The sequence below is a fragment of the Schistocerca nitens genome, chromosome 1 (assembly GCF_023898315.1).
Source record: "Schistocerca nitens isolate TAMUIC-IGC-003100 chromosome 1, iqSchNite1.1, whole genome shotgun sequence".
Taxonomy (NCBI): Eukaryota; Metazoa; Arthropoda; class Insecta; order Orthoptera; family Acrididae; genus Schistocerca; species Schistocerca nitens.
In genome coordinates this window covers 1,168,168,914-1,168,241,002 of record NC_064614.1, presented here as the reverse complement: position 1 = coordinate 1,168,241,002, position 72,089 = coordinate 1,168,168,914, and the positions used below count along the sequence as shown (strand labels likewise).

Here is a 72,089-nt window from a genome sequence, read left to right as displayed (position 1 = left end):
AAAAAATGAGGAATAATAAAACAAATAAGGAATGCTAGAGTTTTCTCAGCTGACAAGGTAGCAACATTTTAAGGAGGGTTTTAATGTTGCAAATCGAAGTTCTAAGGAATTGTAAGCAATATATGAATGCAGATCTCTGTTACCACGCCATGGAACCGAGGAACAGAATGGTAAATAGCGGCACTACAGGACGCTTATTATAAAAAATTATTGACAAATTTGTAAGTATATGGTAATAACTATTTTCAGATTGCTACTTTCACACTTCACCTCTTTTTCGTCGGTTAAGTAAATTACACATAGAGACTGGAAAAGGAACAGACGATCCCTTGATGACATTTAGTGTCTAAATTGGAAAAACAAATTACCTATAAATGATATCACCGAAGAAGCTCAAAGTATTTGGCAGGAGGTAGCGCACTGAGAACTTTCCAAGCAACGAATTATGAGATGTATTCTGAAGAGAGCAGATTCCAGAACGAATCAGTCTCGGCTATTATGTGTGTCCTATGGCTGCTAAGAGTAGACTTATTTCTGGTTTTTGAATCTCTTGTTAATGACTATGCGCAGATATCAAGTAAGAGTGCAGAAAGTGAATGATGAAACAAAGGAATCCGTTTTCTCAAACTATTAATAAAAGGATTGTGACAGAATGGTTAAAACTACATGAAGCTTACTGCATCAGTGGATTCATCACATGGAAATTAATTTCCATATGTACCACACGGCGAATGAAATTTTAATTATTTAGTGATGCACTTAACAGTCCTATAGACTGTGAGCTATAGCTGTGGTACACGTCTGTTATACTGAGTCTGCCTTATCCAGCAAAATAAGGTTCACTGGCCACATATCACGGTGACAGCTGACCAACAGCAACGTTCCCACCTCACAACACCCTACATCTCACAGACCCATCAGTTCAAGACCACAAAAGCTGAAAAATTCGATTAACTGGGGCATGTATAAAAACTGTATCAAAACCACACCAAACGACAGATTTATCAATTTGATATAGCCTATAGTATTTTCATTCAGATAACCACTATGCAACATGTTGCAACAGATCTGATACACAAATCACACATGTAGAACCACTTGTAAATATTATCATAATTTGTATTAATGGGAACAGAACGTTTATAATACATGCTGTAGACTCATGTACAATACAACTTAAGAACGTACTTAACGTCCAACGGTTGGGAATACACGTAATTCCCAATATGTACATCAGCTTATTCTCGCGACATGTTCACATGCAGACTGAAGTCAAAAACAGCTGTTCCAACGTATATCCAAGATATTACCAAAGACACTACCGGTTTATTTAGAGATCACTGTCTATATTAGTAACTGTTTGGTTGGTTTCATGGATCATGTGCATGATAAATCGTAATGATGTGGAATGAGGTAGCTTACATTCACATCACAAATTAATTTGAACGTATGGCTGCATGCTGAACTTTCACGAAAGTGTTTTAAAAAATACGTGGATGTGAGTTACTAATTCCTATCCATCACTTTTTACACATTGCAGTCATGTAAGTTCTCCTATGGAATAAAATGAAGTTTCGGTGTGTTTTCAAATTATATGTTACTGTGTGTCATATTTTATACAACTGGGTAAGTTATAAATTTTAGATGCAACATTGTGTACCCCATTTTGTGCAAAAGACCAACTGAGTGTGGAGTAATGAATATCATTTTTCCTTCTGGTACCGTAATTTCGTACATTATTGTTACTTTTGAAATGTAGTGGATTATTTACAACAAACTTCACAAGGAACTAAATATACTGTGAGCAGAAGTCAGAACTTCTAATACAGATATTTACTAGGTGAATGCGAGTGAGCACCACATATTATTCTTACGGCGCATATTTGGGCAACGAGGAGTTTCTTTCTTAAACTTGAGTTACATGATTAATCCATAGGACACTACAAAATAAAAATATGGCAAATATGCCAGCTTACAGATTTGTCGCTACCCGAGGTTTGCAATGATTCTATGTGCAAGAGTGGCTGAACCAGGTTGTTTCAAAATTTCCAAAATTTGCTTACTCCAATTTAAATTCTCATCAGTATGGACACTTAGGAATCTTAACACAGAGGGTTTGACTATTCGCTGTAAGCCAGTCAATGACATGCCTACTTTTAAGAACATTGTTTACCATTTCATCTGTTTCTGTACATAAGCGTGGATTGATTACAGTATCACTCTCGCCTGCAAAAAAAGAACTAAATCTACTTCTTATATATTAGACAGGAGATCGTTTACACCTATGAGAAACAATAGTGTACCTAAGTTGGAGCCTTGGACAACCCTATATGTGAGTTCTCCCATCTCAGAATAATGTGCACGGATTACACGGTTGAATTACTGAGTACAATTTTCTGCATTATTTTGGTTAGTTATGATATTATTCATTGTTTGGCAATATCGTCAATCCAATAAACATTCATTTTATCCTGTAGAATATTGTGATTCACGCAGTGAAATGCCTCAGATGGGCCGCAGAAAGTAGCATCTGGCGCTATTTTCTGATTTAGCCTAATTTTCCAGTGATATTATCATTACTCAGGTTAAATAATAGTAGAAAATACATCACCTTCTCATAATTTTTGGAAAATGTCTGCAGTGCAACAGGTCGGTAGTTACAGAAATCTCTCCCATCACCTTTATTAATAGACGGGTTTGGAAATGGCACATTATAATGTATACTTATGCATTATAAATTGTTCTCTGCTCATGGTGTAAGCAACAGGATAATTAGATGCTCAGTTTCAAAAATACAGCACACATAACATTACAATATCATAGCTATCTAAACCTAACAACATGAATGTCAAATGTAGATCAGATTGAGCTAGCACTATAAAACGTGATTTGTATAATCATGACATGAAAGGCATATGTCTCTAGAAACACTATTCAGCGCATATCAGTGTTACAAAACGTAGAATACCACCAATCCAGTTAAAGAGGGGAAATTAACGATACAGGAAAGGAGTGGACATTATCACAGTTGCACCAGACACGGTAACATCGGTTATAAAGTCATAGCTAAATAAACATAATAACAGATCCACTCTGTTTTGCAACATTCATTAATGTCTATGAGCAGCGACTACCTATGTAGCTAAAATATATACTAAATTATTCTGTATTAACCGCGCCTTCGTTGTGAACAACACGAAATAATCTACAGAGAAGTGGCATGTTCCACGAAATGGAGAAGAGGGGACGAGAGAGGGGGTGCTTATATATATATATATATTACTGTCCTCATGTATGTACATAAAACAGTGAGAACATCATTCATACTATACCGTAAAGTACAGTGGAAAACCACAAAATACAGAGGGAGAGACTCCATATAAGCCAATGTGCTGACATACGAGGCCTGTTCAGAAAGTAAGCTCCGATTGATTGCCAAATTGAAACCACAGTGAACATCAGAAATGTTTTACTTGTAACAATTAGCTACACCTTTCAGCTACTTCTCTACGTAGTCGCCGTTCTGACTTAGACTTTTGTCATAGCGTTGTACCAACTTTTCAATAGCCTCATCATAGAAGGCAGCTGCCAGTGCTTTCCGCCAATTCTCCACGCTGGCCTACACCTCGTTGTCTGTGTCAAAATGTTGTCTTCAAAGACAGCGGTTCATGTGACCAGAGATGAAACTCAGGGGGAGACAACTGCGGACTGTATTGTGGGTAATCTCACATTTCCATTTGAAAACGATGCAGGAGCATCTTCATTGCCCCTGCAGAATGCGGCTGAGAATTGTCTTGAAGAAGAAACAGCACGACAGTTATGTAATGTTAGCTGCATAGCTTCAGGCGAAATTTCTCACCAGGCCCTCGTACTTGGCGGCAGACACTATTTTCTAGACATCTTTACGCACTCACTGCGAGCTCAGAAATGAGAAGAGCGACGTGATGCTAACAGGGATTATACTAGGGACACTACCCAACACATCTGTGCAAAGCTTTATCGGATTTTCATAGTCGTTTCCATTTCGCGACCGATCGGAGCTTACTTTCTGAACGCCCCTCGTATTTACATAAACTGTCAAGGGCGTCGGTCATATCGTAATAGCGAATAAGCTCACCAGTAGAAGGGGTGGAAGGGGGGAAGAGAAAAGAAGCCACAACGTGCTTAGATGAAAGTCCGTCACACTGGAACATAGAACTCAGCAGTCAATTAAAAGTAATCTTATGAAATATTATAAAATTAGTGGTGGGGAAACACGTGCAATTATTGAAAGCTGATTCCATCTTTCAACTATTTTAGCCTTCGACACACAATATATTCCCAATCCGATGGTTTGACTATACGTTGTTGTATCAGAAAATGTCTCCTGTGCCTATCACACAAGTGTTCTCACAGACGTACAACAGGCGAGCGCTTTACGGTAATAAGTTGCGTACGTGGACTTCCACCTGTCGTGTTTCCTACTCTTTGGAGCTGCCTCAGGTACCGTGGGGCTTTCGAACAAGGCAGTTTCGCACCGCACTTATTCACACCAGAGCCTCCCCGATTTCAGATTTACATCAGTCGATCAGCAACGGCGGACACGTTATCGCCGCCAGTCGCGCAGTGCCTTTGTCTAAGGTCTTCGTTTCCGTATAGTTTCGTAGGTTTAAACCACGTAAGATCTGGACACTATTAGAAATGGAAATAATTCCAACAACGAAAGGGAAGCACTGTCTTCTCAACGATACTCATTTTTACCAGATGCACAGGTAATGTGATGAGTATACGAGCTGTGTTTTGTAAATTCCGAATGAGTAAGTGTCGAGGCCGTTTAGAACTGTAAATGGCAGAATCATTGCTGAAGAGCAGCATTCTTGCCCACCTGACGAAGCAGATGTGCAGATTAAGAAACGATTGCGTAGCTGCGGGAAAAGAGTCACGAAGAAAATATAGTGCCTGTGTTCCAAATTTTTGAAGAGTAGTTTCAAGATTTGAAGATAAAAGATTAGATTTTTTCGCAAATGAGCAAAATTATGAGAATTCCAAAACTGTATTGTGTAAAGCAAGAAGGGAAATGATTGAGACTAACCATGACGCTGCAGAGTGAAAGTCTCAGTCTGGAAACATCCTCCAGGCTGTGGCTAAGCCATGTCTCCGTAGTATCCTTTCTTTCAGGAATGCTAGTTCTGCAAGGTTCGCAGGAGAGCTTCTGTAAAGTTTGGAAGGTAGGAGACGAGATACCGGCAGAAGTTAAGCTGTGAGGACCGGGCGTGAGTCGTGCTTCGGTAGCTCAGATGGATTGCCGGCACGGTAGCTCAGCGTGTTCGGTCAGAAAGTTAACTGCTCTCTGTAATAAAAAAAACTGAGTTAATCGATCAACAACGAACTTAAACGGATGCCTTATGACGTCCGCCCCGAGCACATGCAATGAACAAAATTGAACAAATAGGCCGGCACGGTCGCTCAGCGTGTTCGGTCAGAGGGTTACGTGCCCTCTGTAATAAAAAAACCGAGTCAATCGATCAACAACGAACATAAATGGATGTCTTACGGCGTCCGCCCCGAGTAGACACAACGAACAATAGCGAACAAAATGTGATTTAAAAAAAAATGATGGTAGAGAAATTGCCCGCGAAAGGCAAAGGTCCCGAGTTCGAGTCTCGGTCGGACACAGAGTTTTAATCTGCCAGGAAGTTTCAGGGTGAAAACATTTTGAAATTTACTTACGATATCTCTTTTTTGAAAACTGACGATAGGTCTGTTCCTCATGAAAGAATCCTGATGTTCGGTTGGGAAGAAGCAAAGAAAATACCGCGTGAAAATGGAACAGTTCTTACGGACGAGATATTGCAGAGTTGTTCGAAACGGTTCAAACAAATGCACACCAGCACACTTTACATCAGAAGCACAGAAAAAGTGAGGTAGGTATTACCTCTTCTTTGCTTTGCTACCACAGAAAAGTCAAAAGACACATTAAACACTTCCCAGTCCGCTGTTAGCAGCGGTGGGGCAAGGTCGTCGTGCCTGTGTCCCCCTGCTAGCGCACCGCGCGCGCGAGTGTTTACTGTTTACCTTTCGCTGCGGCGAGTATCACGCGTCCGTGTCTCGGTACTGCCATGGCGCACTCGTATCGCAAGTCGACAATTAAGATCACATTTCTAGCGACTACGCAAGACCTCGAGCACTTGACACTGAACGTTTAATCCGGGAAGAACTTCATATTGTACCTCAAGACATCATTGGGATCCACTTTTCTATAACACAAAGTGTCGCCTACATAAAACTGATCAATGAAAAGGCGTGCACTGATGTTGTGTGCCGACACGCTCAAGGACTTAAATTTAAGCATTCTGATGGTCACATAGGAACTGTCACGATCGACCACGCTGGATTAGGCCTTCGCACTCTGAGGGTCTTCGAGCTGCCATTCGAAGTCCCGCCGGATGTTGTGATGACAGCTTTCAAACCGTACGGCAACGTGCTAAGCCACTTGGCTGAAAAATGGCAAACGTTTGAGACGTACCCCGTCTTAATGGAGTGCGACAAATTAAGATTGAACTGACGAAGCATGTGCCATCCTATTTAGTAATTGGCGGCTGCAGAGCCATTGTCATGTACGACGGACAACCGCGTACTTGCGCCGGCTGTGGCCAGGAAGGACTTGTCCGATCGGCCTGCATTCAACGCCGACTGAATCAGACACCGGTTGGTGAAGTTCCATCCCCTGCCCAGGATCGTAACACCATATTGCAGTCAGTGGTCGATGACAGTGTGGCGGACAGCATATCCCCCCCTCTACGACGTCATCGGCAGACTTGCCTCAAGACAGTGGTCAATTGTGCCACCAAAACGAGCCTAAAGAGAAGATGGAAGTAGAAACGGAAATTGTCCCGACCTCTGCCTTCCTACCAATGGAGACCGCATCAGATGATTGTCGCCCGCACTCTGACACAGAACAACATGTCCGGAAACAACGGTCCCCTCGAAAACTCAAGAAACGGCGCCATACGCCATCCGATGATTGCCTGCTTCGGATGTGTGACCCGGACGAACATCCGGCGTCGGACGACACTCAGGACTACCACCACAACTCACCCTTCCCATCACGATGCTACGCTGGATACAATTTCTGAGCCTCGGTCTGACAACATCACTTCTGCTACCGAACATGCGCGCAAGCGCTCTACTGACAGCACTAATCAACAATTACCAATTGCTGCATCTGATTCTTGGGCGGATGATGTCGAGGAGGAGCCACAGCACCAGGAGGACGCCGAAGGCAGGGATGCTCCCTCGGCTGTACCCAGCACCAACGAACCACAGTGACTACGGCTGTATCGTCAGCCTCTGTGGGGCCGCCCTGCCGCCCACACCTGGCCTCCTACACAACCCAGTTGACGACCTGGCTGACCAGACATACCGTCTAGCGACGATTCACGTCAACAACATACGTGCCCGACATAAACTAGCGATGCTACAGGATCTACTCAACGCAGCAGACATCGACATTGCGCTCCTTCAAGAGGTGTATGTCGCAGACTTCAAGGAACCCTACGGCTACAAGACTTGGGTCTCAAATGCGTCTGCCAATGGCAGTGGTCTGGCGATCCTCCTCCGCAAAAGTATATCCGCAGATGACGTCGAGTATCTCCCTGACGCCAGAGGCATGGCTCTTACTATACAAGGAGTCAAACTTATTAACATCTATGCACCGTCAGGATCTGGTCGGCGTCGCGAACGATCCACTTTCTTCGCTCATACAATCACGCCCCTCTTTATGGGCCGTCAGGACGCCTTGATAATCGGAGGGGACGTCAACTGTAGCCAAGCACCTAAGGATCAGTTACCACATCATTCTCCCTACGCAGAACTTACGAGAATTATAAATAATCTTCAATTGGTGGACTCGTGGGAACATGTTTGTGGAGATCGGCCCGGATTTACTCACTCCACCAGCCATTCCTCCAGCCGCATCGACCGGATTTACATCTCGCGCTCTATAGCTGCGGGGACAAGAGCTGCCGAAGTTTGGCCCACAGCTTTTTCTGACCACGAAGCCTACATCTGCGACATTACCCTCGGCCGTCAGAAGGTACGGCACAGCCGTAGTCCTTGTAAGTTGAACGTCGCCCACCTAGCTTCTCAGGAATGCCGCCTTATAGAGAACATGTGGGACTCTTGTAGCCGCCGGTGTGGCACCTACCGGTCTACACTGTCGTGGTGGTTACTCTGCGCCAAACCAGCCCTCCGGAAGACCTTGATAGGCTACGGCCGAAATGTTGCAGCATGGAAGAGACATACCATAAACTTTTACTACAGCATCTTAAGGGAATGTACAACACTGCCGTAGTCACCTGCACGGCAGGTGACGGCGAACCGTGCCAAGGCACAGATCATCAGATTAACACGTTACCACCTTGAGGCTGTGATCGTCAGAGCGCGCACTCAAGACAGAGTGGCCCAGGAGGAACCGTCCATGTACCACGTCATTGCAGAACGACGGCGCCGACGCAGGACACTGATCCAAGCTATCACGACGGAAGACGGACGACGCCTTGATCCCCAGCGCGACATAGGAAACGCCCTTCATGCTCACTACACTAGGCTGTACTCGTAACATCGACATCCCCTAGAGGTGATCGCCGAAGTCTCTCAACTAAATTATGGCACGATTTCTCCGACAGCGGCAGCGGATTTGACTGCAGATGTAACAGAAGACAAAATCATTGAAGCAATACAGGCTGGGGCTGGTCATAAGTCCCCGGGACCTGATGGTCTTCTTTTGGAATTTTACCGGACATGTCAACAATTGCTGACACCAGCATGGACTGATATTTGCTGCGATCTTATGTCTCCCACGACGCAGATCCCTGGGGCCTTCCTAGAAGGACTGATTGTGCCCATACACAAAACACGAGGCGGATCCAGGATCAGTGACTATCGGCCCTTGACCTTACTCAACAGTGACTTGAAGATTTTCACCCGGCTTCTGGCGGCACGCCTAAAGCGATCAGTACGATGTGTTGAGTCGGAGGACCAGGCATCGTTAGGTGGTGACCATAATATTCGCACTGCATTGTGCCGATATAGAGATATGATCGGGCTAGCCAAAGCTCGCCAACTGCCAGGAGTTTTGGCCTCACTCGACTTTAGCCAGGCCTTTGACAGAGTCGACCACACATTTTTGATGGAGATACTGCGACACATGGGGTATCCGGACGTCATAGTTAATGTACTGATGCGTCTCCTACGCGGCGCGACGTCCAAGGTGTTATATAATGGCCGTCGCACGCCGCAGATACAGATCCAGCGATCGGTGCGACAAGGCTGCCCTCTTTCGGTGATATTGTACGCCCTCGTCTTGGAACCACTCCTCTGCAGCCTCCGACAACGCCTAACTGGGATGTCCCTTGGTGGACACACTTTTTGCTGCACTGCCTATGCGGGTGAGCTGGTACTCCTTCTTCGCAATAATGACGATGTTCGTGCAGCACTGGCGTGGGTGGCGACCCACGGCGCGGCATCGGGGAGCCATCTCAATCTCCACAAATTACACGCCCTGTCTATAATCAGATACCTACCCGACGAGAGCGTCGCACCACTACGAATCAGTGACACAATCCGCTGTCTTGGCATTGATTTCACATCTGACATGAAGCATTCAACAGCCCTAACTACAGGCGTTCATTGAATCAGATGAGAGCAGGAATAAGTGACCACCGTCTGAGACATCTAGACCTCTTGCAACGGACACGATATGCTAACGTCTATATGGCGTCACGTATCCCCCATTTTGCACAGATACTCCCGATACCACCTACCCTGGCTCACCGCATATTGGCGGTTGTGGTTAATACTGGCATGTTATTTAAGATTCGTTACGAGTCCCTAACCCTCCCGAGGAGCAGAGGGCGTTTAGGCTTTTGTCATGTTCAGAACAGAGCGAAGGCCCTGTTCGTCAACTGTCACCTGCAACTGTGGCGACGAAGTCCGACGTGCCTCACAAGTCTCTTACTGGAAGCCTTACGACCAATCTCACTCGCACCCCCCTGTGATGATATCGGACATCCCAGCACCTTTCTTCTACATTAGCCAATTCTTCCTTGAATTAAGCTACATCCGCACCGCACTACTACCCACACGCTTGATGATGGCGAGGGCGATAAATGCTGCCATGCAAATGAACAGGGCGCCGAATGTGATTGAAAGCAAACACCCCACTACAAATTGGCGTGCTGTGTGGCATGCAGTGAATACCACCACCCTTGACACTGACGTGCAATCTGCATGGTACGTAACTGTTAAAGGGACTGTTGTGCCAGTCCCGCCTACATCACATCCACCTCGCTGATTCACCCTTGTGTGCCACATGCCAAGTGGTTGACACGGATGAACATCGTTTCGAATGCGGGTCGGCAAACGACTTTTGGTATTTGGTGCGTCAGATATTGGCTTTTCTCACACGAACGACTCCCGACAGGATAACTACCCGATCACTTCTTTTCCCCGACAAGATTTATTTCCCAAGAGCAAAAACGAACTCTGTAACGTGTATCAGCGGCACGCTGTTCACTACCTATTCGGTAATGGCGTAAAGACAGTACCAGATTTTTGGTATTACCTCAACGAACGACATTGTGCGATCGTCAAGAACACTAAATACAGGCAAATTTTTCTAATTTTCTGTGGAGCCAATTCCATAATCTGCCTCGCAGTTGGATTATCGATGACATGAGAAGATAACCATAGCACCTCTTCCCAGTTGCTTTTTTTATGAGATTGAACAAACAACGGAAACAACACAGCAACGAGACGACAGTCATCGAAAAATTCGCAGCGGGATTTAGTATGGAGCATCCTTTGTCGTAACGTAACGACTTCCTATTATTCTGTTTAGGTAGCCGAAGAGGAACGGCCTTCCTTTTATCCATTTGTATAAAAATAAAATAAAATAAAAATAAAAAAGGAGAAAAACAAACATTCCAAAATACTTTTCCCCTTTTTTTCATTTTTGTTAAAAAAGTGGCTAGGATAGCTGGCTATTAAAAAAATGCCCATTTGTTTCACGTACGCATTTTGTGATTTTATTAGTGTAGGTTTTGTTTTTATCCAAAAAAAAAGAAAGGAAAGAAAAGTGAAAAACAGGAGAAAAAAAGAATTAAAAAACAAAAACAAAAACAAAAAAGATGGTAGAACACTTGCCCGCGAAAGGCAAAGGTCCCGAGTTCGAGTCTCTGTCGGGCACACAGTTTTAATTTGCCAGGAAGTTTCAGGGTGAAAACATTTTGAAATTTACTTACGGTATCACTTCTTTGAAAACTGACGATAGGTCTGTTCCTCATGAAAGAATCCTGATGTTCGGTTGGAAAGAAGCAAAGAAAATACCGCGTGAAAATGGAACAGTTCCTACGGACGAAATATTGCAGAGTTGTTCGAAACGGTTCAAACAAATGCACACCAGCACACTTTACATCAGAAGCATAGAAAAAGTGAGACAGGTATTACCTCTTCTTTGCTTTTCTACCAGAGAAAAGTCAAAAGACACATTAAAGACCACTTTCTGGATTGAAAAATAAGATGCATTTAACGTCACCAAAAACTGCGGTGCTACACTTTGAAATTGCTATAATGAAAGCTATGAAAACTGTATTCCGAGAAACATCCCTTTCGAGTTGTAATTTTCACTGCCACGATTACCTGTGCAGGAAAATGCAAGAACTGCGATTAACAGAATTATGCAGGGATACCGGAAATTCCGACTGTTCTGCCGCAGTGTCACATCTCCTACCAAAAGGAGTTGATGAAGTCGAATTTAAACGTGGAATGTTGTTAACCAATAGCAAAAGACCATGAATGCTGTCGAAGGCTGGCACAGGAAATTAAACTCCTCAGTAAATCAATAGATTAGAACGAATATTTTCTGAGAAGTAAACAGAAGAAGGAAGGAGTACGAGTTATATTTGAAATTAAAAATCATTCCATTGGCCAACCACTTCATAAAAGGAGGGAAAAATGTTCAAATGTGTGTGAATTCGTAAGGGACCAAACTGCTGAGGTCATCGGTCCCTAGACTTACACACTACTTAAACTAACTTAATGCTAAGAACAACACACCTACCCATGCCCGAGGGAGGACTCCAACCTCCGGCGGGAGGAGCCGCGCAGTCCGTGACATGGCGCCTCAAAGCGTGCGGCTACTCCGTGCTGCTAAAAGAAGAAAGAGAGGCTGCAGAAAAATACTATAACGCCATATACACATCACCATGCCTAATACGGTGTAGGAAAACCGTTGGAATTCGAAACAGCTTTCAGTCGTCTCGCAATGGAGAAATACGTCTCTTATTTGGTTCTTAGTGGAATCTTATAGCAGCCTTACAGCAAAATAGTGACAAGTTCAGGTAAAAATTATGGAGGCAGATAACAATCATGCACCTGTCACTTCGAAATAGACAGCAAAATCTCAATAAATTGAGAATGATCGTGGTGGCCAGAGGACATTGCGAGAATACATTCTCGTGCTCACATAATCAGTCCTGGATGATGTGAGCTGTGTGAACACAGGATCACCAATTTGCAACAAGCAAGAGACGGATCCGATCAGGCAAAGTGGTCATAGTAATGCGACCTCTTAAAGTAGTCATGGGGCCTATAAAATACCACGAATATTCGTGCCCAAATCAAGACGGAACCAAGTAACATCTTGCCAGTGGTGGTTTCAACAAACACGGAGAGACCTCCAGTTTCTTTGCTCGATTATTGCTCTCTGACGAGTGAACCTTCGCAAACCACGGTACGACTAATAGACACAACATTCACTACTGGAAAGTGGAAAGTCGACAACAGTTACACGAAGATGAATATCAGGGCCCGTGGAATTTGAATGGTTGATGAGAAACTCATTTGTCGATTCTTTATCGATGACACCTTAAACGATTATGAATATCGAACGTTCTGTGAGGACGATGCTCCAGTACTACTGGCGGACATTCCTTTGGACTTGTGTGATGTCCTTAGGTTAGTTAGGTTTAAGTAGTTCTTTGTTCTAGGGGACTGATGACCATAGATGTTAAGTCCCATAGTGCTCAGAGCCATTTGAACCTTTGGACTTGTGACAACCAGTGTACTTTCAGCATCATGGTTGTCCGGCATATTACTCTGTCATAGCACGGAAAGTATTAGATCGTACGTACAACTGACCAGCAAAACCGCCAGGTCTTCCTTTCTTGACTTTTGTTTCTGGCTTTGCTTGAAGAATGAAGTTTATAATGAAGTGCTAACAACACGCGGTAACATGATTAAGCATATCACCAATGTATGTCAACAGATTACATCGGAAACACTTCTCAGCTGCGTCGATTATTCCATGTGCACACAAAAAAGTGCTTCGAAGTGGGCGGATACATTTTTGAGCACGTACTATTAAATAATTCTTATTAACAAATGCCCCATTGGTGAGAGGGCACATCTCTACCATACTTTCTTCGCGATTACTGAATACATATGGATTTCTTTTTCTGATCCAGAGCTTTTTCTCTAGATAAAGCCGTTTTGGAACTCAATTGAGTTATTTGCCGATTGCAGCGACACCTACCGTGCAAATGACGAAAGTCACACACACAGTTTAATAGTACCGCAAACCAAGCAGCTGTGTGTGTCATTGCAACCTGTTGTTTAACATGTCATCACTCCATAGGATATTGCCTGGCCACCTGTCACCTACTTCAATCTGGCTCGGAACCGAAGAGCAAATTCAGAACATTGCAGCGGTTCATGAGGTTTCAGATGCTGCACCGTCTGGACCCTGTACCTGTACGAATGTGAGCTAGAGCGCAAAACGTTCTGTAGAGTTGACAATGGGATGGATGGTTGTCGAAACACTGTACGAGCAGTAGCATTAGCCTGGGCCTGTGATGCATGGTAAGTTACAGCAACAGGAGCCTCGTCACTAACTTCCTCTGGGACACGACGTTTTCCTCTTCCATGCACCACACCAAGCTCACCTGTGTTTTTGAATTTCATCATCATCTTTCAGCCATTTAATAACATCGCGCCTCTCCTCATATGTTTCAATTAGTGTTACTCTCTCAATGCAGCACTGTTATTGCTCCCATTCACATAAAATAGTTTCAGTAACAGCACACAGTCTGTCCTCTCGATAGCCACACCGTTCTATCACCTTAAGGGTTGTCAAATGACGTCTTGTATATCATACTGTCATAGTGTACAGCGCCAGATTTTCTCCTGGTGGCCACAAATGAAACTTGTTTTCCGACGTAAATCGGTTCCGCGTCAACGCATTACCATAACCGCCGTATAATAATTACAGCCCGCACTCGACTTTTGTAGAGCTGCACTTCAACTGTAAACCTTGGGCCAGTGCACGTGACACCTACAGTATGGTGTAAATATGGCTACCAGTGTAATTAGACTGGTGCACATCTATACTGCAGACAAAGTAGTAAATTCAGTATGAGTTCAAAGCATAATATGTTTCTAACCATTTGTCTTACATAGTAATCTTCTGGGGACAGCTACAGTTTACATTCTGTTAGCATTGCATTATACACGCTCTTACTAAGCAGATTTCAGTAATTAAGTAATGCAGGAGATCGTTTGAAACAACTTACAGGAAATCAGCCAGGTGTCATACTTGAAACAACCGTTATTTCTCCATTTGCGCCTTGAAAATAACTGGGTTTTCACCAATTGACGCGTCGGTGGTTGTCTAAAATGTCACCTGGTTTCATTATTTTAAGATGTTTGTATATTTTGCACACTGGAAGAAATTCAAGTTTCAGACAGAACTGGTGTCCATCGGTAATGAAATGAGTATTTTTTAATTGTCGAGTTTTGCAAAGATCCCTCAAAAAACCTTTTATTTTAGTCGGTTTCCTCAAATGAAAAGTTATTTATATTTGTTTATGGATATCTCCTATTTTCATACTAGTTGAGGTGTTGCTAGAGCATTTGTATGCACTATATAATGATGGGTAGAAATGAAATTTTTATGTATTCTTTAATTTAAAAATAATGTAGTGAAACAACATTTGTTTTATATATTAGATATTCATTGAACTGTTATTTATATAATGGCATCCATACTCCTGGTTGTCAGTCGAGGTAGGTTCTCCCATCTTTATCCCTAGCTTCCGTGTCGGCTCCAGCCTCCACCAGAAACGCTGCCGTCTCTTCGTATCCATGCCACGCAGCAAACTGCAGCGGTGTTCTCTCGTAACAATTCCTTGCGTTGACGTCAGCGGAACACGCTACCAGCAGCCGCACAATAGGTGAATGGCCACCGATTGCAGCGAAGTGCAGGGGCGTCTCCATACTGCTGTTCCTGGCGTCAACCTCTGCGCCTCTCTCCACCAGACTCCTCACTACCTCCACGTATCCCATCTCTGCAAAGAAGTGCAGGGCGGTCATCCCATCACTATCCCTCGTCCTCACATCCGCCCCTGCCGCGATGAGTTCCAGCAGCTCCTCTACATCCCCCTCCTCAGACACCTCGATCAGTCTCCTGGTTTCCTCCTCTCCTAAACCGCTCCTGTGCGAAACATTAAAGAGTCTTACAAAAATGGCTCTGAGCACTATGGGACTTAATATCTGAAGTCATCAGTCCCCTAGAACTTAGAAATACTTAAACCTAACTAACCTAAGGACATCACACACATCCATAACCGAAGCAGGATTCAAACCTGCGACCGTAGCGGTCCTGCGGTTCCAGACTGAAGCGATTAGAACCGCTCGGCCACAACGGCCGGCAAAAGAGTCTTACACTCTACACTACCACACACACACACACACACACACACACACACACACACACACACACACACTGTTATTTTTTTCCACTCTGTACAGAGAGGATACGTAACAAAAGAAAAGCCTATTGAGTTTACGTCCGGTAATGAATGGTTTCCATGCTAGAGACTATTTAATCGCACTGTTACAGAGACTGATCTAATACGTGCTGTACCACGCAGCCATAGTTACAGTATGCCTCATCTGCTGGTAATGTTCCTCATACGTCATGCCCTAGCACCCTCTCTCGCCACAGACACTGATATTCTTGTGTCCGATTCACCTCTCTTGTTGACTCACCTTGTAGTGGATGTGATACAGCGTCGTACACAATGATTCCGTATTCGAATTGAGAGATTGCTGAAATGGTGTTTACTTACGCAAAGGCAAATGATAATGGGCTGTGGGAAGCATGGTTGTATGAGAAGACCTATCCCCACTGACAACAGCCACAGCATTTAGTGTTTGCAATCGTGTTTCGCCCTTTGTCTGAGGGAGTGTCGTTCCAGGAAGCAAGAAGTCTTAAAAGGCACCAGACGTCGAAGAAAATGACTAAGCAGTGGACCCGCCCGATAGCCGTGTGGAACATTCTCCATGCCAACTGTTACCCACCGCATCACTTACAGTGTGTGCAGCGCTCACTAGCGACAGACTTTTCACATCTGTATCACTTTGGTCACCGGTTCCTTCACCAGGCTCCCCACGATTCCGGGATGTAATCCATCCTATTCACAGATGAGGCCACCTTTACACCGAGTGGTATCTTCAACTTTCGTAACAGTCATCTGCGGGATTGTATGCAGAACCCAAACTGTATGGTGGCAGAATCATCAGCACGGGTGCAGCTGGAACCTCTTTATTTTGGGACCAGTCTTCCTTCTACGTCGCCTAACGGGCCGGAAATGTCAGACTTTCTTGCAGGTGACCTTGCCTCCTCTGCTGGAAGAGGAGCTATTGATGATTCGAAGGGTTATGTGACCCCTACATGACAGTACTCTAACCCACTTCACCTTTAAAATCCGGACGCTTCTCAGTTGTGTCTTCACAGGTCGATGGATCGGACGAGGGGGATCCACTAGCATGACCTGCTTGTTCACAAGATCTCAACCCGTGCGATTTCTGGTTATGGGACCATCTCAAAGGTGTTGTGTATGCAGAGTCCATTCCTGATGAGGAGACAGTGGAGCGGCGTATTCATGCTGCCTTTGACACTGTTTGGAAACAGCCTGGCTGATGTGATCGTGTGAGACAACATGCTACTTGTAGAATGAAGGCTTTCACGACCGGGTGACATGGCTGTTGATATACTTTCCGGGATGTGAGGGAGTGGTCAAAGAACTTTTCTGGTCCTTACGTTTCGTCCAGAACTGCGCTGGACCTCCTCAGAGGCGCTGCTCCGCTGAGTCTTGCCGACTGACTGGTCGGGTGTCTGAGAGCGACTTATATATTGTGAGAAAGGGGGGCGTGGTTCAGGTGACACGTGATGAGCAGTGATAATCCATAGCAAAGATAAGGTTGACTATCGATTAGCACCTTGTCAAAGATAAAAATTGTTAGCAATTTTGTAGAGCCACTGTCCATACAGCGCTTAGTTTCATAGCCTCCTCTTTCCTATTAAAATTATCGTGATGTTTATAAATTTCGATAGCTTCTCTATATAGCCGTGGATAGTAATTTAACGTTGTAGATAAAACTTCGGTATCCGAAAACTTCACTTGGTGGTTGCCTGGTTGAAGAGCATGTTCAACTACAGTTGACTTTTCTATTTTTCCAAGTCGATAAAGACTTTTAAGCTCTTTCAGTCGCGTGTTTACGCTTCTTTTGGTAGTACCAATGTAATCTTTACCACAGGTACATGGAATTTTATACACATCACATATCGACAGGGGAGGGCGTTTATCCTTCACAGATCGTAGTACTTGACTTATTTTCTTTGTTGGTTTAAAGATCGGTTTTATGTCACGTTTTCGTAAAATCTTACCGATCCGATCTGTTACTTTTTTAATAAAAGGGAGAACTACTGTAAAGAGAAAGAGAAATAGAATTTTGCGTCCAAGGAACAGAAACCCAAAAGATAAGAATGAACCACAACGACAGAAAAATACAGTTGTTCTCCCTTTTATTAAAAAAGTAACAGATCGGATCGGTAAGATTTTACGAAAACGTGACATAAAACCGATCTTTAAACCAACAAAGAAAATAAGTCAAGTACTACGATCTGAAGGATAAACGCACTCCCCTGTCGATATGTGGTGTGTATAAAATTCCATGTACCTGTGGTAAAGTTTACATTGGTACTACCAAAAGAAGCGTAAACACGCGACTGAAAGAGCATAAAAGTCTTTGTCGACTTGGAAAAATAGAAAAGTCAGCTGTAGCGGAACATGCTCTTCAACCAGGCAACCACCAAGTGAAGTTTTCGGATACCGAAGTTTTATCTACAACGTTAAATTACTATCCACGGCTATATAGAGAAGCTATCGAAATTTATAAACATCACGATAATTTTAATAGGAAAGAGGAGGCTATGAAACTTAGCGCTATATGGACAGTGGCTCTACAAAATTGCTAACAATTTTTATCTTTGACAAGGTGCTAATCGATAGTCAACCTTATCTTTGCTATGGATTATCACTGCTCATCACGTGTCACCTGAACCACGCCCCCCTTTCTCACAATATATAAGTCGCTCTCAGACACCCGACCAGTCAGTCGGCAAGACTCAGCGGAGCAGCGCCTCTGAGGAAGTCCAGCGCAGTTCTAGACGAAACGTAAGGAGCAGAAAAGTTCTTCGACCACGACCTCACATCCCGGAAAGTATATCAACAGCCACAACATGCTACGGCGCGTACACACATGGAAACTGTTTTCAACAAATATTTTAACTGTGGTTGCTTGGTACAGCGCCAATTAGGCTGTAGTCTCCGTAACAGAGTACATTTGAATAAAGTAACCATAAATTTTCTGACGTAAGTTCATTATGCATTTTTTGTGTTCCGTATCTTCTCATAAATGAATTCCTGGAGTTTGTACACAGTGGAAGAATCACCCAGCTTATAGGATTTATTGATTGAGATATTGAAGCAAGTATGATTTTTTAAATATGATAAACTTTTTAACAGTAACCGAAAACAGATGAAAATACGAGTACGTGATATACAGTTTGTTGAATCTGTCGCTGAATCTCTACACCAAAAAATACTAGAAACGTACTAAAATTGGAAAGCAATGTGGCCAGAGTCAGTTACTGGAGCGTAAAAATCGCCAAGCAAAACTCTTGTGAGAAGCTCTCGGATAACTGTGTGTATAAACACTAATCGTAATTATGGTTACATGGAATACACTTCAAATGAATTAAAGGTTGGTTGGTTGGTTTGTTTGTTTAAAATGGGGGAAACTGACCAAACTACTTGATCATCGGTCCTTGTTCCTATTGTAACAATTCCTCAAGGGAAAGAATAAAGAATCCTCAAAATTACAGACCAATAACATCGGTTTGTTGCAGGAGTCTCTAACATATTCTCAGTTCGAATATAATTAATTTCGTTGAGACAGAGAAGTTGCTGTCCATGCATCAGCACGGCTTTAGAAAGCATCGCTCCTGCGAAACGCAACTCGCTCTTTTTTCACATGATATCTTGCGCATGGATGAAGGGTATCAGACTGATGCCATATTCCTTGACTTCCGGAAAGCGTTTGACTCGGTGTCCACTGCAGACTCCTAAGGTACGAGCATATGGGATTGGTTCCCAAGTATATGAGTGGCTCGAAGACTTCTTAAGCAATAGAACCCAGTACGTTGTCCTCGATGGTGAGTGTTCATCGGAGGTGAGGGTACAATCTGGAGTGCCCCAGGGAAGTGTGGTAGGTCCGCTGTTGTTTTCTATCTACATAAGTGATCTTTTGGATAGGGTGGATAGCAATGTGCAGCTGTTTGCTGACGATGCTGTGGTGTACGGTAACGTGTCGTCGTTGAGTGACTGTAGGAGGATACAAGATGACTTTGACAGGATTTGTGATTGGTGTGAAGAATGGCAGCTAACTCTAAATGTAGATAAATGTAAATTAATGCAGATGAAGAGGAAAAAGAATCCTGTAATGTTTGAATACTCCATTAGTAGTGTACCGCTTGACATAGTCACGTCGATTACATATTTCGGCATAACATTGCAGAGTGATATGAAGTGGGACAAGCACGTAATGGCAGTTGTAGGGAAGGTGGATAATTGTCTTCGGCTCATTGGTAGAATTTTGGGAAGATGTGGTTCATCTGTAAAGGAGACCGCTTATAAAACACTAATACGACCTATTCTTGAGTACTGCTCGTGCGTTTGGGATCCCTATCAGGTCGGATTGAGGGAGGACACAGAAGCAATTCAGAGGCAGGCTGCTAGACTTGTTGTAGGTTTGGTCATCACGCGAGTGTTACGGAAATGCTTCAGTAACTTGGGTGGGAGTCTCTAGAGGAAAGGAGGCGTTCTTTTCGTGAATCGTTACTGAGGAAATTTAGAGAACCAGCATTAGCGGCTGACTCCTGTACAATTTTTCTGCCGACAACTTACATTTCGCGGAAAGACCACAAAGATAAGGTAAGAGAGATAAGAGCTCGTACAGAGGCATATAGGCAGTCATTTTTCCCTCGTTCTGTTTGGGAGTGGAACAGGGAGAGAAGATGCTAGTTGTGATACGAGGTACCCTCCACCACGCACCGTATGGTGGACTGCGGAGTATGTATGTAGATGTAAAACAAACAGGACACACAGCACAATACCGAGAAGGAAAAACCACAAGGACGACAGGAGACCAACTAACACTACAAGGAACAAAATAGGCCAAGTAAATACAGAGACGCAAGAAACTGGTAGAAGAGAGTAAAACTGGAGAGCAGATTACCGTGGCTGGCTGCCCACGAAAATAAAAGGATAAGCCAGTCACTCTGCAAAACATTAAAACCTCCACCATAAAAGCACAAGGGTGGAGGGCACTGAGGGACAAAGGGCCTGCACTGAAACTTATATCAAGTGATAAAACCCACCCTCACGTATAAAATTTAAAACCAGATCAGCCAATGAGGCGTTGTCTGCTAAACTAGGACAGTAAAAAAGAATATGGGCCACTGTCAACTGCGCACACCACCGACACGGAGGTGGGTCTTCACGGTGCAAGAGGTAGCCATATAGCCATATGTCGCCCAAGCATGGCCAATGCAGAGTCATCAGAGAGCCACAGAGTACCTGCCAGAGGCCTGCATGGAGGACGTTCACACATTCGTAGTCTCCTTAATGGCACACAGTTTGTTGTGCATACTGAGACTATGCCATTCTGTCTCCCAAAGCCGAAAAACTTTGCTGCGTAATAAGGAATGCTGGTCAGTTATTGTAATGCCGCCCTCCATAAGCGGTTTCCATGTAGCCTGTTTGGCCAGCCTGTTAACAAGTTCGTTGCATGGGATTCAGACGTGACCTGGGGTCCTGACAAACACCACTGAACGCCTGGGCCATTCCAGGGCATAGATGGACTCTTGGATAGAAGCTAGAAAAGGATGGCGAGGGTCGCATTGGCCGATTGCTTGTAGGCTGCTCAAGGAGTCAGTACACAGAAGAAACGACTCCCCAGGGCCTAAATGTATGTGCTCAAGAGCACGAGATATAGCCACCAGGTCTACAGTGAAAACACTGCAGCCATCGAGCAAGGAATGGGGTTCAACAAGGCCTCTGAACGTTGGCGGAGCCAACGTGACCATCAGCCATTGAGCCGTCGGTGTAAACCACTCCATAGCCCAGGGAAACGTCAAGAATCGAAAGAAAGTGGCAGCGGAGAGCCGCGGGAGTAACTGGGTCCTTAGGGCCATTTAAAGGTCTCGGTGAAGCTTTGGCCGAGGTTTACACCATGGAGGTGTACGTGAATGGACCTCGAGTAGAAGTGGTAAAGAGAAGGACTCCGGTTGAGACAGAAGCGATCAGACACGAACTGCAATCATGAATCCTGACCGGAGCTGCTGATGCGAGAGATGAACCACAGTGGTTGGGAAAACAAAACGGTAGTTCGGATGTGCAGAAGAACTACGAATGTGTGCAACGTAACTGGCGATCAGTTGTGCACACCTAAACTTCAATGGAGGGACTTCGGCCTCCATCAGGATGCTGGTCGCCAGACTCGTCCTAAAAGCTCCTGTCGCTAGCGGAACTCCACAGTGGTGCACTGAGTCGAGTAAATGCAACGCTGAGGGCGCCACCGAACCATAAACCAGACTCCCATAGTCATGTCGGGATTGAACAAGGGCTCTGTAGAGCTTTGGCAACGTAGAGGGATCTGTACTTCAGTTGGCGTTGGTCAGGCAACGGAGGGCGTTGAGGTGCTGATAGCACTTCCACTTAAGCTGACGAAGATGAGAAAGCCAAGTCAATCAGGCGTCGAAAACCAGTCCTAAGAATCGATACGTCTGCGCTACAGCGAGTGGATCGTCATTGACGTAAAGTTCTGGTTCCGGATGAACATTACAACGTTCACAGAAGTGGATGACACAACTTTGCGGATGAAAATGGGAAGCTGTGGGCTAGAGCTCATGACTGTGCCTTGTGAATGGCTCCCTGCAGGCGTCGCTCAGGTACACCAGTAGTGGAGCATCGGTACGAAATGCAGAAGTCGTCTGCATACAGAGAAGGTGAGACGTACGGCCCCACAACCGCTGCTAGGCTGTTGATGGCCACTAAAAATGCACACTGAATACAGAGCCCTGATGGACCCCATTCTGCTGGATATGAGGGGAACTATGGGAGGCACCAACTTGGACAAGGAAAGTACGGATCGATAGGAAATTTTGGATAAAAATCGGAAGCGGGCCCCAAAGACCTCATTCATATAACGTGGCAAGGTTATGTTGTCGCCACGTCATGTCTTAAGCTTTTTTTGTAAATCAAAAAAGATGGCAACAAGGTGTTGGTAGACCGACCTCGGCGGAAACCGCCCTGGCATGGAGCCAGTAGGTCACGTGATTCCTGGACCCAAGAAAACCACCGACACACCATACGTTCTAGCACCTTACAAAGAACGTTGGTTGAGGCTGATGGGGCGATAGCTATCCACACCAAGTGGGTTTTTACCTGGTTTCAGCACTGGAATGATTGTGCTCTCCCGCCATTGCGATGGAAAGACGCCATCGCACCCGATCTGGTTGAAGAAGACGAGGAGATATCGCTTGTAGTTGAACGTGAGATGTTAAATCATCTGAATGTGGATCCAATCCAGTCCAGGAGCTGTGTCGAGGCAATGTGCAAGGGCGCTGAGGAGCTCCCACTCTCTAAATGGGGCGTTACAGTGTTCACTATGGCTTCTAGTGGACGAGAGGACTTTCCCTTCCATCACCCATTTGAGGGCGTGAAATTCTGGGGGTAATTCTCCGCTGCAGAGGCTCGAGCATAGTGCTCAGCGAAGTGCTTGGCAATCCATTTTGCGTCGGTAAGTAACACGGACATCGACGGTAATGCCAGGTATACCTGTTGGGGTCTGCTACCCAAAAACACGTCTGATCTTCATCCAGACTTGGGAAGTTGACGTATGGAGCCCAATGGTCGAGACGTACCTCTCCCAACACTCCTGTTTCCAAAGCTGGCGAATGCGGACATGGAACCATTTATAAGCCCTTAGGTGCTCGAGATGTGTGTGAAGCTTATGTCGCTGTAGAGCCTGCCTACGCTCTTTAATGGCCTCGGCAATTTCTGGCGACCACCAAGGTACTGTCTTTCGCCGGGGGGCACCCTAAGGAGCAAGGGATCGCGTTTCCACCCGCAGAAACGATCGTTCTAGTGACTTGCTAAACGATCACATCGTTGGTAGCATGCGGAGGAAATTCAATGGCGATAAAAGAGGTGAAAGTTTCCCAGTCTGCCTTTCTTAGGGTCCATGTGCATGACGCCAAGGGAGTGACAGGAAGATGGGGAAATGGTCACTAGAACAAGTCATTATAGACTTTCCAGTGGACTGATGGGAGAAGTCCTGGGCTGCAAAGTAATAAATTATTGGCCAAATAAGTTCCATGAACCACACTAAAATGTGTGGGAGCCCTAGTATTTAGGAGGCAGAGGTCGAGCTGAGACAGTAAACATTCGACCTCTCTACCTTGGCCAGTAAGCATGGTGCCACCCCATAAGGGATTATGGGCATTAAAATCTCCCAAAGGTAGTAGAGGTTTAGGGTGTTGTTGAATCAGTGCAGCCAAGATGTTCAGGGGTACCACACCATCTTGAGGATGATATACATTACAGACAGTTGTTTCCATTGTTGTCCTTATCCTGACAGCCACAGCTTCAAGAGGAGTGCGAAGGGGCACAGGTTCACTACATACTGAGTTCACGACATAGACGCAAACTCCACCTGACCCTCTATTATATTCACTGTTGATCTTGTAATATCCCCTATAGCCGCAAAGGGTAGGGGAACCAGGTTTCCTGGAGGGCAGTGAAGAAAGCAAGTGTAAGGTTTAAACAGTTCCTGTAGCTCAGCCAGGTGGTTGAAAAAACAGTGGCAATTCCACTGGAGGATGACGTTATCGTGAGGGAGGGAAGGCATGAAACGCCCAATCAGCCAGTTTACGCCTCAGGGTCACCTGCTGCCACTTAGTTCCTGAGCAGTCTTTATCCATTGTATCTGAGAGCCCAGCGAGATCTAGGTCCTCAGTGGATGCCAGAATCTCCACCTCACCCTCAAATGCAGAGCTTTTAAGTAGTGGTGGTGTGGGTGACACCGCCGCAATTTCCTTGTTCTTGGGGGGTCTTGCTTTTTGATTTTTCTCACTGCTCTTTGGGTTTCTCTGACTTGGAGGGCTTCTTTGATTCGGCCTCCAGGACTGAGGAATATCGTGAAGCCCTACAACCAGCTGCTTTTGGGTGCTTCAGCCACTGGTGGGCGTCATCTTTTCCACTAGTAGAAAACTGGGGAGGTAGTGAGCCAAGAGACGCCTTCCTACTGAAAGGAGCTGAAGAAGACTTACGCATCTCTAACTGAGAAGTGGGGACGAACGTCCAAGATGGTTGGGGGGGGGGGGAGGCAGCGCTCCCAAGGTAGGTGGTGTGCGAGCAACAGGGAGGGAAAAGCCCCCCCCTCCCCCCACTGTCAAGGGGGCAGGAGTAGTCTTATGTTCTCGTAGTGGCGGTGTAAGATGTCCGAGGTACGTGGTCAAATTTCCTCTTAGCCTCTGTGTAGATCAGTCGGTCCAGGATCTTTTATTCTATGATTTGCCATTCCTTCTGGAGAATCCTGCAGTGTGGTGAGCAAGGGGTATGGTGATCTCTGCAGTTGACACAGATGAGAGGTGGGGCACATGAAGTATTGGGATGTGATGGACTTCCCCAGTCACAACAATACCCTGGACCATATTTAAGCTCTTATGGTGCTTGTCACAGGCGAGTAGTGCCTGTGACTGGGCATAGGAAGCTGTTTTTATCAAGACTGAGCCCGATCGCCCTTTCTACAATCCCTCCACCTCCCCAAACTTGTCCTCTAAATGTTCCACAAAAAACAGAGGCTTCAACGACATGAAGGATGCCCCACGAACCCTCGTAGATATGAGGTATTGGGGGAGTAAGATTCGCTGCCATCCTTAGACTGACACTCCTCCCATGGTGTGGCCAGGGAAGGGGACGATTTGGGGGTCATACGTTTTTGCATTATAATTAGACCTTGACCGCTTAGAGACTGCTGGCGTTGCGTCGCCAGCAAGAGATGGAGTAGTACGCTTCATGGCATGTCATCCGCCCTGATGCCACCCAGTCTGACCAGAGGCCCTCCCAACGGGCGCCACCCTGCCACAACAAAGGCCACCTGGCAGGATGGCCATTGCTCAGAGTCCCAATGCCCCAGGGTGACAGGCATCTACCTCTTGGCATACATGGGGAGTTAACGGCACAGGCATCAGCAGAGCAATCCCTGTGTGGTCAGGGGGCTACAACCAACAGGGTACATGGCGCCCCACCACAGCAGACTGGCTACCATGCTGGATATCAGGTACAAACAAGCATACTAGTCCATTATCATCGTCGGTGCAGGAATTAGTACTGCACAGGGATGGAGGAAAACGCACCCAGGAGGGTGACCTAGCCCAACAGCTAGAGAAGAAGTGTAGATCCACATCGATGAAGGATGTGGGCGGACAGCACATAATGGACATGATTGACATGATGCATCGTGTAAGGCGCCCTTTTCGAATTGGCGCGCTCTTCGGGAAAATTTAGGAGAATGGAGGTGAAGCCCGACACGGGAGCATCACGTAAAGGCCAAAACGTGACACTCCTTTTAGTTTTGTGACAGGCAGGAATACCTCAGGCCTAATCTAAGCCCCGGACCAGCAGGAGGGCAAATGAACTAAGCAATTTATTCAAAATGGCTGACAATATGGCACCACAAAATAGATAGTTTTAACAAACCGTACTTTTACACTTAAGTATGTGCCCAAACTGCTTATCTTCCACTGCAACACGCATCAGTAGTCACTGTTCGAGATACATATGAACAGGTGAAAGTATATTGAATGGCAGGCTGTTGCATATGTGGCAAATCGACACTACATATAGCCTGTCGTAGTTGTGGCTTCATGATAGACTGCATGTTTCAGTGCTTCCTATAGAAAGAAATCAAGAGGAAGCAAAACTAAAGACCTGGTCAGCCATTGTACCACAGAATTACGTCCTATTCGATAGCCAGGGAATTTTTGTCGGTATTTGCCCTGCAACAAGGGAAGAATGAGCTGGGTAGCCGTCGTGTTGTAACCACATACACTGTCGCTTATCCAGTGATATCTCTTCCAGATAAACAGATATAATGTTCCGAACACAGTGTGCATACATATATCCACTGAACATTCCTGGGCTGAAGCGAAGACCTACACATGAGTTACTACGATGCTCCACCTTAGGTTTACGCTTCTCAGTCTTTGTTCTTGTAGCTGACGAAGCATGGGTGGATTTTCAGCTGCCCATTATTACATTTATATCACTATGGTTCGTAAACCTTGCTTTATCGCTAAGTGGCATACTGTGTTGTTGTCCCGAAAGAGTAAACCAACAAAACTGTATACAGTACTACTTCCGGAATGACGTCCACCAAATGCCTGATGTAGTGACAGGTAATAAAGCTGGAATTTACGTCGAACGGGAATGACACTCCCGTAGCTGATCCCACACTTCTTGACAATACCTCGCGTGCTACCTTCGATGTATGGAAGTAACAAACTTCTCACTGGTGTTCATCTCTGCATGAAAGTAACGTCGAAGCAGAAATGATCTGCCGACTGACGACACAGTTCCTGCTACTTCTGCCGTGCAGACCAGTACACGGTCGGGATGTTTGATACAACGACGTAGCCTGGCGTGAGCGTGTTTACAGTGCAACAGCCGATTCCAGCCGACTTGCCTTTCCTTTTTAAAATATTTCTCGGATTCTTTTGCGAAGAGTTTCAGCTTCAACATTAACTAATATTATATTACTGTACTCTTCTAAATCGCTTTCGGATGCCGTTAAAAACGTATATCATTCTATTAAAGAAAGTAAAAAAATATTCTTCCTTCAATATCTCGATCGATAAGATAGTTAAAGCTCTTTATCACGTACCGAAGTACATGCCGCTTAGGGTATAATTAATTGTCGAATAACATTTTGATATTTGAAATCATTCGCGAAATAAAACGGGTGTTACGTCTTACGTGACTCGTGTGTGTGTGTGTGTGTGTGTGTGTGTGTGTGTGTGTGTGTGAGGGGGGCGGGGGCACTTGCAAATTAGCACACATTCACACATACACGTGCAGCCACCAAAAGATGCATACACTACAAAATGTTTGAACACAGTTTAACATTCGCTTAACCAAGCCTACACCCCTGTACATGCATGCACCCACTGACACACTTTTTAAGTACATTCTTTTGGCTATCATGTGTCTGAAGGTGTCGGAGAAACCGGTATCTCAGAGTAAATTATTATTTAATGCACTTTGGTGAACTACCATTACATGAGGGGCATTCAGTAAGTAATGTAACTTTTTTCTCCGCTAATTTCGGTTGAACAAATGCTCAATTTGTCGTGGAACAGAGGAATATTCGTGCTTCAGCCCTTACCATTTCATGAAGTTCCGATAGAAGGTGGCGTTATTCATAGTCTTCAAAATGGCGTCTGTAACGGAGATGCGTTCGAAACAGAGTTGTCACTGAGTTCCTTTTAGTGGAAAACCAGGGCTTCGCAGAGCATCTTAGGTACTTGAAGTGTCTACGAAGACCGGGCAGTAAACTAAAGTGCGCCGAGTTGTCGGACGAGCCACCTGTCGTCGCAATAAGTTCGCCTGTCCGGTCTCCCGCTTGCCGGACGGCCGCACACAGCTGTGACTGCTGCAATGTTGGAAATACGGATACTCTCATTCCAGACGATCGACAGATCACAAAGACCTCGGTGCACAGCTGCAAGACTGTTGATACCGCTGACACACCAGTTGCGGTACTCATAGGTGTGTGTCCGTTGGGTTCCCCGCCGCCTATCAGAAGACCATGAAGAGCAACGAGGGACCATCCGTGCGAAATTACTTGTGCGTTACGAGGCTGATAGTGACAAGTTTTCGTCGAACATCGTCACAGGCGATGAAACGTGGGTTCATCGCTTCGAATCGGAAGCGAAGCGTCGGTGCATAGAGTGGTACCATACCACCTCTCCTGCAAAGTGAAAGATCAAAGCCGCACCCTAAGCTCGTAAAGTCATGGTGACGGACTTCCGCGATTCTGAAGTGTTACACTGTTTGATGTCCTCCTTCATAGTGCAGCGATCAACTCTGAAGCATATTGTGCTACCCTCGGGAATTCTTCAGTGACACAAAAATGCAAACAAGCTCCTCCTCCTCCTCCTCCTCCTCGACAACGTAAGGCCTCACACGAGCTGACGCACTGGACAGGGGCTCATAGAACTGCATTGCACTATTCTTCCTCATCCACCCTACAGCCCGGGTCTCCCACCTTTCCACTTCCCTCTCTTTGGCACAATAAACGAGGATCTCTGTGAGAAGCAGTACATGGACGATGGGGAGGTTGTTGATGCAGCAAGAAACTGACTCCAATGTCGACCAGAGGAGTGATACCATGCGTGCATACAGACCCTCCCAGTAAGGTGGCTTAAGGCCATCGCACTGAACGGAGGTTATGGTGAAAAAGAGGGTTTAGTAGCCATAAGAATGGTAAATAATATGGTGTATTGGAATTCTGAATAAAACCAACCTGCATTTAGAAAAAAGAAGAGTTCCATTACACACTGAACGCCCTTCATATCTATTCCTGCAAGTCTGCCTCAGCTTCCTGAACACAATATACAGAGTGAAGTGAAATTCGCGCATTCGGGCTTCGCAGCGTAACTCCTCATATGCCAGCGATTAAAAAAAAAAAAATTCACAAAATTTCATCCGGCGAGTACATCCGGCAGAAAAAGGACGTTAAAGAGTGGCGATTTGGCAACACTGTAACCACATGTATGGTAAGTATCTTCGTGAGCACACAGTCCTCCTACTGTACGGCTGATGCAGTGGATAGTCTTTTGGGTTAGTATGCAGCAGGTCGATGGTTCGATACTGGGTTTACGCCTATGTTTTTTATTTGGTAAATGTAGTGCGGTATCTGGCAGCTTAATCGTCAACAGCGATTGCAGCGGGTCCTCTAGAAAACACTTTAACTTACGTACTATAATCGTAGAAATGGAAGGTTGGTCAGCTTTCAAAGAAGCCCTTTTCATGTCATGGAATTTCACAATTACCTCATCCACTACATGCGAAACCTGTTTTCTTCGTATCCTCCTTCAGTGGTCCCAGAGATTAGTAGCAACTATTATTCTTGCCTCGTTCAAGTCCTTAGATTTAGTTAGGGCCTTATGTTACCAACAGGACTACCAATGTGTTTTGCTAGGACCTCACATTATTACACCCGCTTGTATAGAGAAGCTATAGAGATCTACAAGCACGAAAATAATTTTAATAAAAAAAGGAAGATTAAAACTAGACAAGATACGGCGGTCGACTTTTTTACCAACGAAGTGACAATAGATTATCTGTAATCGAGAGAGATGGCAATAGCCAGAGATAGTTTTAAAGCCGAAAGCACGTGATGAGTGGTGGCGCCATCCAAGCGCTCTATATAAGCGAGACCTCCAGCGCCTAGCAGCCAGTCGCCGACTCACCTTGGAAGATGCCCGCAGTAGGCAACGAAACGTCAGGAAGGAGAAGTAGTTTTATATATGGACCACGGCAATTCAGCCCGGAAGTTTTAAATGATGTTATCTGGCTAGGTTCTCATTTCTGTTACTATATTTGTCAGTACCGGATGGTAACTGGATGTTTTAGCCTGTTGTAGACTTGTGGACATTCCCAGGCTGAACTTGTGGTTTGCGAGCCGTCTGTAGTGTACGGGTCAGGTCATAAATGAGCCAAATTTAAAGGAGATCACACTGATTTAGAATTGAGAACCAAATCTTCAGTTATTTTATTGCCGATTGTAACTAATCTGTGGAAATTTTGAAGCCTACTTATGACTGATTTCTTTGTTAAATCTTTCGATTCTGCTTAAAGTGTCTTGTTAATTATTCATATACCTTGTTGTCAAATATTGTGCGTTTAAGATAGCCCTTCAGGCCTGTTTCAAAACTGACTTTTCAAAACAAACTTTTCAAATACTAGTTAATTGTTTTAATTGCATTTCTTAATTGGTCCTTCAGGTTGGTATTTCTTACAATCAGCCCTTCAGGAGTTATCCGTTATTACTTGCATTTAAAAAAAAATCAGCCGTTCAGGTGGTATTCGTTGCGGCAGTGATATTTTTTTTAAAACAACCCTTCAGGCGTTAATGGTTGTTGATTTTTTAAAAAAAACTGCCCTTCTGGGGTTGTGCTTTGGGATTTCTTTTATTTCAAAAAATGGTTCAAATGGCTCTGAGCACTATGGGACTCAACTGCTGATGTTATTAGTCCCCTAGAACTTAGAACTAGTTAAACCTAACTAACCTAAGGACATCACAAACATCCATGCCGGAGGCAGGATTCGAACCTGCGACCGTAGCGGTCTTGAGGTTCCAGACTGCAGCGCCTTTAACCGCACGGCCACTTCGGCCGGCTCTTTTATTTCAGTCTTAGCTTGTTTTCTATATTAGTCCTTCAGGCTGTGGGTGAAAAATTTTATTTGGCGAGGTTGTTACCAGTGTTTTTAAAATAACTCAATTTGTTAAAGATCGCAAGCTTGTACTGTCAAGGCTAACTTCTATGGTTATTTGCTTTATTGATAGTAGAGGTATCATGCATGAAGAATTTGTTCCTATAGGACAGATTGTCAGCTAAGAGTTTGTGAAGGCATCCTTAAGTATCAGGAAAGGGGTGAATTAAGTGAGACTAGACGTTGCAGACAAGTGGATGCTGCACCATGAAAACGCCCCATGTCACACAGCCACTTGAAGGCACTGTTCCACAGCCCCCATATCCACCGGATCTGAGTTGTCCTGACTTTTCTTTCCCAGAAATTGAAAAATATCTTAAAAGCACTCATTTCGGGACTCTGACGAACATTCAAATGTATGTGACCGACATGTTAAATGTCTTAGCATTTGAAGCCTTTCTGCGCTGCTAACAAGACTGGAAACAACGACTCCGCTGGTGAATAACTGCCGGAGGGAATTACTTTGAAGGGCACAATACCTTTAACAAAAATAAAAGCTTTGGTAGCCAAAAAAATTCGTCTCGTTACTTTTCTCATATACCTCGTATGATGGTATTTATTAAAACTAAAAATGAGGAAAACCACCAAGATAATCAGGGAAGCCGCCTCTAAAGTTGCAGATCCACAAAATGAGAAACTAAAAACAGAATTCATTCTACTAAGAACGTCTTAACAGGGTATGTGGCCCATATACAGGACTGCAAAACATTAGTCGAACATGAGAATTTAAAAACTCAGGTCAACTGTGAGCCACTGTAGAAAAATAGCCCGTCGGTCACCCTTTACGAAATTCCTACTAGCATGCCCAATTACAGATATATACGAGCTAATTTTTGACAGAGAAATGGGTCGAGAAGATTTTAATGATTTTTCCCTTTCATTTATGAAATGCGTCAGAGGAAAAGCCACGTTACATCACGTGGCATAAGTGTCTACTGTTACGAGAAAGAGATTGGTTGAACAACGGAAGTCTCCTGCAGTATCTGTTGACGATTACTTTATGATAATTACACGTCTGAAGTGCTTTGGTTATGGACGTGTGTGTGTTCTGTATTTCGGCTAAGATAATATGTGGGACCTGTGGGAAAAAGACAGTGAAGGAAGTCTAGCTGTCTGCCTACCCTGGAAAAAGCAGGGGAAAACGCACAGTGAACAATAGGATTTGTCTTACTTAATAAATGCTATTGACAATACTGGCAGAGGACTGACTACTTAGAATTACACTAACTTAGTACTCCGTCCATGAATGAACTAGCTGATACAGAAAATACTGGACTCAAATCTAGGAAGCGTAAATCGCCATCTAAGCGGTTAAGAGAAGAACTACTGGCTGTAAATTTAAAAAGGCCTTGCACGTGCTTAGCAAAAAGACAGCTGTTTGATGTCGCCATTCAGACAGACAGCTCTGCTGAAATGCCATCTCTTTCTGTCAACTGAAAACGAATGCTGGACGTTGCCACCCAAAGTGATTAATCCTATATCTTTCTAGAAGAATAAAACACAAATAGACCCTCAACGTTTGTATGATAGCTATAGTTATACGTTAAGTTTCTATGGAACAGAGAAGCTGGTTACTCTACACACATCTTAAGGCGTCTAGTGCGTGTGTGCCACCCAAGTGAGATTTCGTTATCTTCACTTTCCCCGAATTCAGTTAAAAACAGTGACTCTTCCATCTTTGCACAGGCAAGCGTAACGCACTCAGCCAAAACGCATGCAAAAAAGCAGAATCTGATTTACAACAACTTTACAAACAGATATCCATCTTTTGATTTGCAGCTCCTTGTATTGGCCGTGTTTGCAGTTGAAATCTTTGGGATTTGACGTCCACCAGTTACGCAAAACAACCGTTTTTCTCAGTACCCAAACACGTTTTGGCACTACTGTGCCATCATCAGTGGGTTTTCGTTTTTATTTATTCTTTAAATTTGGTGAGCATGAATTTTCTGGGCCACTTGTCTTAATTATTACAGGTAGCTTGTCATGTTTTCGTGTGGCAAGCACTTCCATTCTCCGCATCATGACAAGCTACCTGTAATAATTAACACAAAAGTGGCCCATAAAATTCATTCTCACCAAATTTAAAGAATAGATAAAGACGAAAACCCACTGATGATGGCACAGTGGTGCCGAAACATGTTTGGGAACTGAGATAACCCGTGTTTTGCGTAACTGGTGGACCTCAAATCCCAAAAAAAAATTAAACAAATCTTATCACATATCAATGCATGGCATTTGATCATAGAAAGTCATGTCTGCGTTGTTTCTTTCATACTCACTCACAACCCAGCAATCAGTCGTTACGATCACCACAATTGAACACAAAGAGCATCCTGACGCTGCTACACGAATTACAGAAGCCTACGGAAGAAGAGAAATTCAATGAGTGCAGGAAGCGCACTCTGCACCAAGGAAGAATCTCCAACACGCCTAAACAGCGTAAACCATAGCGAAGAGGAGATCCTCGATGGCAGCTGTAGTAGTTGCCAACAGGTGACCAGAAGTCACAAAACTCCGTCAGTTGTATCAAGATCATGCCGTAATAGTACAAGATATTAACGCAGATACCACTGGATTTACTCTCACCATGTGCTTCCAGTAATGAAATATTTACACACATTGAAAAGCTAACGCACACATTTCAGACACGTTATGTTAAGCTAATTGTAACTGTTCTTCAAGCAGATGCTAAATCTGTGTCGTGTCGCAGTGCAACACTATGTGATAGGGACCATGAATTAGAGGCTGTTCTCGAGCTGCAGTTTTACACCGATGAGCCAAAACATTATGAACACATGTTTAACAGCGTGTTGTTCGACTTTTCAATGACAGTACAACAGAGATTCTGATTGCCATGGCTTCTACAAGTCATTGAAGTACGAGGGTAATCCCAAAGGTAAGGTCTCTATTTTTTTTTATAAATACAGAACTATGTTCGTGTGGCAGTTGGTCACACTGTTATGAAGAGTGCTTCACGCGCTATGTGTAAACATGCACACGTCGCTCTGACGGGCTCAGTCTTGGCTTGGCAGCCGTTGAGAATAGAGCTTCCGTTTGATGTTACCGCCAAGTGCGAATTGCGCGCAATTATTCGGTTTTTGAACGCAAAGGCCACTGCACCGATTGAAATCCATCGCCAATTGACGGAAGTGTACGGTGAGTCGTGTATGGATGTCATAAATGTTCGTAAGTGGTGTAGAGTGTTTGCAGCTGGTCAGTCCGAAATTCACGACGAACAGAGGAGCGGGAGACCATCAATTTCTGAGGAGACAGTGTTGAAGGTTGAGTAAAGCGTGCGTGAAGATCGGCGGATCACACTGGATCATCTCTGCATGTTGGTTCCTGAGGTTTCCCGAAGCACCGCTCACAGAATTTTAACGGAAAGATTGAACTACAGGAAGGTGTGCGCAAGATGGGTGCCTCGCATGCTGACTGAGGACCACATGTGGCAACGAGTCGATGCTTTCCGTGCATTTCTTCACCGCCTTGCAGCCGAACAGGACAACTTTATGGACTCAATTGTCACGAGTGACGAAACGTGGGCATACCACTTTACACCTGAGACCAAGCAACAATCACGCCAGTGGCGGCATTCTTCTTCGCCAAAGCCGCGGAATTTCAAGCAAATGGTGTCTGCCGGTAAAAGTCATGACAACCGTTTTTTGGGATCGGAAAGGGGTATTGTTGGTCGACTTTATGCCCACTGGGACCACAATTAACGCTGACAGGCACTGTGAGACTGTTAAACTCAAACGGGCAATTAAGAACCGGCGTACACATTCTCCACGACAATGCTCGCCCACACATCGCTCGACAAACCGTAGCTCTCCTGCAACAGTTTCAGTGGAACATAATGACCCAACCACCCTATAGTCCTCACTTGGCGCCCAGTGACTATCACCTGTTCCCTAGGTTAAAAGAACATTTGGCCGGAAAGCGATTCAGCTCCGACGACGAGGTGAAAGAAGAGATTCATAACTTTCTGAACAGCACGGTGGCGGGGCATGCAAAAACTGCAACAGCGTCTACATAAATGCATCGGTAGAAATGGTGATTATATAGAAAAATTGCTCAATGTTCGAGCTGTAGACTGATGTAAACCACTGTAGAAATAAACAGGTCTATGTAGTTATAACAATTAGGAGACGTTACTTTTGGGATTACTCTCGTATGTGGCACCAGATGTCTACGCCCGGGTGAAGCAATTCCTGCAAAGTAAAAGACGGCTGTCTACTGGCACACAGCTGGCTCCCGATGTGTGTTCCAATGGATACATGACAGACACATTATCTGGACAAGACAGTGTTGTTTCACTGAAGCACGATTCTGACTTTGCAACACAGACGGTTATCCTGCTGGAAGATGTCATTACCTGACGGTGAGACTTCAAGCATGAAGCGATGAAGGTGGTCCGTAATGTTCAAGTATTTCACAGCCATCATGATGCCTTTTATTACCATTACAAATCTAGTGGAAGCCCAACTCGATCTACCTCTTCACACAAGGCATCTGTGGTTCAGTGCACGTTTCGTGTCTGGATGTCAGAGTAAGGACCCAACCATCGACCTGTTTTAACAAGAAATGCGATTTATTCGACAGGCCATATGTTTCTATTGGTCCGCGGTGAATACTCTGTGATGCTGTGCCCTCTGCAATCTTAACTAACTATGTCGTTTGGTCAACACAGGAATACGTAGGGGTCATGTGACGTGGAGCTCCATGTTCGACGATGGCCTTTGAACGATGTGCTCCGAGACACTTGTGCCTGCACCAGCACTGTGTCGTCAGACCTACCACAGATTGCTACCTGTCTAGAGTTACACAGGAGGGATCCTCCGGCCTCTACGTTTCGTGAAGATACGAAGTCGTCCAAAACCATACAGCCTACTCCTCGTTACACCATCCTTCAACCACTTTCCACAGGTGCTCACGACAGAAGTAGGCGAACAGGCGACCACCTTCGCCTTCTCAGAGATTCCCGTTTGCAGCCGCAGTGCCACAACAATGGTCCCTTTGTCAAAAAGGCTTGTATCAGTGGATTTGCGCATTTGGGGCCCGAATCTTCGCTATAATGGCTTCCCCTTCATCTCTGTTCCGCTGAAATTATTCTCTTACTTCGCCACATGCCCGCTACAGCATCAGGAGGCATTCAACCTAATAGTGGGCTGCGGACATAATGTTTTGAGTCGTCAGTGTATGTGCACAATCATTCTGGAAATACACCTACTTACCAGAACAGGGCGTGAGAAATCTCCAATGTAGACGCTACATTTACGAGTGTCTCAGCTTGTAGGTATGTTCATTGGGAAGTCACCTCACGACAGAGAACTAGCGATTATAATCTGATAAATTACTGATTTACTACTAAGGCCTACAGAGTGATTTACAATTCAAGACGGTAAAAAACAAACTTCACAAAGAAAACTGGGACCTTCTGTGGACTGGGTTCGGTTCCCCACCCTTAAGAGACCCCAGAGACCATGTTGGCGAAAATGCCTTCGAATTAGACTCGGTCTGGGATGCGATAAGGACTCTTACACTGAGGATTCCATTCAAACTAGCACCGTGATGTAGTGGATATAACACTAAACTGTTGCATGAAGGGTCGTATGTTCAAAACTCACATGGACTGTAGAATTTTAATTTCTATATTCGGTTCGAGTACATTCTACAAGTATCCACAAATGTCATGAATCATTGTACTGGAATGTTCTGTAGCTGTGTATTACTGTTTGTGTTCTGGCCGGAGGCAGTTCGCTCCACGCTCTTTTATCTGCAAGTGCTGAATAAACATTCGTTAAGTGAAGTTAGTGTTCGTCATTAATCTAATTACACCTTCTTCTAAGTGACATTCTGGTGGCGACGTTGGGTATTGGAACTTACGATAGCGCACGTTATCGACGACAGTGGCTCCAATCAGGCCACGACAGAGCCGCCGTTAACGTGGCGAGAAACTTGAGTTCGAGCCATATTCAACACATCGCAGTCTATCGGAGACAGAAGAAGACGAGGACGTTAGGATGACAGCAACTGTGTGCCACCCCATGAGACATCCTTCCGGGTTCTCTGGTGACGATGGCCAAGATCCAAAGAAGTGGCAGAGGGTATATGAGCGTATAGCTTAATTTAACAAATGGGATGGCACCGTGTGTTTGGCTAACGTATTTTTCTACTTGGAGGGCACTGCCAAGCAATGGTATAGGAACAACGAGGATAAGTTCACAAGCTGGGCAGTATTCCAGGCGGAACTGCGCAAGTATTTCGGCGAAACAACGACAGAAGTGCAAGGCTGAAGATAAACTAAAGTTCAGGGCACAGCGTCCAAGAGAAACTACAGCATCCTACCTTCAAGACGTCTTGGAGCAGTGTAAAATAGCGGAAGTTAGACTGAAGGAGGAAGATAAGGTTGCACATCTCATGAAGGGTATTGCTGAGGACATGTATCAAGCTCTACTCCTGAAGGAGGTTCCGACAGCTGACGACTTCATAAAATGGTGACAGTATATCCAGACAATGCATCAAAAAGAATTACACGCAAGAAGTTTGAACGGCTTCCAAACGTCGAATCGATGACTGTGGCGGAGGAAGGAACTGATTTCACAAGTGTTATTCGTCAGATAGTGAGAGAGGAAGTTCAGGAGGCACTTTGATTGCATGGAGAGCAAAAAATCCAGACGCTTCAAGATGTAAGGGAGGAAGTGGAACGGACATTGAACCCAATCTCTCGTCCTTCATTTCACTTTGAAACGGTGAAAAAGTCGAGACCCAGGCGGAGTCACATCCCTACAATATAACATGAGCAACCTGTCTGGGCTAAGTTTGTGGCATTCACTGGAAGGTTATTACTAGCACCATAGAAAACTTCATGCAAGACAGGGGCGCCGAGGTTCGTCATCTGCTTCTGTACACAGCATCACTGTTACAGAAATGAGTACCTACTACAGCACCATTACTAGGACACTCCCTAACAGAGAAATGTGGTAAGAAGACCCAGTATTGTGTTGACGCTGCTCAAAGCTTCGGTGTTGCTGTGATGTCATGAGGGTGTTGTGGGTGAACACAGAGCGTATGAGCATATGTGCTTACAGTACCTTGCCTACTAGATATCTGCTGTATGTAACCTGACTCTTTGGAGTTTGATGTAAAATTCCCCCTGTACCGATCAGGGTTAACAAAATAATTTAACTACGAAAACTGATGGGATACAGTAAGAAAATAGAAACAAATAATGCAACAGGCAGCAAAGTTGTAAGACTATCCTGCACAGTGGTAGGCGCACTGAGGCAGGATGTATGATATTTTGAATACATTGAAAAGTACATCGTGATCATAAGTAGAAAGTGCTATCACCAACTCATGGCTGCCCACATTTGTTGGCTTCCCATGAGATGTTTGTTGAAGCTGGGGCTGGCAGAAGCAACGCTGCTGACAGATGCAGATGCAGAGTTTCACCTGCCTGCTCAAAGGTGTCCACCTGGCTGTTGAATGTGTACTGTGAGACATGGAACTGAGTGAAGGGAGGAAGTCTGAATTTGCGACATGTCACCATTTACATCAGGGCATGATAACTTGTAGATACATTGCTGCTCTCATTGTCTCATATTGCGGCATACTGTTATGTTCCTGGTGCTAGTGAGGAGCGACATACTCTTCATTTTCGACTTCTCGTTATCCAGCTTAATACCAGTCAGAAGTATCTCATCAGTAGCAACTGTGACAGCAAACTACTAGATGCAACTTTTCGTCGAGAGAGTTGTGATGAGCTATACATCAGGCACAAAAAATCCCGAGCACTCGCCTGCTCGAGTACAATCTGCAGAGGTTACTGTGTGTTTCCCTGCTGGGTAGCACACCTGTGTACTCACAACAAGAACGTCTCCTGCCGAGAACACAGTCAACATATCTTTTTTTCTCAGAACAGGCATAATGCCAAAACCTACATACACAAATGGTTTAAATGAACTAGCTACTGCAAGTAATGATGAATTGCTTAGAGATCAAAGCAGTTCTTGATGTTACAAAATATTTGGCTCTTCCAAAGATTTTGTTAGCTTATTTATCTCTTAACAAACATTTCAGTTCATAGATCTGTTGTACCAGTCACGAAAAGGCAACAAAAGGTTTGTGAGCTATCACCAGATGAATTTTGTAGTCTTCACTGAAGGGATATTTCCCAGCACAAACACATCTACTTAATTCAATGGTAAACATTGTAGGCTTACAAACACACACACACACACACACACACACACACACACAACAGAACACACACACACAACAGAACACACACACACAACAGAACACACACACACAACAGAACACACACACACACACACACACACACACACAGAACACACACACACACACACACAGAACAGAACACACACACACACACACACACACAGAACAGAACACACACACACACACACACACAGAACAGAACACACACACACACACACAGAACAGAACACACACACACACACACAGAACAGAACACACACACACACACACAGAACAGAACACACACACACACACACAGAACAGAACACACACACACAGAACAGAACACACACACACAGAACAGAACACACACACACAGAACAGAACACACACACACAGAACAGAACACACACACACACAGAACAGAACACACACACACAGAACAGAACACACACACACAGAACAGAACACACACACACAACAGAACACACACACACACAACAGAACACACACACACAACAGAACACACACACACACACCTAGCGCTGTAAAACACAGATAAGCATCTTCTTCTTATGCTTGTGCTTACCTGATTTCTGTTGGTGGCTGCCCGAGTAGCCAACACACTTCGACCACATCCTTGGGCTGGTTGTGCACAGCATTGGCCCAACCCTGAGTGGCCAGCACCTGGAAGTTGGCCTTTATGAAGGCGACGGCGGCTTGCGTGAGGCTAGGGCACGAGTGCCTGACAGCGAGCACCGCTGTGGCCGCTGCTGACTCCACAGTCAACAGAGAAGCCATCTGCTGCTCACACTCTGTCTTCAATGCCGACAAATCGTATTTATCTGCTGCTGCCAGAACTTGGGGAGTCATGCTGGACAGATGTGGAGTCTTCAGTGTGTGGCAGTAGGCCAGTAGCTCTCTTAGCACCGGACCCTCCACGTCTGTTATGGTGACCTCATTGCTGCTGGACTCGAGCGTGTCGTGGCTGAACATTGCGCTGAAGACGGGGCTCCTCGCTGCCAGGACGGCCCTGCGCGCCACCAGCCGCGTCTCTCCTGCCACAAGAGTCACCATGGGGCCCTCCCCAGCGTCCAGTAAGGCGTCTAGGTCGACAGCTGCAGTTTCCTCAACCTTGGTAACGGATTCCATTGCGGGTGATTCTGGAACACAGCGTTACTGATCAGCCCCTTGATCTCACACAGCGCTCTCAGTATTTATATGACGCACAGAGACACCTGTGTGAAGCAACAGTTCGTAATATTTGTACTTTACATGTAAATTACGACACCCTGATATTCTTGCTGTATCAGACAGACGCCATAAGTGAATAACTGCAGTTCTTAGGTAACACAGTATCAATATTTCCTTAACAGTTGGAACACTTCTTTTGCACAAAATGTATCCCATTTTTTTAGTTTCTATCTACATTTCAGTCTCTATCGAACACTGAATCTTCCAAAATGGTGTACTGGCACAATACCGATAAGTGTAATATATTGAATATTCCTAGCTATTGAGGTGTTATCTTGAAGCTGTGAGAATAGAGGACAGGCACTCCAAGGCGCGAAAGCAGAGACGATGCTGAGGGCAGAGAAACTAGGAGAGATATTATTACATGAAGTAGACCGTAAGGGAAGTGCGTTGCGAAAATGCAGCGCTCCCAGAAGCAGTCCCAGGGCGCTAGTTACTCTTCAAGGAATTAACATGTAACTTCATATGTCGTCTACATGCTGTGGTAGGTTGCCACCGTAGCACTTACTAGCGGTAAAGAGAGCTTGATACCAACCCTGAGAACAGCAGCGTCAGTAGGCTCACAAGGGTTAGAAAGACAGCGAAAACGCCAAAAAACTGTTGGCCTAACAGTCCCTGCTCCGGGAAAACCGAGGGGCGGGGCTAAATGACGTATAACAACAATGTTGCAAGCCTCATTTTGCAGAGCAATTACGTTTAGCTTTCAGCTGAACAATTTTGATACCAAATACGGACTTAGGTAGTGCAACTGCATTAACATCCCCGCCTTAGGAGCAGTAGAGGGGACCTAACTAAAACGTGATTGGAAGACTCTTGCAAGAGACTTGTGGGATTAGCTGGTTGGCTTTAAGTGCGAAAAACAGTGCCCCCACGCGTTCGGTCTTGCTCCGGGTAAGTCTGCTCTCTCACTTGGAGTGCCTCAGTGAACAGTGTCACATTCAGTATGTTTTGTTTTGCAGCTAAGTTGTTGCCTTAAGATGCTGCTTGAGTTTGCTACTGTGGTTAGCATCTATCCTAGGACTCCTGCACTGGCTTCTGTTGCAAATTGTTATTCATGCTTTTTCTAACCCTAGAACTAGCCTCCAGTGTGTTAGTCCTGTCTGGAATAAACAACTGTTTCAAAACCCTTTGTCCAAGTGTTTCCACAACGAGTTCCCTATCAAGTCTGACAACCTGCATTTCCAGTAAATGCCTGCACCAGTATTGGCTCAGATAGAAGAAAACAATCAAATGCCTTCATTGTGAATTGTCCTCTTGCATTCTGCTCTGTACCGCTCGGGAGCGCAGACTGACAACCCCTTTTCTCCCGCTCCCATCTATGTCAGGACACGACATAAGGTCAGAAGTTACCACACAGTCCACTCAAATTAACGTGATCACAGTCTATGTTGACATCAATGTGCAATGTGCAACATCCATTCACAGGCTGCACAGGGTACCACTATCACAGATCGTCAGGGGACACAGAAGACATTGCAGACTTGGTCGTAATGTGGAAAGAGAGCAATTTATCTGAATATCAAACGCGCATTATAATTGGCTTTCAGGGCAGTTGAGGAAGGATATCAGGACAGCTATGTTCGTCAACTATTTGTGGGCCGCTGTATTCAGAGTGTACCATGCATGACAAAAAATGGCTCTGAGCAGTATGGGACTTAACACCTGAGGTCATCAGTCCCCTAGAACTTAGAACTACTTAAACCTAACTAACCTAAGGACATCACACACATACATGCGCCTAGAACCGCTCGGCCTCAGCGGCCGGCACCATGAATGACAAAACGGCACTATCCAAAAGTGGCGCCAATGCTACTGCGGTGCACCATGGACCATAGATGACAGGCATTAACGACGGCTGCAGAATTGTGTCCGGGGCAATAAACGTGTAACTGCTGAGCAACTGACTACACAGTATCTGCTCGCCGACCGTTTAGTGAACGTTGCTGCGTATGGGCCTGAGCATCAGGTGCCTGGCCCATGTAACCAAGCTGACTACCGTTTAGGGGAGACGAAGGCTACAATTTTCACGCCAATAGCACAACTGCAAGTCCGTAGAGTGGCGACAGGTGAACTTTTCAGATTAATTACGTTTTACGCTCCATCAGACTGAAGCAAACGCCCTGCAAGCATGGTCTGAACAGTCCAGACTGGACGACGGAAGGTTATGGTTTGGCGAATGTTTTCGTGGCATTTTCTGGATGGTACTCTCATTCTGGAAGGCACATTGGATAAATGGAAGTATGCCTCTCTCCCTCGGAATCATGTCTTCACTTACATGCAGTTTCTTTTCCTTGGCATGCTACACTATGTGTCCGGGCACGCCCAAATACATACTTTTTCCTATTAGGTCCACTGTGCTGCTATGGTGCATTGTGCTGCCACCTACTGCCAGTTACTCCATATCAGCGACCTCAGTATCCATTACACATTGTGAGAGCAGAATGGGGCGCTCCGCGGAACTCACATGTATCGAACGTGGTCAGGTGATAGGGTGTCACTTGTGTCATACATCCGTACGGGAGATTTCCACACTCCTGAACATCCCTAGGCCCACTGTTTCCGAAGTGATAGTGAAGTCGAAACGTGAAAGCATACGTACAGCACAAAAGCATACAAGCCCACCTCGTCTGCTGAATGACAGAGAACGCCGACAGTTGAAGAGGGTCGTAATTTGTAATAGGCTGACATCTATCCAGACCATCACACAGGAATTCCAAACTGCATTAGGATCCATTGCAAGTACTATGACAGTTAGGCGGGAGGTGAGTAAACTTGGATCTCAATGTCGAGCAGCTGCTAATAAGCCACACATGCTGGTAAATGCCAGACGACGCCTCGCTTGGTGTAAGGAGCGTGAACATTGGACGATTGAACAGTGGAGAAACGTTGTGTGGAGTGACGAATCACGGTACACAATGTGGTGATCCTATGGCGGGGAGTCGGTTTTGGCGAATGCCAGCTGAACGTCATCTACCAGTGTGTGTAGTGCCAACAGTAGAATTCGAAGTCGGTGGTCTTACGGTGTGGTCGTGTTTTCCATGGAGGGGGCTTGCACCCCTATCACAACACAGGTCTGCATTGATATTTTAAGCAAATTATTGCTTCCCACTGTTGAAGAGCTATTCGGGGATGGTGATTGCATCTTTCAACAGGACCAATCACCTGTTCTTAACGCTCAGCCTGCGGCGGAGTGGCTACACGACAATAACATCTCTGTAATGGACTGGCCTGCACAGAGTCATGACTTGAATCCTATAGAACACCTCTGGGGTGTTTTGGGAAGCCGACTTCGTACCAGGCCTCACCGAACAACATCGATATCTCTCCTCAGTGCAGCACTCCGTGAAGAATTGGCTGCCATTCCCCAAGAAACCTTTCAGTACCTAATTGAACGTATGCCTGCGAGAGTGGAAGCTGTCATCAAGAATAAGGGTGGGCCAACACCATATTGAATTCCAGCATTACTGATGGAGGGCGCCACGAACTTATAAGTCAGCCCACGATAGCTGAATGTTCCATAGGCCACCGTTCGAAAGGTGCGGCGAAATTCCTTGAAACGTTACCTCTAACACGGTTAGAGGCTGCAGTGAATGCAGATAGTCGTCACGGTGAGCAACGTTTGTTGTCTTAAACGTAAACATGGTATGCAATTAAAAAATGTTACCCTCTCATGTGGAAATTAAAATGTGCTTCCTTCAACGGTTCATTATTATTTGCCGCGTGTGCTTACACACGTTTTTACAAACTTTCATTGCACTACGATAACTCTTCTGATTTGGGGGGGGGGGGGGGGAGGGGGTACTTCTCAAATTGCAAAAGTTTGACTATAACCATCCTGTTTTTCCTCAAGTTTGGTTACAAATGCGCAAAAAACTTAAATTCCGGAAAAATTAATTTTTATGTTCACAAAAAACTTCATTATCGCAGAAGATGAATTTTCAATATCGCTAAATGAAATTCCTAATTACCTACCACATAAGCTATGCAACTCCGCGTTTATTCTACCCCACTCCGTATGACGGTAGACTCAGCGGCAAGATGGAAGATTGATTGTTGGCTAAGGACACAAGCGAAAGTTACTGTACATGGGGCTAAGCAAGGTTGAAGTTATATGTTGTGTTGTGTTGTGTTGTGTTCGGTGGTGTGCTGGGTACGTCCATATACTTAGTCGGAAGTTACTGCTTTACTTAGCTAGCGGGATGACTGTCTCGACGCTCGTATCTAAGAATATTTATCTTTGTCTTGTCATTTTAAGCGTTTAAGGATGTACTTCATAAACGAATCGTGGAGTGGATTTTATTATTAAGGACAATTTTAGAAACAAAGCCGCGTAAAATGGCGGGTGTAGGTGGCACGGAGGAGAATTATATCTCAAATTTACGGACTAGTTCGGAAATGTGTGAAATAGTGTATTTAGGAGACACCCATGATCATGAAGACAAAATCGGTAGGGTTATTTAATCGCGGAATAATTGCAAAAGCAGAGCATGCGAAGGACTAATTTCACAAGGTAGTAAAATAATACCAGCAGATTATCTGTGTCAGCTAGCTATGAAATACAGAAGAGACGGTTTGCATTTATCATTCTACAGAGCGCGAAGGAAACATATGCCCACTCATCCTGGTACTCCAGGCCTTATGGCACTTAAATCAGGCTTTGTAAAGCCGGAAAATAATGTATTTTCATTGGTGAACAAAATCTGCAATTTATGAATTGTAAGTTGCATACTGTATTGGCGGATGGAGATTTTACGTATCACCAAAAGACTTCATCAGCTTTATACGTTGCATTTATGTACTACCTTTGAGTACGTGTAAGTTGCGTTTTGTTTAATGTTATCAAAAACTGTATGTGGAACGGTACTCAGTCTGTGGACTAAAAATTTTAACCCTAAAACACTAATTGTAGATTTTGAAGTTGCAGTTCATGTGGCGGCACAGAAAGTTTCCAGGCGTTAATACTGAAGACTGGTTATGTTAGGTACAGTCTCAAAAGACAATGGAACTATGGCTTCGTTCTGAGTATTCCAGTCCTCAGTCAGAATCCCGAGACTTTCTGAAACATTTGTTTGTTTTAAGATTGTTATCTCCAAAGCACACTCTGGGGTGCATTTTTAGAGTTGCATAATATTACTCGCAGTCACAATCAGTTAACTTTTTTAATACACTACGTACTTGAAACTATGGAAGTGAAGATAATACATTTAGCAGAATATCAACAGATGACAATTCAACAAACTCCATCCTTCTATCCACGAGTTTATGGGAGTTTTGAAGCAACTGCAAAGTGTTATCTGTGCCTTAACACAGTGCACTAGAAAAGAGAAATAGACATAGCTGGGAAAATCGTCATGTTGCTACTTAACTGTCAAACAAATACCAACATTGTGAATTGTCGTTACTGAAGTATGTAATACGAATTGCATCTCTGTTCCAGCCTATCGCGCGGTAGAAAAGTGTTTCACTGGGGTAAGCACTGTGCTGCGGTGCCAGTTTTAAAGGTAAGCTGTTGTACACTTTATATTTGCGGTAGGGCTTTCTAATATATCGCAAAGGTATGTGCAGTTTCGTGGTAACGAAAATATTATGTTTTGTGGAGAAGGTAAGCTGCTTTGCCGAAATACAATCCTCACAGCTTTCAGGCTTGCAGGGAGAGAATTTACTGCAGCGTCTATCGCAAGACTAACCACACCTGAACCTTCTGGCAGGTCATATGTTTGTATCCTGAACAAGGCTTCAACCTCGGCACTTAGTTATTACTGACAGTTATTTGCCTGTGCCTCACGAAGCAGCTTGAAACACATCTAGACCAAGCCTGGCCAAACAACGCTCTGCTAGCACGAGCGCTTCGGCTGCGCTCCTGCCTAGAGCTCTGAGCGCTGCCACGAGCGGCGCTGAGGTGTGAGGAGGAACAGGGAAGGCTGCAGCCGGACGCCAAGCATTCGCCTTGTCAGGTGCGAAGCAGTTTGCCGACAACACTGCTCGCGTTAAATTAGATTTACGTTCTGCACTGTAATTACTATTGGAATTACTATGGCGTTCACAGACATGTCTGAAAAATAAAAAGTGGAGAAGGAACACTGGCTCAAATGGCTCTGAGCACTATGGGACTTAACATCTGAGGTTATCAGTCCCCTAGAACTTAGAATTACTTAAACCTAACTAACCTAAGGACATCACACACATCCATTCTCGAGGCAGGATTCGAACCTGCGACGTAGCGGTCGCGCGGTTCCAGACTGAAGCGCCCAGAACCGCTTGGCCACACCGGCCGGCGAGAAGGAACACTGTTCAGTGCCAAATGGAATACTTTCCACATCGTTTAAAGTCCCTGGAAAGTACTTAATATGCCATCACCTTACTATGACCATGAAAACCTTACTGCTTCGTGATTGCAACACAGCCAGGCAGACGATATGACGCACTTGTCATCTGACGAACGACAGCGGAAGTTAGATGAACCGAAGGTAGCCATTAAGCAGAAAAAACTCAGTTAAATTTAAGTACAGTGTTGACAAAATCTTTTGTGACCATCATGCGTGTTTTTTGAATTCAGTAAGTGTCTTAATGCAACGAGACAATCTTTTGGTAACATATGGCGGACAAGATTGATGCCACCAAATAAAAAGTAGTACTATTGAAAGATCAGCTTCAGGTTCATGACAGAGAACATTTCCCACTTGTCAAAGGAATCGTTTGTGGACCAGACATAGCCTACAACGTTTTGGTGACAAACATCTCATTATAATTTCCGAAAGAGATTCCAAGAGACAGCACGGTTCAAGACGTATTTCTATTTATTTGTTAGATCAGTCTCACTTTTGACTGCTAGTGACCTCATTACTTCCAATTTGAGCTGATCCAGGTACTTACAAGACTTTTACAAAATGTTTCACCAAAAGCAATAACCTCAACTGCACAGACATGCCACTAAAGTTATTTCAGTGTTTTGTTAAACACATCTGTGCTAACTATTTTTTTCTGTTACAAAATCAAGAATGTCCCACCAATATTCAGGCTTAAGAGATTTTACTCTGTGCAGAAGCCCCATGTGTTTGACTTTATCACGAATCTTAGTTGTAAACGTATCACGTATCATAACGTTATAATGTGTATAAATTTATAAACATTACAACTTATTGTAAAATATCTATTTGTAGAGCTTTCGTAGCTCTGCTCACTGTAATAGCACTACCTTCTGTACTTCTTTAATCAAGTAATAAAAGTTATTGCTTTGGCAGTAAAATAAAAATTTCAAAGTAAGCGTGATAAAATCCTGCTTGTATGCTGCAATATTCGCCTCTTAGAAGTAGTTTAACTGTACTGCGAACACGTCTTTCTAAGTTTCCCGCGTGTGCACCGGAATAGTGCTGTGGAGGGGGAAACCGGAGCGCTGACCCGACTTGAGCGCGCTCTGGGATCGCAAAAATCTTGGCCACGCCTGATCCAGACGAACAGTGTTGATCCAATTTACACTTCATAATTCAGAAGTCTCAGGGAACTTTACAATCGCATAACCTCCTCTCCAAAGTTCACATTTCATTTAGGCAACCGTAAAGAGATACGGACTCATTTATGCGAAACGTGCCCAAGCCTCACATCAGACACAGCAATAGCGAACTTCAGTTGACTTAATGTTGAAACTTTTTAGAGTAAAAGCTTGGACAGGACAGCTCATGACTACTACAGCAGGACAGCTCAAGAGTACTGCGTACAGTTACACTGATCTGTGTTCGAGTATTCCACTTTTTTCAGGAAGACATGTAAAAAGAATAATTGTAAACCTGTTTCGTTGATGCGAATCTGTTGATTTTTGGACCATATTTCAGGCTCAAGAATCATAACGTTTCTGGAGAACGAAAATATCCTCTATAAAAATCAACATGGATTCACCAAACTGCTAGCTCTATTCCTCCACGAGATCCATAGCGCTGTAGACAATGGCGGGCAGGTTGATGCCGTGTTCCTTGGCTCCATGAAGGAATATAACACCGTCCCGCACTGCCATCTAGTGAAACAAATAAGAGCTTACCGAGTATCTGACTACATCTGCCACTGGATTCAAGACTTCTTTGCATCATCGGTCCATTATTATTTATAATTTCTACAAATAATCTAGTAGAAAGCGTCGCAGACTTTAAGACTGGTGGCAGATGATGCAGTTGTCTTGAAGAAAGTAGCAATGCCAGAAGACAGCTTGACCTGGAGAGGACGGATGAATGGTGCAGGCTCCGGCAGTTGCCTCTGAACATAAATATATGTAAGACACTGCGCACATATAGAAAAAGTAATCCACTACTGCACAACTATACTATTGATGACAAACTGACGGAAACAGTATCTACCGTATAATATCTAGGAGTAATTATCCTGAGCGACCACAAGTGGAATGACTATAAAGCAAATTGTAGGTAAAGCAGATGCCAGACGCATTCATAGGAAGAACCTTAAGGAAATGTAACGCACCCACGAAGGAAATGCATATAAGGCCGTTTTTCGACCGACTTTTGAGTATTTTTCATCTATCTGGGATCCTTACCAAGAAGAGCTGATAGAGGAAATAGAAAAGATACAACGGAGAGCGGCCAGTTTCGTCACGGGTTCTTTCAGTCAGCGCGACAGTGTCACAGCGATAGTCAACTTGCTGTACAAGTTAAGCGTTGTGCATCATGGACAGGTTCTTTCAGAAAATGTGGAAACATATTATATTTGTGGTGTCACCGCCAGACACCACACTTGCTAGGTGGTAGCCTTTAAATCGGCCGCGGTCCGTTAGTATACGTCGGACCCGCGTGTCGCCACTGTCAGTGATTGCAGACCGAGCGCCGCCACACGGCAGGTCTAGAGAGTCGTCCTAGCACTCGCCCTAGTTGTACAGCAGACTTTGCCAGAGATGGATCAATGACAAATACGCTCTCATTTTCCGAGACGATAGTTAGCATAGCTTTCAGCTACGTCATTTGCAACGACCTAGCAAGGCGCCATTACCAGTTTATATTGAGATTGTAATTAATGTATCAACAAGAGCGATGTTCTCCAATTATGGAGTAAAGTTAAGTATTCCAAGAGCTTCGTACTTTATTTGACTCAACTCCTTTAATTGTCCCAGACCTCACGCCAGTCTGCGTGAGCTTAAACGCGTGCATTTCGGCCTCCTCTAGCAACACAGTGTTGGCTCTTCTGCCAACACTCAATATTGGTTCAAATGGCTCTGAGCACTATGGGACTCAACTGCTGTGGTCATAAGTCCCCTAGAACTACGTAAACCTAACTAACCTAAGGACAGCACACAACACCCAGCCATCACGAGGCAGAGAAAATCCCTGACCCCGCCGGGAATCGAACCCGGGAACCCGGGCGTGGGAAGCGAGAACGCTACCGCACGACCACGAGATACGGGCAACACTCAATATTGATTCGACATAGAATCCAGTTCAACGCTAAAACTGAATACGAATCATCGCGAATGGATACGCACCAAAGAATCACACATCATTAATTAATCAAAATCCGCTCAAAATGCTTAATTACTGCTTTATTAAGTCCACACACCACCGGTTTCGGCCTTTATAACTGGGCATTAATATGAAACTGCCGAATGTTAATATATAATATGATATAAAAATATTTTCCTATTTTTTACAATAGGAGACGAGACAACGTACAGTGCAAGTACAGATTGAATCAACAGCTTACTTTATGCAGTATAAAAGCAACGTCACATGATATAAACATTAAACTAAACGGGATTTGAACACTTTCGCGCCAAATTACGTCAAAGAAAAATGTTCGTAACATAATTAAAAAAACTGTAGATTCCAAGAAATTTGCACTTAGCATGCTTTAGCTTAATGACTTGTTCTGACGTACTTCAGAAGCACAATGCTACGTTTTTCAAATAAAATGATCAGGTAATACTTAGAATAAATAAATGTGTGAAACAGTTGCAATGAACGAGGCAGCCAGGTAAAGCGTAAGCAATTGGCGTGGGTTTTCATTTATTGAACGACAGTTGCGGAATCAGCAACATCCAGACATGCAGAAAGTAACAGACCATTGCTCTACGATTTCCAACAATTCCATTTAACATACACGAAAAAAAAAAAAATCGGGACACCAGGAAAGACAACGTCAGTTGTGTTCCAATGATGGCATATGCCACCTGGGGCATAGCAGATGTATTGCTAATGGATTCGATATCGTCCACCACCGGAGAGCGTTGTGTTGTTGCAACAGCATAATGCTCGTCCATACACTGCCAATGAAACTCAACGTGCTCTGCCAGACATGCAGCAACTTCCCTGGCCACCATGATCTCAGGATGTGTCTTCAATCGAGCACGTGTGGGGTATGTTGGAACGAGAAGTGACACATGCGACTCATCAACCAACAACTCTTACAGCAATACGTGAACATGTCGAGCAGGCATGGCATAACATGTGAATACACTATTTGCATCTGTACGATCAACTAGATGTCAGAGTTAGCGCATGCATTGCCGCTTGTGGAGGCTACACCACGTACTAAAATGTTGAAAAAAAAACCTTAATTATCCAAAGAAAAACAGACACACCCATGCCCGAGGGAGGACTCGAACCTCCGCCGGGAAACATGTTTCAGCATAGGTCCTAATCTAGTACTCCGGAACTTTTTGTGCTGCTGATCTGTAATGTATTTATTTCATTTAATCCATATGCACTATTGCAACAATAAATCTCGAGTGAACTGGAAACCTCAAAGGGTGTACTAATTTTTTTTTTTCCAACAGTGTACACCGATGCTTTGTAAACATTCTGATTGTTAAACGTACGCAACGAAAAAACCAAAAGTCTGCCTTTTACAATATAAAAGACTGAACCAGTCATTATAGACCGTACGTGATTTACACTGACTGTACAGGCGATGTAGCAATCACTGCACTGGTCCTCTGTAATGTCACAAATTTAATGGGCTCTCAGTAAGCACTGCCATTTTGGTCCATCGACATTGTTGTGTTTCACCGCTGCTGTCACGAGTTGTCAGAGTGTAAACATGCTTTTACGGCTATGACTTACACCATTTTAAGTTTGATTAAGGCTTACCTTTGCCAGGGAATTTTATTGAATCAAGAGGTACTACAAAGTATGCTGTCTACTTCATAAGGAGCACTTTTAGACGTAGCTGATTTTATAAACATTGATGAGCTTTTATTGGAGAAGAGAATTATGAGGGAACCCCTAATTTTCTTTCATTTATATTCCGTCTCTTCGTAGCAAGCCGAAATGACTCCACGCAGGCCTAAAAGCGTCACTGAACAGTATCCTGCATTTTACTGTCTCTTCCTATCACTAAGAGAACGAGAAAACTTCGTATCAGATTAAACACAAATAATGAAAACTAAAAATTCGTCTGCACTTGGCCCCTCTTAAAACATATGTCAGCATAACCTCGAAGAGTTAATAGATTTTCTGTGTGAAAAAAGCGCTGTCACTCCCTACAACAAGGAGGAACACACGTCCAACAGATAAATACGCCAACGGATATACGATGTTCTGTGTCTGAACCTTCGTGCATATTTAGTCTAGACGATGCTTTACACGTGTTAGGGTTGGAACAGGTGGTTTATGAGCCGGCTGAAGAAACTGCGTGAGAATCTAGCAAATTGACACTGATGAATTTCTCCTCGTGAAAGCAGTAGCGTAATGTGACCGTTTTGGAGCGACGTTTCTACAAATTTCTTTTCTGTCTTCTGGCGACAAGGACACATTAAGCGGCTGATTTCCCGAAAAGAAATCGCCAATGTAGTTTGCCAGAGAAGCCTGCATTCACATAAAAAAAGTGGCAGATTTTCTGAATCAGAGAAGTTGTCGCCTCTGTAGCGGCGCAAAATCCCCAATTCAATCCGATTAAAGGCTTAATTCGGCCACGCACCGACGTCTGCAGTGGTTCGTTGAACCTTGGGAGTACGCCAGGATCCAAATCTTACGGTGCAATTTATGCTATGTTAGTGAACACTTATGATATAAAAGGGGAACACCTGTGGTCAAATCTCATGAAGCTTGGAGCGAGATGCTAGGCAACATGGGACGGGCAGTCAACGTTAGGTACATATCTGACGATGTAACAAGCCATTTCGCGACTCGCCTCTTCCAGCTGCGAATCCTGCTCTTATAATAGCTACTGCGAAATTTCACTGACAGTTTCACATATAAGTTTGCGATACGAATCGTGCAGGCTCAGCGTTCTTACCTGCTGCATATATACTTGATGAGCACTTCCTACTGCGCTGCCTCCTAACCGCGTCACGCCTTGCGAGTGACTGTTCCAAACATCCAAGCTACGTGAGGCGGCAGTAGCTGTAGTGTCACGTGACTCCCGTTCCCCGAAATCTGGCGGAGAAGGCCGAACGCGCGAGGCGTGACCTTCGCTTCGCCCAGCGTTTCTTTCCAAGAAATGAACCGACTGTTTCCTGCACGGGAACGCTGCATTACCAGGAACTATGATACGAATGACATCTTGCTGCAATGGTAGACGCGGGTGAACAAGTAGCTTCAGTCTTCCTAGATTTCCGTACCATTTCGTCGATCACCAAGAAGATATGATCGTACAGAGTATATGCACAAATACTGTATATTTCATTAACCCTTTGTGCGTCACATTTAGAAAAAAAAGGGGAAATTTTTTTTTTTGTGATAATATTTAATGTATATGTTGCACATATGCCATATCCATTACAAAAGTTCTTTTCAAGCCGTTGGTTAACAAATAAAATAATGATTCGAAATGGCATCATTAGAAATTACATAATACTGACTCAAAAAATGCATACATAACTGTATTGTAAAATTTATGGTATTTCTTTCCCTTGCCCTTGAGGAACTACGTAAAGATGGCTCCATAACCAAGAATTTCACTATACGCAGAATAAAACAAAACACAACAGTTATTGTTCACTCACAAATGTAGTAGCACAACTCACGACACTTCTCTGTTCTGCACTTCAAACAAACGGCGAGTCACGAAAGCAAACGTCACTGTGATCTGTTGGCCAAACTTTGAACTACGTGAAGAGATTCCAAACGGTATCATTGAAGCATTGGGCAGCTTAAAAAAGCCAGGAATACTTAATGATGCCATTTGGAATCGCAGACGCAGGAAGGATGAACAGAACAAAGTACGTTATAATGAACGGCGAATGTGTTACGGAAACGAAAATAACATCCTGTGTGCGGAAAGGAAGTCTAATATGGCCGATATATACCTATTTATTTATCAGATTCGGTGAGATAAACTATAAATTTTTACGCTTTCTATGTTGTCTACAAAGTAGTACTCGATTACACGAACGTAATGTGAAGATGACCCTTAGAACGCTTTAGTTTCTTTTTGTTTTTCCCCACATTTTCTTTTACGTATATTTTTGTTTTCATTTCATTATACATTGAAAATGTTATTTCAGAATAAGATCTCATAAGTTTAATTTTAGGTTGAATTATGTTTCTGTTTACATAATGTGCTTGTGATGAATGTGATTGCTATTTTCATTTGTTCTGATGTTGCATGTTCTCTCCTCAATTAACACGAATATTCAATTCAGTTTCTATGAGTAGAGTAACATGAATCTGTGTTCTGGCATGAAACTGTAAATCACCGTAATGAGAATCATTGAAAGTGTTACGTGAAGCGGGATGTATGAATGGTGTATAACTATACAGATTTGTCGAGAGAGAAACATCAACAAAGACTGAAGAAGTACATAATGGAGGTTCGGCCGTGCATTTACTGCAATGCTATGTGATTGGGGCCAGTAAAAATTATCAGTGTTTGCACAGCGTCGTATATATCATTTCGATGTATACCACGATTAAAGATCCAGTGATTTTACATGTCGCGTTGTTCATTAGCCATAACTGCGTGTTTTGATTCATTAAGCATAAAATTTTGATGTGCAAGTCGGTAAGAAGAGTGCACGATGTAAAGAAATCGTTTATAGACAGCACGAAGCACGGACAGTTAAATGTAACAGAAAATATGATAACGCACTTTCTTGTCGTATACTGATTCTACGAACTAACTGTGAACGCACGGTGTGCTAATCGCTGCGTGACTGAAGTGATTACGGAGACAAAAGTGCGCGCCACGAGTGTTCGGTATAAATCGCGAAAAAATGTCTTACGGTACGATTAACTTGATTTACATTCGTAGTGCAGGCGGATATTCTGTGAAAAATCATGCGCCGCAATTGATTGATAAACCATCACTCTAAAATCTGACGAACCCGTACAGTATACATTATGTCCTTAGATTACGTCAACTTTCTTATGTTCGCCGTTGCACTCAAATATGTAAGCACAAACTAATTATGCAGACGTCGATCTGTCCTGTTCGCAACAATTGCCCACGGTGGAGTAGTTCAACAACACGATACCAGTTATTGGATTACACGCTCACAAATCGTGGGCTCAAGACGCGGACGTGTACGACTCGCTGTGTTGTGAAGGGACAATGGGTAAGTGACGGCACGAACTATATTTTTCTAATCACTGCTGTAAAAACTCAGTATATGGATACAACAGTAACTTTTACTGATCATTCATTTTACATAGTTGTGACGTGTGATATTGTAAAGCTATTACCGGCCAAGCGGTTCTAGGTGCTTCAGTCTGAAACCGCGCGACCGCTACGGTCGCAGGTTCGAATCCTGCCTAATGCAAGGATGTGTGTGATGTCTTTAGGTTAGTTAGGTTTAAGTAGTTGTAAGCTCTAGGGGACTGATGACCTCAGAAGTTAAGTCCCGTAGTGCTCAGAGCAATTTGAACCATTTTTGTAAAGCTATTTGTGGTGTCACCGCCAGACACCACACTTGCTAGGTGGTAGCCTTTAAATCGGCCGCGGTCCATTAGTATACGTCGGACCCGCGTGTCGCCACTGTCAGTGATCGCAGACCGAGCGCCACCACACGGCAGGTCTAGAGAGACGTACTGGACTCGCCCCAGTTGTACAGCCGACTTTGCAAGGAAAGGTTCACTGACAAATACGCTCTCATTTGCCGAGACGATAGTTAGCATAGCCTTCAGCTACATTTGCTATGACCTAGCAAGGCGCCGTATTCAATTGATATTGAGATTCTATTAATGTATCATCAAGAGCGATGTTCTACAAATGTGGATTAAAGTTAAGTATTCCAGAAGCTACGTACTTTTCTTTATAGCATTCATTACGTATCCTGTTTCAGACCTCACGCCAGCCTGCGTGAGTTTAGGCGCGTGCCTTTCGGCTTCCTTTCATTGTGTCTAGGCTCTCTAGTCTAGACACAACATATTTGGCGACGTGTAAAAACGGGGTCTTGTTCTTTATACTTGCTTAGATTACTTGTGTCATGGCTTCGCCACAATCCCCAGATGTACTGTCCGAATTTTATCGCTTGCAGAATCAGCAGACGCAGACGTTATTGGATGCCCTTGGACAGCTCATCCAGGGTCAACGTGCAATGCAAAACGATGCGGCAGCCGCCGCTCCACCGCTACCGCAGCCACAACACGCAGTTGCACCAGCTTTTCGTCCGTTTGATGCGGCGATGGAAAGCTGGACGGAGTGGTCACGCCAATTTGGATTCCATCTCGCCGCCTACAGAATTCAAGGTAACGAGCGGCAGCCTCCCTTATTGGCGTGTGTAGGGGTGCAGACGTACCGTGTGATAGTTAAATTATTTCCCCACTGCGACATAGCAACTCTGTCCTACGAAGAAATTTTGTCTGCATTAGATGCATATTTCAAGGAAGCTGTCAATGTAGTTGCAAAAAGGTATACTTTCTTTCGTACCAAACGTACGGCCGGTCAGACTAATCGGGAGTGGGTTGCAACCTTGCAAGGCCTTACTAGGGATTGTGCTTTTGAGTGTGAATGTGGACTCCCTTATTCAGATACTATGGTGCGTGATGCAATTGCACAGAACGTTTCTGATGTTCGTATAAGAGAACAGATTTTGAAACTAGTCAATCCCTCCCTTCAACAAGTGATGGACATATTGGATAGGCAAGACACACTTGACTTTGCTCAGGAATCGTTTGAAACTTCGCCGGCTGTGTGTCACGTTAACTGGCCCGCCTGGTGAGCTGCATGGAACAGTAAACAGCCCTCGTGCTCGTCCATGCCGCTACCGCCAAGCTCTCCACCACGTGTCCCGCGGCAGCAAGCAAATACAGTGCTAAAATCATGCCCGCGGTGTGCAACCAGACATTCGCGTGAGAATTGCCCGTCACGCCAGGCTATTTGCTTTTTCTGTACTAAAAAAGGACATGTTCAAAGTGTTTGCCAGAAAAAGCTCAGAACGGACACTAAAAATCATTCCAGGCCCTTTGCTTCGCGCCGGAATCGAACCACGAATACTCAGGCTCGTGAACCTTCGCCCATGGACATTCATGTAGTTAATTCCACTCCGTCCAGTGCCACTCTCTTTAAAAGTGACTGTGTGCGTCCCACAAAAAGTGTGCGTCGACGTCGCCAGAAATCACGTCAATTAGCAAGTGATTCTGTACCAGTGTCAGTTCAAATAGCACAAGACAGTCGCTCTTGTCGTCAGCAGGACAATAAACTTTTTGTAGACTTGGACATTCATGGCAATGTGGTCCCATTCCAGCTCAATACGGGAGCTGCAGTTTCATTGATCAATAAAGACACGTACAAACAACTGGGCACACCTCCATTGCGTGCCGCAAATGTTACGTTAAATACACTCCTGGAAATGGAAAAAAGAACACATTGACACCGGTGTGTCAGACACACCATACTTGCTCCGGACACTGCGAGAGGGCTGTACAAGCAATGATCACACGCACGGCACAGTGGACACAGCAGGAACCGCGGTGTTGGCCGTCGAATGGCGCTAGCTGCGCAGCATTTGTGCACCGCCGCCGTCAGTGTCAGCCAGTTTGCCGTCTTTAACACTGGTAGCATGCCGCGACAGCGTGGACGTGAACCGTATGTGCAGTTGACGGACTTTGAGCGAGGCCGTATAGTGGGCATGCGGGAGGCCGGGTGGACGTACCGCCGAATTGCTCAACACGTGGGGCGTGAGGTCTCCACAGTACATCGATGTTGTCGCCAGTGGTCGGCGGAAGGTGCACGTGCCCGTCGACCTGGGACCGGACCGCAGCGATGCACGGATGCACGCCAAGACCGTAGGATCCTACGCAGTGCCGTAGGGGACCGCACCGCCACTTCCCAGCAAATTAGGGACACTGTTGCTCCTGGGGTATCGGCGAGGACCATTCGCAACCGTCTCCATGAAGCTGGGCTACGGTCCCGCATACCGTTAGGCCGTCTTCCGCTCACGCCCCAACATCGTGCAGCCCGCCTCCAGTGGTGTAGCGACAGGCGTGAATGGAGGGACGAATGGAGACGTGTCGTCTTCAGCGATGCGAGTCGCTTCTGCCTTGGTGCCAATGATGGTCGTATGCGTGTTTGGCGCCGTGCAGGTGAGCGCCACAATCAGGACTGCATACGACCGAGGCACACAGGGCCAACACCCGGCATCATGGTGTGGGGAGCGATCTCCTACACTGGCCGTACACCACTGGTGATCGTCGAGGGGACACTGAATAGTGCACGGTACATCCAAACCGTCATCGAACCCATCGTTCTACCATTCCTAGACCGGCAAGGGAACTTGCTGTTCCAACAGTACAATGCACGTCCGCATGTATCCCGTGCCACCCAACGTGCTCTAGAAGATGTAAGTCAACTACCCTGGCCAGCAAGATCTCCGGATCTGTCCCCCATTGAGCATGTTTGGGACTGGATGAAGCGTCGTCTCACGCGGTCTGCACGTCCAGCACGAACGCTGGTCCAACTGAGGCGCCGGGTGGAAATGGCATGGCAAGCCGTTCCACAGGACTACACCCACCATCTCTACGATCGACTCCATGGGAGAATAGCAGCCTGCATTGCTGCGAAAGGTGGATATACACTGTACTAGTGCCGACATTGTGCATGCTCTGTTGCCTGTGTCTATGTGCCTGTGGTTCTGTCAGTGTGATCATGTTATGTATCTGACCCCAGGAATGTGTCAATAAAGTTTCCCCTTCCTGGGACAATGAATTCACGGTGTTCTTATTTCAATTTCCAGGAGTCTAGTTATTCAGGTCAGAATATCCCTGTGTTAGGACAGTGCACCCTTCTTGCAACATACAAGGGACAAACAAAACTTGTGTCTTTTTGCGTCCTTCGTTCTTCTTCTGCAGTGAACTTGTTTGGTTTAGATTTATTTCAGTTGTTTAACTTGTCTATAGTAAATCAGGTCCTATCAGTGAATCAGACTGTGCCTTCAGCCAGTGTTTCTCGTCTATGTTAAGAATTTGCAGACATTTTTGCACCGGGCCTCGGTTGCGCTAAGAACTATAAAGCACATTTGGAACTGAAAGTAAACGCGCAACCGAAATTTTTCAGAGCGCGCAATGTTCCTCACGCATTGCGTGATGAGGTCGCAAGAACATTAAATGATTTGGAATCACAAGGTGTGATTGAACGTGTGCAGGCTTCTCTCTGGGCATTACCCGTAGTAATTTTGCCAAAACCTTCTGGAAAATTGAGACACTGTGTGGACTTCAAAGCTACAGTGAATCCACAACTAGTGATTACAACTTATCCTTTACCCCGCCCGGAAGATCTTTTTGACAAACTGTGCCCGGGTAAATTTTTTCGAAGTGGGACCTAGCAGATGCGTACTTGCAAATACCAGTGGATGACGAATCTCAGTGCGTCTTGGTGGTTAACACGCATCTTGGTTTGTAGTGATTCAAAAGACTGCCATTCGGGTGTGCATCCGCCCCTGCATTGTTTCAGCAGTATCTGCAAACTGTTTGTGCGTCGGTCCCTACTGCAGCAAACTATCTGGACGATATTGTGATCTCCGGAAAGACAGAAGAAGAACATTTAGCCAATCTCAGAACAGTATTTCAGGTCTTGCGACAAAATGATCTTCGCTTGCGGAAGGACAAATGTGTGTTTTTTGCTCGTGACTTACCCTATCTGGGACATGTAATCAATGCCCAAGGCATACATCCCAGTCCCGAGCACCTCCGTGCCATATAAGACTTGCCTTCGCCGCAGAATTTGAAGCAGCTACAGAGTGTGCTGGGTAAAATTACTTATTACAACCGATATATCCCACATGCCTCTTCCATTTCAGGTCCGCTTCATCGCTTACGCCGTAAAGGTGTTCCGTTCGTCTGGACGACGGAATGCGAACGAGCCTTTCGCCAGTTGAAATCGGCGTTGCTTTCAAATACATGCCTTACGCCTTTCGATCCCCAGAAACTCATTTTGTTGATGGTAGATGCATCGGATTTCGGGATCGGTTCTGTGCTTGCGCACAAAGATGGATCGCATGATCGCCCTATTGCCTTTGCGTCCAAATTGCTCTCGTCTGCGCAACGAAATTATTCACAGATTGAGAAAGAAGCTTAGGCTCTCGTATTTGGTGTTACTAAGTTTCATGATTTCTTGTATGGTCGTCGCTTTACCATCCTCACAGACCACAAACCATTGACATCGCTTTTTCAACCGAACAAACCTGTACCTCCACGTACAGCGCAGAAATTCATTCGCTGGTCAATTTTTTCTGTCGCAGTACCGCTACGATATCTTGTATCGGTCCACTGCTAAGCACGGAAACGCCGATGCATTGTCCCGTTTGCCTGTTGCTGAGGATAGAGCATTCGATTCTTCCGAACTTGCTTGCATGTTCATTGATGCGGAAACCGATGACGTGGTCGAATCGTTTCCGACTGATTTTCGTCGTGTAGCTACAGCCACAGCTGCTGAACCTGGCCTTGCTACCGTTCTGCGTTTTGTTGCTACTCAATGGCCCTTGTCAAAGTCACGGATCAAGGATCCGTTGGTTTGCCGAGTTTTTGCTCACAAGGAGAGACTTTTTGTATGACGTGGTGTTTTGCTGTTGCGTTCTGATAATGATCAGTCCAGGATCGTGGTCCCACGTTCGTTACAGTCCTCTGTCTTACGGCTTCTCCACCAAGGACATTGGGGTATAGTGCGAACGAAACAACTTGCTCGTCAGCACTGTACTTGGTTCGGCATCGACGCTGCGATTACGACTATGTGCTCTTCTTGCATGGCGTGTGCCGAACAACAATCCGCACAACCGCGTAAATTCTTTGCATGGCCGAAAGCCACTTCCCCTTGGCAACGCTTGCACATAGATTTTGCTGGTCCATTTTGGAATGCTCGATGGTTGGTTGTGGTCGATTCTTTCAGTAATTTTCCTTTTGTTGTCAGGATGTCTTCCACAACGTCATCTGCCACCATCCAAGCGTTATCTGCTATCTTTTGCATAGAAGGTCTTCCACAGACTATTGTTTCCGACAGTGGCCCCCAATTCATGTCCGCAGAATTTCAGTCATTCTGCAAGGCCAATGGTATTCAACATCTGACATCCGCGCCGTTTTCGCCTCAGTCAAACGGTGCTGCTGAACGATTGGTCCGGACTTTCAAGTCACAGATGTTGAAGCTGAAAGAGTCGCATTCTCGGGAGGACGCGTTATTGCTCTTCTTGTCCTTGTATCGCTCTCAGCCCCGAGATGGTCGCTCGCCGGCTGAGTTGTTGCACGGTCGTTCTCATCGAACCTTGATGTCTTTGCTGCATCCGCCGCATCAGGTTCCTGTGCAGCGGCAGACGCCTGCTTTTGCTCCAGACGCCGTTGTATACTATCGCAACTATCGCGGTTCACGGCGTTGGCTCGCAGGGCGCATTCTTCACTGCCTCGGCCGCGCTATGTATCTGGTTTTGGGGGCCTCTGGTGAGGTGCGTCGGCATCTCAATCAGCTGCGACTCTGTCGTCGCACGGGTTCTGCCGCTCCCCGTCTGCTTTCAGCGACGGGGCCGTCCGGTCAGCGCCCTGGGGACCCATCTACTGGCTCGCCTCATCCCCAGGTGTTACCGACGCTGCGTTCCATTTTGCCCCTTGGCAACGCGCCGCCGTCGCCGCCGCCGCCTGTTCTCCCGCCGGCGCCAACCGCAGTGGACGCTTCGCTGCAGCCGCCGGGCGCCTCCCTGGATCACGCGCCGCCGATCGCTTCCCGTGACCAGCTGTCCTCCGAAATGGAACTCTTGCCCGCTCCGGACCAGATGTCGTCTTCGCCCGTCGGGTGCCCCGACGCGATGGAGGTCGACCCTACGGCCCCTCCTGTCTCTTTATGGGCGCATACACCGCATGTTGGCGTGCACCCTGGACTAGGTTTTCAGGCGTTTCCTACCTCCCCTCGGACCGAATGGCAGGGTGCGGGTGGCACAGCCTCGCCTGTTGTTAGGCTCCCCACCTCGTCGCATACGTCAACATGGGGTCCTCCCCACGGCAAGCGGAAGCCTTATCACACAACCGTTCGCCGATTTGCGGGGGAGGAATATGGTGTCACCGCCAGACACCACACTTGCTAGGTGGTAGCCTTTAAATCGGCCGCGGTCCATTAGTATACGGCGGACCCGCGTGTCGCCACTGTCAGTGATCGCAGACCGAGCGCCACCACACGGCAGGTCTAGAGAGACGTACTGGACTCGCCCCAGTTGTACAGCCGACTTTGCAAGGAAAGGTTCACTGACAAATACGCTCTCATTTGCCGAGACGATAGTTAGCATAGCCTTCAGCTACATTTGCTACGACCTAGCAAGGCGCCGTATTCAATTGATATTGAGATTCTATTAATGTATCATCAAGAGCGATGTTCTACAAATGTGGATTAAAGTTAAGTATTCCAGAAGCTACGTACTTTTCTTTATAGCATTCGTTACGTATCCTATTTCAGACCTCACGCCAGCCTGCGTGAGTTTAAGCGCGTGCCTTTTGGCTTCCTCTCATTGTGTCTAGGCTGTCTTGTCTAGACACAACACTATTCTCATTTATTTTCGGTAACGTTCAAAACAATAGTTAAAATTTGATCCTGTTGACTGAATTATTTCTTTCCATAATCTTAATAATTCTGCAAACTCATTCATTTACGGCGCAGTAATTATTGCAAACAGTTGCTATTAGTACTAATGAAGTAATGTTGTTGTCGTTGTGGTCTTCAGTCCTGAGACTGGTCTGATGCAGCTCTCCATGCAAGCTTCTTCATCTCCCAGTACCTACTGCAACCTACATTCTTCTGAATCTGCTTATTGTATTCATCTCTTGGTCTCCCTCTATGATTTTTACCCTCCACGTTGTCCTCCAATAATAAACTGGTGATCCCCTGATGCCTCAGAACATGTCCTACCAACCGATCCCTTCTTCTAGTCAAGTTGTGCCACAAACTCCTTTTCTGCCCAATTCTGTTCAATACCTCGTCATTAGTTATGTGGTATACCCATCTAATTAGCATTCTCCTGTAGCACCACATTTCGAAAGCTAGTATTCTCTTCTTGTCCCAACTCTTTATCGTCCATGCATCACTTCCATACATGGCTACACTCCACACAAATACTTTCAGAAATGTCTTCCTGATGCTTAAATCTATACTCGATGTTAACAAATGTCTCCCCTTGAGAATCGCTTTCCTTGCCATTGCAAGTCTACATTTTATATCCTCTCTACTTCGACCACCATCACTTATTTTGCTCCCCAAACAGCAAAACTCCTTCACTACTTTAAGTGTCTCATTTCCTAATCTAATTCCCTCAGCACTATCCGACGTAATACGATTACATTCCATTATCCTCGTTCTGCTTTTGTTGATGTTCATCTTATATTCTCTTTTCACGACACTGTCCATTCCGTTCAACTGCTCTTCCAAGCCCTTTGCTGTCTCTCACAGAATCACGATGTCTTGGGCGAACCTCAAAGTTTATATTTCTTCTCAATGGATTTTAATTCCTACTCCGAATTTTTCCTTTTTTCCCCTTTACTGCTTCCTCAGTGTATAGATTGAATAACATTGGGGAGAGTCTACAACCTTGCCTCACTCCCTTCCCAACCACTGCTTCCTTTTCATAGCCCTCGATCTTATAACTGCCATCTGGTTTCTGTACAAATTGTAAATAGCCTTTCGCTCCCTTATTTTACCCTGCCACCTTCAGAATTTGAAAGAGAGTATTCCAGTCAACATTGTCAAAAGCTTTCTCTAAGTCTACAAATGAAAGAAACGTAGGTTAGCCTTTCCTTGATCTTTTTTCTAAGATAAGTCATAGGCTCAGTACTGCCTCACGTGTTCCAATATTTCTACGGAATCCAAACTGATCTTCCCTGAGGTCGGCTTCTACCAGTTTTTCCATTCGTCTGTAAAGAATTCGCGTTAGTATTTTGCAGCTGTGGCTTATTAAATTGATAGTTCGGTAACGTGTATCCACAGGACATGTGGCCTGTATTTGAAGAAGCGTCATGATCTCTCCATTGGCAAAAGACTCCGGAATAGTCACCCATTCGGATCTCCCGGAGGGGACTGCCAAGGGGAGGTTATCATGAGAAAAAGATTGAATAATCAACAAAAGGATAACGTTCTACGAGTCGGGGTGTGGCATGTCAGAAGCTTGAACGTGGTAGGGAAACTAGAAAATCTGAAAAGGGAAATGCAAAGGCTCAGTCTAGATATAGTAGGGGTCAGTGAAGTGAAGTGGAAGGAAGACAAGGATTTCTGGTCAGATGAGTATCGGGTAATATCAACAGCAGCAGAAAATGGTATAACAGGTGTACGATTCGTTATGAATAGGAAGGTAGGGCAGAGGGTGTGTTACTGTGAACAGTTCAGTGACCGGGTTGTTCTAATCACAATCGACAGCAGACCAACACCGACAACGATAGTTCAGGTATACATGCCGACGTCGCAAGCTGAAGATAAACAGATAGAGAAAGTGTATGAGGATATAGAAAGGGTAATGCAGTATGTAAAGGGGGACGAAAATCTAATAGTCATGGGCGACAGGAATGCAGTTGTTGGGGAAGGAGTAGAAGAAAAGGTTACAGGAGAATATGGGCTTGGGACAAGGAATGAAAGAGGAGAAAGACTAATTGAGTTCTGTAACAAGTTTCAGCTAGTAATAGCGAATACCCTGTTCAGGATCACAAGAGGAGGAGGTATACTTGGAAAAGGCCGGGAGATACGGGAAGATTTAAATTAGATTACATCATGGTCAGACAGAGATTCCGAAATCAGATACTGGACTGTAAGGCGTACCCAGGAGCAGATGTAGACTCAGAGCACAATATAGTAGTGATGAAGAGTAGGCTGAAGTTCAAGACATTAGTCAGGAAGAATCAAAATGGTTCAATTGGCTCTGAGCACTATGCGACTCAACTTCTGAGGTCATCAGTCGCCTAGAACTTAGAACTAATTAAACCTAACTAACCTAAGGACATCACACACATCCATGCGCGAGGCAGGATTCTAACCTGCGACCGCAGCGGTCACGCGGTTCCAGACTGAAGCGCCTTTAACCGCACGGCCACACCGGCCGGCAGGAAGAATCAATACGCAAAGAAGTGGGATACGGAAGTACTAAGGAATGACGAGATACGTTTGAAGTTCTCTAACGCTATAGATACAGCAATAATGAATAGCGCAGTAGGCAATACAGTTGAAGAGGAATGGACATCTCTAAAAAGGGCCATCACAGAAGTTGGGAAGGAAAACATAGGTACAAAGAAGGTAGCTGCGAAGAAACCATGGGTAACAGAAGAAATACTTCAGTTGATTGATGAAAGGAGAAAGTACAAACGTGTTCCGGGAAAATCAGGAATATAGAAATACAAGTCGCTGAGGAATGAAATAAATAGGAAGTGCAGGGAAGATAAGACGAAATGGCTGCAGGAAAAATGTGAAGACATCGAAAAAGATATGATTGTCAGAAGGACAGACTCAGCATACAGGAAATTCAAAACAAACTTTGGTGACATTAAAAGCAACGATGGTAACATTAAGAGTGCAACGGGAATTCCACTGTTAAATGCAAAGGAGAGAGCAGATAGGTGGAAAGAATACATTGAAAGCCTCTATGAGGGTGAAGATTTGTCTGATGTGATAGAAGAAGAAACAGGAGTCGATTTAGAAGAGATAGGGGATACAGTATTAGAATCGGAATTTAAAAGAGCTTTGGAGGACCTACGGTCAAATAAGGCAGAAGGGATAGATAACATTCCATCAGAATTTCTAAAATCATTGGGGGAAGTGGCAACTAAATGACGTTGGTGTGTAGAATATATGAGTCAGGGGATTTACCATCTGACTTTCGGAAAAGCGTCATCCACGCAATTCCGTAGACGGCAAGAGCTGACAAGTGCGAGAATTATCGCACAATCAGCTTAACAGCTCATGCATCGAAGCTGCTTACAAGAATAATATACAGAAGAATGGAAAAGAAAATTGAGAATGCGCTAGGTGACGATCAGTTTGGCTTTAGGAAAAGTAAAGGGACGAGAGAGGCAATTCTGACGTTACGGTTAATAATGGATGCAAGGCTGAAGAAAAATCAAGACACTTTCATAGGATTTGTTGACCTGGAAAAAGCGTTCGACAATATAAAATGGTGCAAGCTGTTCGAGATTCTGAAAAAAGTGGGGGTAAGCTATAGGGAGAGACGGGTCATATACAATATGCACAACAACCAAGAGGGAATAATAAGAGTGGACGATCAAGAACGAAGTACTCGTATTAAGAAGGGTGTAAAACAAGGATGTAGCCTTTCGCCCCTACTCTTCAATCTGTACATCGAGGAAGCAATGATGGAAATAAAAGAAAGGTTCAGGAGTGGAATTAAAATACAAGGTGAAAGGATATCAATGATACGATTCGCTGATGACATTGCTATCCTGAGTGAAAGTGAAGAAGAATTAAATGATCTACTGAACGGAATGAACAGTCTAATGAGTACACAGTATGGTTTGAGAGTAAATCGGTGAAAGACGAAGGTAATGAGAAGTAGTAGAAATGAGAACAGCGAGAAACTTAACATCAGGATTGATGGTCACGAAGTCAATGAAGTTAAGGAATTCTGCTACCTAGGCACTAAAATAACCAATGACGGACGGAGCAAGGAGGACATCAAAAGCAGACTCGCTATGGCAAAAAAGGCATTTCTGGCCAGGAGAATTCTACTAATATCAAATACCAGCCTTAATTTGAGGAAGAAATTTCTGAGGATGTACGTCTGGAGTACAGCATTGTATGGTAGTGAAACATGGACTGTGGGAAAACCGGAACAGAAGAGAATCGAAGCATTTGAGATGTGGTGCTATAGACGAATGTTGAAAATTAGGTGGACTGATAAGGTAAGGAATGAGGAGGTTCTACGCAGAATCGGAGAGGAAAGGAATATGTGGGAAACACTTATAAGGAGAAGGGACAGGATGATAGGACATCTGCTAAGACATGAGGGAATGACTTCCATGGTACTAGAGGGAGCTGTAGAGGGCAAAAACTGTAGACAGAGATTGGATTACGTCTAGCAAATAATTGAGGACGTAGGTTGCAAGTGCTACTCTGAGATGAAGAGGTTAGCACAGGAAAGGAATTCGTGGCGTGCCGCATCAAACCAGTCAGTAGACTGATGACCAAAAAAAAAAAAAAAGTTCGGTAATTTTTGCATCTGTCAACACCTGCTTTCTTTGGAATTGGAATTATCATATTCTTCTAGAAGTCTGAGGGTACTTCGCCTGTCTCATACATCTTGCTCACCAGATGGTAAAGTTTTCTCAGTGAGCGTACTAATATACACTCCTGGAAATTGAAATAAGAACACCGTGAATTCATTGTCCCAGGAAGGGGAAACTTTATTGACACATTCCTGGGGTCCGATACATCACATGATCACACTGACAGAACCACAGGCACATAGACACAGGCAACAGAGCATGCACAATGTCGGCACTAGTACAGTGTATATCCACATTTCGCAGCAATGCAGGCTGCTATTCTCCCATGGAGACGATCGTAGAGATGCTGGATGTAGTCCTGTGGAACGACTTGCCATGCCATTTGCACCTGGCGCCTCAGTTGGACGAGCGTTCGTGCTGGACGTGCAGACCGCGTGAGACGACGCTTCATCCAGTCCCAAACATGCTCAATGAGGGACAGATCCGGAGATCTTGCTGGCCAGGGTAGTTGACTTACACCTTCTAGAGCACGTTGGGTGGCACGGGATACATGCGGACGTGCATTGTCCTGTTGGAACAGCAAGTTCCCTTGCCGGTCTAGGAATGGTAGAACGATGGGTTCGATGACGGTTTGGATGTACCGTGCACTATTCAGTGTCCCCTCGACGATCACCAGTGGTGTACGGCCAGTGTAGGAGATCGCTCCGCACACCATGATGCCGGGTGTTGGCCCTGTGTGCCTCGGTCGTATGCAGTCCTGATTGTGGCGCTCACCTGCACGGCGCCAAACACGCATACGACCATCATTGGCACCAAGGCAGAAGCGACTCTCATTGCTGAAGACGACACGTCTCCATTCGTCCCTCCATTCACGCCTGTCGCGACACCACTGGAGGCGGGCTGCACGATGTTGGGGCGTGAGCGGAAGACGGCCTAACGGTGTGCGGGACCGTAGCCCAGCTTCATGGAGACGGTTGCGAATGGTCCTCGCCGATACCCCTGGAGCAACAGTGTCCCTAATTTGCTGGTAAGTGGCGGTGCGGTCCCCTACGGCACTGCGTAGGATCCTACGGTCTTGGCGTGCATCCGTGCGTCGCTGCGGTCCGGTCCCAGGTCGACGGGCACGTGCACCTTCCGCCGACCACTGGCGACAACATCGATGTACTGTGGAGACCTCACGCCCCACGTGTTGAGCAATTCGGCGGTACGTCCACCCGGCCTCCCGCATGCCCACTATACGGCCTCGCTCAAAGTCCGTCAACTGCACATACGGTTCACGTCCACGCTGTCGCGGCATGCTACCAGTGTTAAAGACTGCGATGGAGCTCCGTATGCCACGGCAAACTGGCTGACACTGACGGCGGCGGTGCACAAATGCTGCGCAGCTAGCGCCATTCGACGGCCAACACCGCGGTTCCTGGTGTGTCCGCTGTGCCGTGCGTGTGATCATTGCTTGTACAGCTCTCTCGCAGTGTCCGGAGCAAGTATGGTGGGTCTGACACACCGGTGTCAATGTGTTTTTTCCATTTCCAGGAGTGTATATATATATATATATATATATAGAGGTTCCTGAGTAATCTTTCGAATAACATACAGACCTCCTTCTCTCCCCTAACTTCCATGTATTTTTAGAGTGCCAAAATGAACAGTTTTTAGCTCGAGCACAGCGCTGCATCCACTGCCTGCACTGTCTCCGCTGCTACTGCCGCTCTTCATTGCCCCGTGCTCAGCAGAAAGCTCCTAGCAGTGCGCAGGAAGCAGTGTCGCGCCAACGAAACTGCTCTCGACTAGGAGAAACTATAGCACCCATCGACTTCCAAAAAACTGTAAAAATTATTTCATACCTTTCCGAAACTTTTTCTAGCTTTCACCCCCACAAAAAAATGTAACGGGAAAAAGTTCATCACTTACTACATTTTGGACGTTTGCTTCGTATAAGTTCCGCGTCAGACGTTACGTTTTAATTTATTCCTTCCTTATTCCCAACTCTATTGGCGAGAACTTTTACAGACGTTATCGACATATGCTACTGAAGGCAACTACTAAGTTATGTTGTTGTACAACACTTAATTTACGAGATATGGTATGATAAATATCGAGTAGCACGAAAAATCAACTTTTCTTATAAATCTTAAATATGTATCTATTTCAGTAGCACAAAATTTTCATTGAGTTAAGATGAAAGCTGTCAGGAGGTAGTTCTCGTGTCACTCTATCAGGTGTAGTTGCCAAATTCTAAAAACCAAAGTTTCATCTGTTAGGTTCTGACGCACATCGCGCCGTGCTTAGGAAAACGTTTCACGCAGCACGCTGCGACCCGCGTTGCACAGCGGAAGACGTAAGCGTATTCCGCAGCACGCTGCGACAAATTCACTCAGCTAAGTAAACGTAGCTCAAGAAAAATATTTTTCGAGGACTGCAGCTGACACTGGCCGTGTCAGACTATTCATCTGTCTCAGAATGAACAAAGAGTGTTTTTCTAAGGCTAGCAGCTGCACCCAATATTCCATCCACTTGCACGCAAACACAGGGTGCTTTTCTCAGATTTTTCTTTCCTCCCCCCACAGATGTGATATTTTACTCAAACAGCTGCACCAGTTCTGCTTGAAGATAAAAAAAACGTAAGTTATAACTTGCTGGCATGTCACTCTGAGTTGCTATTGGTCTTCTACAAAATAGAGGGTGGAGTCTCTGAAGCCATATGAAGCCCAGCCCCCACCACAATCATCGTCAGTGCATAGTGTGATTCCTACACCATGAAACGCTGAGTCAGCAGCGATGCCGGCGGCAGTGGTGGTAGGAAACGGCCTAACTTGAGTCAGTCGCCATGTAAGTGTTTATAAAAAGAAATTATGAGTTAAAATTGTGAAAGTTGTGAAATTTCTTAGCAAAGTTTTCGAAATTTTCGAGTGAGTGATACATTTTCGTAACAAGTGGTTATAAAAGTTCTCTTTTCTTACTATTACAGCATTCATTCACGAAATGCTATACGAATTAGAACGCCAGCTGGAGGCTGAAAGTCTCCAGCAAGCGGAAGAGTTTGTGCAGGCATCATGTAAGTACACCTCAAAATTCTGTGTGTGATAGCTATATGTTCAGAAAGCGTCTCTTAAAGTGTTCAAATCGTAACAAGTGCTTATAGCATTTCTACTGTTGTTCTAGCATTAGAGCAGCAGCAACTGCAAACTGCAAGTCCCCATCAAGTGGAAGAGCTTGCGCTAGCATCATGTACGTACATCTCATAATTCTGTGTGCTAGTTTACATGTTTAGAAAACAGCTCTGTATGTATTCAGTTCCTAACAAGCGTTCATAAAACTTTTGACCTTGCTATTGCAGCGTTAGAGCAGTAGCTGATGGACATTGAGCTGCTGCTGCTGGAGTCTGAAATGAAGCAAGAGAGTAAGTATAGTTGTAATATGGTATATTGCTGCTACACGTTTTTTACCATATACAGTTGTGTGAAGTATATATATAAATTCATTGTTGTAGATGTTGTAAATGTTTCTACTACTCAAGAGGAAAACGGAATTCCTGTAGGGGTATGCGTCGAGAATGATGACCTGGAGTCATCATTTCCATCTGGTATGAACTTTTTACTTATTTATTTAATTTTTTCGTAGTTATAGTCAGTACCTCGATGTAGTCCAATTCAGTACAAACTTTTTGTTGCTGTTTCTAATAATCAGTATCTTGCTGTAGGCGACTTCTGTGAGATGGATCGATGCCTGCACAACAACATTTCCGGCGAGGGTGAGATGCTTGAGTGGGAAAGTGAGATGGTGGCTGCTGAAAGACAGTGGGATCCCTCCCTTCTGTAGCAGGGGATGGATACATGTGACAGAATTGCCAGACAGATCGACTGAACAGCTCACTACTGGAATCCAGAACGAAAAATGCGATTATAATGTGACCGTTATCGTTTGAGCATACAATTATTTTTCAGGAGTGGTGATTTACTTAATTGTCATTGATTGTTTACAGCATATATTTAAAAAAATTTTTGAGCATTGTGCCTTATTTTTTTCCGTTATTCGTATGTTAGATGTGGCACCAACATCGCCACAACAGGAGATGCCTGTGGCACGTGCACGTAGAGCGGTGGCTGTGGGGTCGCAGCAGAGTGCACCCGTGCAAAGCGCCACTCTTTGCCGCGTGGGAGGCGGCCGTGGCTGATGCAGGGCCTGCCCCCGAACCACAGCACACCATCTGGCTTCAGTCAGAGCACCTATCTCCCACCCCACAGGATGGGGGTGGTGAATGGTCCACTATGCAGGAGCATCACGGAGCGTCCTTGCCGCAGCTTGGGTGCTCCCTCAGGAGGTCGCAGCCACCACATCCTCCTACTCACGCTCCGACTTCTCGCCCTCGCCAGCAGCGCAAGGTATGTGTTCCTAGGCGCATACCCCTCCCCCCTAAAGGCGCCTCATCCGCAGCAGCCTCGTCCACCGGCTGGATGCAGTCGTCACGTTGTAAGTAGGCTGTTTAGATTTTCATATTGGTAACGCCACGTAGCGCTCTGCATGAAAATCACTGGCTATGCTGTGTGCAGTCTGTGGCTGGTTTGCATTGTTGTTGGATATTGTAGTGTTGGGCAGTTGGCTGTTAACAGCGCGTAGCGTTGCGCTGTTGGAGGTGAGCCGCCAGCAGTGGTAGGTGTGGGGAAGTGAGATGGCAGATTTTTGAGAGCGGATGATCTGGACGTGTGTCCATCAGAAACAGTACATTTGTAAGAAAGGATGTCATGAACTGCTATATATATTATGACTTTTGAACACCATTAAGGTAAATACATTGTTTGTTCTCTATCAAAATCTTTCATTTGCTAACTATGCCTATCAGTAATTAGTGCCTTCAGTAGTTTGAATCTTTTATTTAGCTGGCAGTAGTGGCGCTCGCTGTACTGCAGTAGTTCGAGTAACGAAGATTTTTGTGAGGTAAGTGATGTGTGAAAGGTGTAGGTTAATATTTGTCAGGGCCATTCTTTTGTAGGGATTATTGAAAGTCAGATTGCGTTGCGCTAAAAAATATTGTGTGTCAATTTAGTGTTGATCAGAA

At 45.0% G+C, this 72,089-nt stretch overlaps 1 protein-coding gene across 1 annotated transcript; it reads right to left on the bottom strand.

The window, feature by feature from the left end:
• Positions 1 to 14,918: 14,918 nt before the first annotated feature.
• On the bottom strand, positions 14,919 to 52,803 carry LOC126238905 (uncharacterized). Its single transcript, XM_049947820.1, has 3 exons — positions 52,707 to 52,803; positions 39,814 to 40,387; positions 14,919 to 15,529 (listed from the first exon to the last, which is right to left on the bottom strand). Exons 2-3 carry the CDS (start codon positions 40,374 to 40,376, stop codon positions 15,094 to 15,096), a joined length of 999 nt encoding a protein of 332 aa, XP_049803777.1. The 5' UTR covers positions 40,377 to 40,387; positions 52,707 to 52,803; the 3' UTR covers positions 14,919 to 15,093.
• Positions 52,804 to 72,089: the final 19,286 nt, after the last annotated feature.

What these genes read in the sequence shown, in the direction of transcription:
- LOC126238905 (XM_049947820.1), bottom strand. Translation starts at nt 40,376, where the DNA reads ATGGAATCCGTTACCAAGGTTGAGGAAACTGCAGCTGTCGACCTAGAC. An exon ending in CAGCCACCAACAGAAATCAG is followed by an intron (nt 15,530 to 39,813) that starts GTAAGCACAAGC and finishes TGTTTCGCACAG; the next exon opens with GAGCGGTTTAGGAGAGGAGG.